Source organism: Artibeus jamaicensis, unplaced genomic scaffold (assembly GCF_021234435.1).
Source record: "Artibeus jamaicensis isolate MK-2021 breed Jamaican fruit bat unplaced genomic scaffold, CSHL_Jam_final scaffold_286, whole genome shotgun sequence".
Taxonomy (NCBI): Eukaryota; Metazoa; Chordata; class Mammalia; order Chiroptera; family Phyllostomidae; genus Artibeus; species Artibeus jamaicensis.
The window spans coordinates 3,589,201-3,640,278 of NW_026522034.1; the positions used below are offsets into that span (position 1 = coordinate 3,589,201).

A 51,078-nucleotide genomic window follows, 5' to 3' on the forward strand; every position below is an offset into this window, starting at 1 on the left:
GGGTAGAATTTGAGGTGTAAGGATGCTGGAAACCATGGGTGGACCTGTTATATTTTTAGGTGAGCTGAGTGTCCTGATGGAAAGAGAGAAGGTCTGTCTCTTCTCTGCCAGCCCTCTGTCCATCACTGAATATCCCCAAGTGGGTTTTGACTTTTCGTCTCCCAACTTGGCTGCCCAGACTCTCATCTTGGCAGTTTACGGTAGGGCCAATCAAATAAAAATGCATCTGGAGGGACTATAGCAGCGAGATGCAGGAATGGGATGCTGCAGGGAGTGTTGACCCTCAGGGCAGAGAGCGGTTCTGAGAATTTTCTGTTTAGGGTGGGCTGTGCTGGCCCAGAAGGAAGGGCAGGTTTGAACAGGTGGGGGGTGGCAGGCACTTGCAGGAGCAGGCCTGGCAGAGGGTCAGGGCTGGGCAGAGCACCAAGGGAAGGGCGAGAGGAGGTACGAGGCCTGCGCAGGTCAAGGAGGGTGTCAACATAACTGTCCAAACCTGTAGAGAATTTTTAGGAGTTTATTTGAGCCAAATGGATGGCAATTGCCAGGAAGCAAAACCTTAACAGATTGAGAAAGTGCCTTGGAGGGTGGCGTTTGTGCAGCTTGTTTTATGCATTAGAGTCAAAGGAGGAGACGTAAGAGTGGAGGTTACATAAAATCCACTGGTGGTAGATTAAAGGGGCAGGAGAAAGCAAAATGGGGATAAGGGAAAATCTCTGGGTTTAGATAAAAAGTATAATGGAGAGACACATACTTTTTTACATTGGTGAGTACAAGATAGTTGATAACATTTGTAGCACATATGGGTGGTATTCAGGGAAACAAGCTAATAGTGAGGGTTCTGTGGTCTCAGTGCTCTGGTGTCAGCCTGGTTGTGCCCTGAGGGGTCTGGAAAAGGATTATTCTAACCTTTCAAAGGTAGATGCAAAAAGACAATGGACAGGCTTACTTACTGTGACCACCGACTTGGGTCAAGGAAGCTACAGGCCTAGGACATGACTACCTGCCGTGGCCCACTTTCAGTTAGGCATCTTTACCTTCAGACCATCCTGCGGGGGTTACTTTGGTCTCTGAGTTTGTAAGGCCCACCGTGCAGGCCTCTCCTGAGCTTGTCAAAAGTTTAGTATGTGGCCCCTTTTTTGTCCATACAAGTTTCCCCTGTGCAACTTGCTGGGTTCAGCCCTAAATCCCTTATATGGTCTTCTACGAGTCGGGCCAAGAACAGTGGTAGCTCATGTAGTCACGGCCATGCTCATGCCTGTGAGATTGCCACACCTGCACACGGCCAACACCCAATAAGGTGGGATTCTCAGATGTGGCCTTTAGCCACAGACATCTTTTGAATTACCAATATTTTAAAACAGGGAGTTTCAACAAAACAACTTTCAGCCTCTTTTGAAAAATCAGACCATGTCACTGGGTAGACATCCTCTGGCCCCCCGTGCACTAGAGTGGAGTAGCAACTGCCCTGTGGGCAGGGCATGTGCCCTCCCAGGGCTCCCAGCCCCACCCCACATGTTTCAGCATTCTTAGGGTCTCCCTGGTCTCTGCCTCCAGCAGTGGGGTTGGGAGGGGGCAGTAGGAGTTGCTGTTGGTAGTAGCTGGAAGGCCTGGGTAGGCACCAAGTTCTGAGGACTCATGGCAGGGATGGATGGTCTAGCAGGAAGGGCTGTTGTGGGCTTGGGTTCCCATACCTCCATCCTTAACCTCCCACAGGCCTCTTGTGAGGGTTTGGTTACTCCTTTGAAGAGCAAGTGTAGCCATGGAATCAGGGCTGAGGAAGGGGTCAGAGGGAGCTTGGAGAGTGGAGGACCCTCTGAGTAGGGCCCGGAAAGGCTTTGCTTGGAAGGCTGAGCAGAGCTCCTGGGGTCTCTGCTCCTTGGGGCCTATGGACCTCAGGGTTGTTGTGTGTGTGTCTGTTTCTCTGATTTCCCATGGAGTCTTCTTGGGTTTGGCTGTGCCTTAGCTGCCCTGCAGGGAAGACCCCGTCATGGCATTTTTCCCTAGATGGGAGCTCTGACACCATTTTTTTCTCCTGACCTCCTCCCTCTACTTCCCCCGTATGTGAAATTTGGGGGAAGGGGCGGGCAGAAATGTGCCTCCCCCTCAGGCCTATCAGCATCTACATCTGTTGCTCCCCTTGCTGGTCCATTTCCTATCATTGTCTGGGGGTGGGGAGTGTTCTCCTGTCCTTGGTCCTGGCCCAGGGGCCAGCTGTGGCCCCCTATGCAGCAGGCAGGGAGGCCACACGCAGTCACTGGTCCTGTGCTCTCCCCACCCCAGAGAGGCATACCTGCTGTCCTCTGTGCCCATATTCTAGCTACCCTCTCCCTCTCTAGAGCTACTACCCAAATCCTGGGCCTGGTTCTCACCTCCCCTGGCTGCCCGGAGCCAAGTAAGAGTGGGATGCCATCTGGCCCTGGCCCTTTGCCCCTAGATTGGTTGACTTGGGGTTGCCCATTGGTAGTGAAGCAGGTGCTAAGCTGGCCATGGAAGAGCCCAGCCAGAGGCCCACCCTGGGATATGACGTGGGGTGGTCTTTAGCACTACTCCCTTACCCCCACCCCAGCCTGGGAAAAAAATGACCCTGGCACCTGCCCCAGTGTCTGTCTGCTGCTTTGTTGCCTGGGAGGCTGAGCCTAGCCCCTGGTCTGCCCTCTTGCCCAGCATCTGGTGACCCAGGCCCTGTCAGGGCCTTCCTGAGGGTTGTGCAGATCCAGACTCCAGCCTAACACAGCAGGCAGCAGTGGGAGGGTGCGTTGCATTCAGAGTGTTATGATGTAGAATATAAGGGGGTAGGCCCCAGAGAGATTGCCTGAGCTTTAATCCCAGCCTTTCTTTAACTGTGACCTTGGGGATATCCCATATCTCCTCTGTTCCTTGATTTCCCCGTCTGTTAAAGGAGCCAAATATTAGCACGTATCTCATGTGATTGGGAAGATGAAATAAAGTGAGGCTAAGAAACATGCACAGAATATAGTGACCTCGGTGTTAGCTATTGCCATTGCAGTCAGAACGCCTGGGTTTCCCTCGTGGCTCCGCTGGCCGACCTTGAGCAGGCCCCTCACCCTCTGTGTCTCTGTTTCCTTCTTTAAATGTGGGCTTATGCTCTCTCACTGAGGGGAGAATAGAGGGGGAAGTGGCTTTTGTGTTGTGAATTGCTGTGCACATGGGCAGTGTTGCCATTGATTCTAAATTCTCAGTTCTTAGAAGCAGGGACAAGCAATTTCTTAATTTGCTTGCCTTTGCAGAGGAGGCAGACACTGAGGGTCAAACAGCACAGCCGAGGAGGCCCTGGGCTGGAAATCGAGTGTGAGTCTTGGAGGCCAGCCTGGGCCAGGACATGCTGCTGACCTTGGGGCCACAGGTGTGGTTACAGCAGGGGAGGGGCTCTCGGATGGTCCATAGCCGCCCCCCCCCCCAGGGCAGTGTGCCTCTGGGCATTATAAAGTTATTGGCCCTGAGTAGTCCACCAGGAACCTAGCCCTGCACTGTCTCTGGAGGCATCTTGGTTTCACCTTTTGGCCTGTTGGGGTATCTTGGGGCTCTTAGGGAAGATGGAGGGGATAGCTGGAAACAAAATTTGGAATGGTAAAGCAAAACTTCCTGGTAACAATACATTTCTGGCTGTAGAGCAGGACAGACTGTTGGGGCTGTAGTTAGGGCCAGGGCAGCCTGCTCACTGTGTAGCTGGTATCCACAGTGTGTGAATCAGGTTCAGCTAGGTGTGTGAGTCCTGGAGGCTCACGTGGACCGCTGCTGCCTACTGTCCGCGTCTCTTCTCAGTGCAGTCCACCTGAGGAGAGACATCTCCTAAGCACTGGATAAGTGGATTTCCCATCCCTGGCTCCCTCAGGCACAAGCCAAGGTGGAGGGTCTGCCCCACTCTGGGCACAACTCATGGGCGAGCTGTCTGCATAGGTGACTGTACAGGGACTGAGCCTGGACCCTGCAGGGAATCACCACTGGGTTGTCAGGCTGCCTTAAGTGGCCCAGCCCTAGGTAGCTGGTGAGCAGAGATCCCCTGGAGTTTGTCTGACTCTCCTTCCTCACAGTTAGTCCTAAGCATGAAGGATGCCCCCTCTTTGTGCTTGGGTAAGGGGCCTTCTTAAGTACACCCCCCTGCACTCACATGGAAATGAGTTTGGATTTTCTGAGCACACCAGCTGGCTGCAGGGAGGCAGCCCAGAAGGCTGCTGGCTGGGGAAGGGGGAGAAGAGAGAAAAAGGGAGGGGCGGGAGCCCCGCCAAGATGAAAATTGCACCTTCTCACAGCAGAGCAATGATGGGGCGCTGAGTGCTCCCCCACAGTTCATCGCAGCTCTGCCACTCACCCACCTTAGGAAGAAGCTGTGAGCTCAGAGGGAGCCCTGTGCACTCAGGCCAGCCTACCCTGGAGAACCACAGCCTTCAAGGTCCGAACCACTGAGCCGGCCATTGGCGAGGTACCTGGCGTACACACGTAGACCTGTGTGCCCCCGAGAGGTCCTGTCCGACTTCCAGGCCAACACTTTCACCCTTCTTTCACGGGCTGGGGGCAGTGGATGCGAGGCCCTGAGAGGGGACAGGGACTACCGCGGGTCAGAGAGGACCGCAAGTCTGTCTTGCCCGGGTCCACCGGGGTTCTCCCTTGGAAGTGGCCGGGAGCAGGTGGCGAAGGTTCCCGGAGCAGTGGGCGCTGCGCCCCCCTGGGGTAGCCCGGAGGCAAGAGAGGCTGAGAGGGGCGGGGGAGGGGCGGGGTGGGGTCATGCGTTTGACTCCGCCTCTTGCTGGTATCAGCCTGTGCTCTGGTGCTGGCTCAGTCTGGGCAGCTCTGCTCGCCGTCCTCGTTCCGGGACCGCGGGATGACACCGCCTCTGCCCGGATGCACCGCCCTCGGCGTCCTGCCCTCCCGCGTCCCCGGCCGGCCGCCTCGGCCCCGGTTCCCGCTGCTGCGGCTGCTGCTACTGCTGCTGCTCTGGGCGGCCGCCGACACCCACGGCCACCCGAGGAGCGGACCCCGAGTCTCTGCTGTGTGGAAAGGTGGGTGGCGCCCCGCAGAGGGCAGAGCGCGGGTCCGCGGGTTGGGTGCAGAGTGTGTGGCACCGGCTGTGTCTGCGCGCTGCGGTCCCGGGCTGTCCTGGCGGGGAGCGTGCAGGTCTGGGTGAGTGTGAGTGTGAGTGTGCGTGTGCGTGCTGACACACTGGAGTGGCAGGAGAGCTGCGGGGAGCTGGCGGGGGGTGGGGGGCTGCTGGAGCCCCGGCTAAGTCGCTGCTAGTGCGCCCACAACTGGGAGCCGCAGTGCCGGGGCACAGGGGGAGGGAGCGGGCCCCTCTCTCCCCCCAGAGGAGCTCTTCGTCCTCCAGTGCTGGGCCACTGGTCAAGACCCTTTCTCCCGCTGAGACCTCCACCCACGTCCCCTTTCCTGAGCTGCGGACTGGGCTCCTCTATGGCACGGGGCTGGGCTGGGCCAGAGTGGGGGGCGGGGGGAGGTGGGGACCCCTTGCTGCCGCTGCTGCGCTCCGGCTGTGGGAACAAAGACCCTGCTGCCTGCCCCCGCCCCGTCCCGGCCCAGAGCACAGCTGGTAAAGGGTGGGCACCCTGTGGTGAGCTGGGACTCGGTAGGGTGCGGAAGCTTGGGGCACCTGGGCGCTACCTCTGCAATGCCGGCACTTGCACCTGCCGCTCCCCCCCCAACCCCACCACGTCCGCACGTGGCAGTTGTCAGCAGGAATAGGTGCCAGCGTGGGGGGCACTGCCTGTTGGGCGGGGCGCGGCCGTTGGAACCCCCCAGGTGGCGGATCTGGGGCGGGGGTGCAGCTTTGAGGTTGCGGTAGATATGTGAGCCTGAAGGACCAGAGAGTCTCCCTCAGGGGTGACTGAAGTTGAAGCCCATACACAATGGGCCTGAAAGCCGTCTAGGTGGGGTTTGAGGCTTTATGCCCTGAGGGACTGAGCTCCCCTCCCCTGCATTGCCCGTAAATGCTTCCGGCCCCCAGGACAGTGGGTTCTGTCCCCAAATTAGACGGATCTGCGGGTCCCTGTGGTGGTGGTGGACTCAGGGTGGGGGCTGGGGGGACCTGCGGGTCTGGACCTGCCTGGGCCCTTTGATGCCTGAGGCGGTTTGCAGGGATTGCCAGGGCCTGAGCATTATCTGGGGCAGGTATTCTTAGCAGAGAAGGGGGGTGGGGGGTGCGGGAAGTCACACAAAACCAGTGGCCCGAACTGCAGCTGCAGCAGAGAGATTGTGACTTGCCCAAGGTCACTGGGTACCTGTGAGCTCACAGTGCAGAGGCTGCCTCTGATCTGGCACAGAACCTGTGCTACCACTGGGTTAGGGAGGGGGAAAGGATTTAGGCAACTCTTTAGCCACGAAGGACAGACTGGGGGGCTAACTCTTTGTTATTCAGCCTGAGGTATTCCAGGTGGGAGTGCAGCAGGGCAGCTGGACATTTGGTTGGCCGTCTCCTCAGGGAGGACACCCCGTCCTAGGCTTCCTCTGCCTTCCCAGAATCTTTGCCTTGCAGCAGACCCCTTGGCTGCCCTGGACAGCCCAGCACGTGGGCCCTCTGAAGGGGGCCAAAGGACCATATCTGAGTGTCCTCGAATCTCCCCTGCACCAAACCCCTTGCATTTGGCACTGCTTGCCCCCACCCCCAAGTCTTCCCAAGACCTCTCCCCTTTCTTAGCACTTACTATGCGCTTCCTCAACACTTAGTCTCTCTGCCCTGAGGCTGTTTGAAGGTGCTTTGTGTTCTTTTGCCCACTTTCCAAGTCTCCCAGTGCAGCTCCACCTCTTTCCCCTGCATGCAGTTCACTCACTGCAATAGCCACATGGGCTGTGCCCTCTGCCTGGCAGTGCAGTAACGGCCTCTGCTGTCCCAGGGCAGCCTGTGGTCTTCTTCATCAGTGCCAGGCGCCCCACTGGCCAGACAGACGCTGCCATCCGCCTGTCCCCCAGGACCACCAGCTGGCGATGGTATGCCTGGCTGACAGCTGCCTTCTCTTTCCTCTGGGGTGACACGTGGCCAGGAATGGGCTTGGGCAGGGGAACCCAGGAGTGGGATGAGAGGAGAACCCTCCTGGCCTTACAGTAGAATGGGCCTCCTTCCTATGTACCAGTGGTTGGGGGGCTGGGGGGCTGGGGGGCTGGGGGGCTGGGGGTAGCTTTGCAGAGCAACCAGATCAAGGATAATGGTGGTTCTGGAGCCACTCCTCTATGAGGCATAGGTTGGGGTTTTAGCTTTAAGTCAAGACAGATATGGGGACTGGAATAGGTGTGGGGGTGGTTCTTCTTTGTCATTTATTTTCTGCTTCTTGGACCACTTCACCTCAGGGAAAGATTAGGTCAGGGGGTTCTGGGAGGATCCCGGCCTGCACTTGTCTGGGGAGGTTGGGACCTCCAGCGTGTGTGTGTGTGTGTGTGTGTACATATATGTATATACACACACATTTATTTAGTTATTTACTTATTCATTTTTTAAGTTTTATTTTATCGAGAGACCTCCAGCATGTGGAGTCCCTGCTCAGCAGCTCTGGGCAGAGAGAGATGTGCTGGCACTAACCTGCTGGGTGCCCTTGACCTCCACGCCCTCAGAGTTCACCAGAGCAGGAAGGGCTCTGGAGGTTGTTCCCTGAGGGCTGTCACTGACACTTGGGCCACTCAAACATAGGACTGTTTGGGCCTGACCTCCCTGCAAGAAGGGGCTGAAGAGGGGTGTGCTGCAGTTGAGGCAGGAGACTGGCGTGCCTGAGGAAGCTCTGCACCCCTTTCCCCTTCCACCCCGGCTGGAGGAGATGGAGAAGCGTGGAAGGTCCTGGCCCCCAAGGTCAGAGACCAGCCAGCCTGTTGCCAAGGAGGAACAGCTCAGTCTTCAGTCTGCACCTGCCCGGCTGGTTCTGCCTCTCCCTTGTCCGGTTGAACAACAGGATGTTGTTGTTGACTTGGAGGCTGCTGGGGGAGCTATTATGGGGCTAGTCCCCAGGGCAGGGGTTTGTGTGACCTCCTCCAGGGGGTGAAGTCACAGCTGGGGCTCCCCAAGCATCAGCATTTCCAGTGGAAATCCTGATTTCCTTGGGGATTTAAGATGTGTTCTTCTCACCTTCAGGGTAAGTCCCCTGAAGAACTGGGTGGGGGCAGTTCCCAGGAGGAGAGAGGCGGAGTCCTAGGCTGGGAGAGATGAGAGAGATTCCCTGTGATACCTTAGGAGCTTCTTGCCCAGCTCTGTGGCCCCTCTGGGATTCTTGCCTCTTTGAGATGGGCAGAGGGTTTGGCGGTCTGTTCAAATCTTAGCGATGGAGAAATGAAAACCTGAAAAGTGAGGGTAAATCCTTGAGTTTCATGTTCTTTTCTATCTTTTTTTCTCATGAGCCAAAGAATGGAGGAAGTGTCTCATTGGTTTTTGTCCTGAAGGGCAGACATAGTATTTCAGCATTTTTGACATTCTACATTTGCCGGGGCCAGCCTGTGCTGGTCCAGGGGCTGTTCTCGGGGACCCAGGAATGAGAAATGGGACCCGTTCATAGACTTCTCAGTGTAGATGGGGAACAGGCAGGTCAACTTGCAGTTGCCATGAAATGTGGCAGAGGGGGCAGTGAGGGGGGGACATCGAGTCAGCCTTGACCTCAGGTTTCTAGAAAGGTGTCTTGCAGGAGGGAAGTCTGAGCTCCGCCGCCTTACCTTCCACACCAGCCCAGCGGTGGGGAGGAAGGACCATGGCTGTCAGGGAAGGCCGCCCGGTGTCACAGCTTCCTGATGGGGAGTTGGGCCAGGGGCCTGGAAGACCAGTTCCCCCTGACTCCTGACTGTGGGGACTCTCCAGTAGAGGCCTGTCCCTCACAGAGACTTTCCCTGGGAGGGAGGGAGCTCCTCCAGCAGCCCCCTGGCTCTGCTTGTCGAGGGGAGGGGGTGGGGGTGCAGATGCCCTTCCTCTGGCCGCTGCCCCTTCAGGAGCCTTCACCTCTTTAGCAGGAGTAGATCACTCCCTGGCTTCTCCCTGGGAGAAGCAGGGAGAGCTGGGAACCCTTTTTTTGAGGAGGGCCGGAGCCCTTCATGTTCAGGTGGGAAGTAGAGGCTCAGCCCAGGGAAGGTGGTGGCCCTTCTGTTGACAGCTATGGTCCCCGCTGACGTCCTGTCTTCCGCCCCCATCCCTATGTCACTATTTTGGCCACTCCAGGGCTGTCTAGATGTGTCACAAGAGACTGACCACACTTCCCCTGCTTTGGTTGGCAGTTCTGGGGCCGGAAAGTTCTTCTTTTGATTTCCTTTTTTGGCAGAGCCTGGCTGTCCCATAAGCCTTCTGTCTCTCTGTGTGGGGGAGAAGGGGTCCTCTTAGAGCATGGAGGACTGTGGCCCCTTATTGGCCTTCCCACAATGGGCCTTCCCCTTCCCCAGTCAGCCTGGGCCATGAGGGACCAGGAGATCCATCCCATCCCGGCCCCTCTGGTACCGGCGTAGAGGTGGTTCTCCCCCTCCAGTCAGCCTCCCAGCCCTTTATTTCCCCAGCCATGGCCCGGGCCCTGCTGTGTGGTCAGGACTGCGCCCTGGCCTCTGTGAGGCCCTTCTGTCCCTCTGTGTCACCGTGTTGAGAGTTTCTCCTAGGACACAGAGACGGAGCTGCACTTTCCCCAGTCCTGCAGGGTAGCCCGGCCCCACTAATGCCTTCTCTCCTGTACTTCTTCTCTCCCCACTGCTCAGCTCCCTACGAGAGCCATTGCCCTACCTGTCCTGTCTCGCTGCACCCTATTCATCCTCCTCCTCCTCCTTCTCCTCTCCGCCATTGCTATCTCATTTCCTCCAAGGAGCCTTCTTGGATAGATTCAACCCACACAACCTGATGGGGTAGAGTTCCGGACATCAGAAAAAAAAAGCCAGCGTCAGATCAGCTGAGCCAACCACAAGTTCCACAGATGCAGAAATGCAGGACAGAGATGACAGGGAATTGCCCAGGGTCACCCAGTGAGACAGGCACAGCTGGGACCAGGACTGTGTCTTCTGCTGGAGCCTACCCCTGGCTCAGCTCTCGGCCTTTGTCCATTTGTCTGTCTGCCGTCAAGCTCTGTCCCCAGGCTTGGGGTTCCCTGAGTCCCTTTATTCCTCGGATGGCTCAGGCTCTTCCTGCCCTGGCACTGTCTGCTCCCAGGAGCCCCACAGGCCATGACCTTCCTCCCCTCAGAATCTTAGATTTGGGCCAGCTCAGTGCCCCTCTTCTGGCTTTTCCTCCGGGCATCTGGGCCGCCGGGGTCTCAGGGCCAGGTCAATCTGTGTCTCGGCTTGGGCTAATCTGGGTTTAACCTTCACAGCAGCCTGGGATCAGGCCGATCCTGTGTGCCTCCTGCAGCCCCTGCTTCCAGTCAGGGGCTCCGTGCCAGCCCCCATTATGCAGTGAAGCCAGCCCCTGCCTTCAGGCCTAGGTCTGTGTTCATCCCTTCTCAGAGAGAGGGGAGGCGAGGCCTGGGTCTGCTTCTTCGGAGCACCCAGGTGCCCAGAGAGCGAGGCCTGCTGCCGGTCAAAGGAGGGCACCTGGGGAGGTCAGGAAGGACCCACAGATACAGCCAAGGACTGTGATGGCGGGCTAGAGTGGGAAAGGTCAGGGTGCAGTGGGACAACTGGGGAAGACTTCCTGGGCGGTGGGCGGGGAAGAACGGAGCTGGGGCTGGCGCTGGGGCGTGGAGTGGGGCAGAGTGCAGTGCAGAGAGCTTTTCTGCTCATGTTGTTTGTTTTCTGGGGCTGAGTTGACAAAGGAAGGTCAACATGATAAGCTCAGCACCCTGTTAGTGGCCTGGGGACCTATTCTAAGATGTCTCTGACCCAAGTCCTGGTCCTCCCTACTGTCTCCCCTGCCCTCACTTGCCCAGCCGTAGCCTTGGCTTGGCCTGGGGATGGCAGGGATTTGCCAAGGTTATGCAGTGAGGTGGGATCAGGGCCCTGTCTTCTGCTGGAACCTACCCTGCAGAAGTCCTGGCCTCCGCTCTTGGCCTCCCTCCACTTGTCTGTCTTGGGTTATTGAGATAGTGTCCTAATCAACTGAGCTACCACCTGGCCAGGGCTCTGACTCAGTACTTCACTTAGCATAGTACCCTCTACGTCCGTCTATGTTGTGGCAAATGGTAAGATTCCATTCTTTTTTATGGCCAAGTAACATCCCACTGTGTGTGTGTACCACAGCTTTATTGAGTCGCCCATCCAGGAGCACTTCGGGGGTTCACATGTCTTGGCTGTTGGAAATAATGCTGCAGTGAACATAGAGGTGCAGATGTCTTTCCAAATTAGTGATTTGGATTTCTTTGGATAAATACTGAGAGGTGGAATCTCTGGGTTATAAGGTAGTTCTACTTTTAATTTTTTGAGAAACCTCCATGCTGTTTTCCACAGTGGATGCAGCAAATTGCATTCCTCAACTGCGTATGAGGGCTCTCTCCACACCCAAGAGGAGAGTGTTTTTAGCCCGTGCTGTCTGGTGGGAAGCTTGCTGGGTGTGTGTTAAAGAAGGGTTTGTAAGTATACCCTGCCCTTCGCTGGGGTCCACCCAAGAACAGAACACCGGGTGCCTTCTATTTCTGGGCCGAGATCTCAGAAGACTTACCTTCTGATTAGTCATGCTGGTCAGCACACAGTCCTGTGCTGCGCCCCCAGATCCGCCCACATGCCCCCCACCAGCCTGCATGCCCACGCTCACTTAAACACACTCTCCTTAGGGTGTTGGGGATAGAGCTCAAGGTTTTATTGGCCAAGAGGCCTCTGACCAGGCTGCGCCCTCTCTGGGCCTTAATCTCCTCATTTGTATGGGAAGGGCTGACCTGAAAGCTTCCAAGGGCTCATCTACTGAGCACAGGGCTATAAGCACAGATTCCAGAGTCAGCCTGCCTGAGCGTCAGCGTCCTCTCCACCACTTACAGCTGTGTGATCTTGGGCAAGTTACTCAACTTCTCTGTGTTTCACTGCTCTCATCTGTAAAATAGGGATGATAAGAGAACCCACCTCATAAGAGTTCAGTGATTACTAAGTAAATGAATATATCCAACAATCAGAACAGTGGCCGACATGTATTAGTGGGTGCTGTGGAACGGTTAGGTTGTCGGTAGGGGTGTCATTGTCATCGCTGCCATCCTCCTCCTCCTCTGGCACCTCTGGTTTCTGATGCAGCCCAGCAGCCCCGGCAGCCCAGCCCCGGCCAGCTCTCCCTACCTGGCTGCCCTGGCACTGCTTCCCCCACCCACCCGCTGCTGGCCCGGGCCAAGGCCGAGCTGGGGAACCTTCTGTTTTCAACTGTCTTCCCGTCCTGCCTCCCTTCCTCCCTCCACCAACCGTCTCCTGCCCTCTCTGCCACCCCTGCCCTGGCTCTGGGCCCAAGGACAGGCCCTGCATTTCTGTTCATTGTTTCCCTTGAAGGAACCACCAGCTGACCTTAGCTTCTCTCTGGGGCTTTTAGAACTTACTGGGCCGAAGAACAGGTGGAAGGTGGATAGGACGTGGTGTTCATCCTGGGCTTCCTGCCTTCCCTGGGCCTGGCACACCCTCTCTGCCGCACCTGGGTCTCAGTGCCAGCCTTCCCCCCGTGAGCCTCTGAATCTGGCTCAGCTCAGCTCCCCCACAGTTTGCTTTTCAGCTGCCCCTTTCCTCCAAGTCTTTGCCCCAACTGGTCTCCTCACCAACCAAGCCTTCTGGTCCTTTGAGCACGGTAGCTCAGAGCTGCCTTGGAAGAGCCTTAGTTTTTTGTCCATAAAACAGGGTTGCAGACTCTTGTCTTCCTTCTTTGCAGGGTGGTTGGGAGGTTCAGTGGACTAGTCAGTGAAGGCAGGTAAGGATGTGGCTTCTTCTGCTGCCTCTACTTCCAGAAAGCTGTCCTTGACTGGGCCAGCACTCAGAATCACGCACTTTCCAAAAATGCCCCATGAACTCAACCCTGATTGTTTTGTGATTTATTCCAAGATCAATGGTGGCTAATAAAACCTAGACCTTAGCTCTGGCTGGTGTGGCCCAGTAGACTGAGTACAGGCCTGTGGACCGAAAACTTGCTGGTTCAGTTACCAGTCAGGGCACATGCCTGTGTTGCGGGCCAAGTACCCAGTTGGGAGCATGCGAGAGGCAACCAATCGCTGTGTCTTTTGTACATTGACGTTTCTCTCCCACTCTTTCTCCCTCCTTTCCCCTCTCTCTAAAAATAAATAAAATCTTTTAAAAACAAAACAAAAAAAATCCTTATACCTTAGCAAGTACTAGTCCTTTCTGTTCATAGAGGAGGAAAATGGATCAGAAACTGAGATCAGGAAGGCCCAGCCCCTGGTCACGGTCACAGTCAATCAGTTGCCTGCCTGGCTGCCAAAGGAGCTCAAGGCTTCTTGGAACCAGCACTGAGCCCACACATGAGATGTCCTCCCCTCCCACCCACGGCTGACGTTAGGGGCAGGAAGATGCACCCCTCTGTTCCCTGGCTGATAAAGAGAGGCAGAGCTCCCACTGCCCACGAGCAAGTGCCATATCAAGGGCCTGCCACCTGCCTGGCACATGGCCCCGCCCCTGCCGGGCAGCTCTCTGGAACTCTGCCCTATCTAATGTGGATGTCACCAGCACTGGAACAACAGTCGTAGGCCCTCCTTAGCACGAGCCAGTGCCTTTCTGGAAACTGGGCTTCTGGTGATCAGGAGTGGTTGCTCACACCTTCATCCCCGGCCACATCAGCAGAGACAAAATCAATAAAACATTTGTCCCTTTGCCTCCATCCATCCAAGTGCAAATGTTTCCCTCTACTGCTCTGATGCAGCACCATGTTCCACCTTTAGTCACTCCTCAGAGTGCAAGGCTTTGGTTGCTAAAGAGCCCTGGAGGTCAGCGCCCTACCTGGAAGGTAGCTATGTAGGTGACTTCTGTCAATTATCAGGTCAATGTCTTCTTACCTAGTGGGATGGGGAAGGGTGGAGAGAAGGAGGTGACTTGGAGAAGTGGGGAGAAGGTGATAGATAGCTTTTTGCAAACTCAGAGGCTCCCAAGTTAAGTCCAGGGTGTCATCCCAGGGGGCTGGAGCTGGGTGCTGAGTACCAGAACCCTTGAGCTGTGGCCCATCTCTGCCCCTCCCTTCTTTGCCATGTGCCTTGGGCCAGTGACACAGCCTCTTTGGCCTCTGCACCCTCAGCTCAATGTCTGTCCAGATCCTTTTCTTCCACTTTAACCAGTGGGGTGACGCAAAGGATGAAGCGGTGCAGGCTAATGATTGGGCTCCGCGTGAGCCTTCCTCTGCCCTCTGCCAGCTGTATGGTAGGCAGGGGTCTGAGGTGGGTGAGGCTGTGTTCCCAGCTGAAGGCTAGTCTGACTCTCTGGGTGTCCGAATTCCTGCCACTCCATGCTGACTTTAAGGACTCCTTGAGGTTTAGCATTCAAAGCCTGTTGGGTCAGCAGATCAGGTTGAAGGGCTGTCCCTGCCCAGACCAGATTGTGGGCACTGTCCCCTGTTGTTTCCTTCAGGGACAACATCCACCCTCATTCCAGCTCCCACCTCACCCTCCCTTTGGGCTGCCCTCTTTCCCCAGCAGCGAGGACATGGGGACAGCACAGGCCACATGGAGACAGCGCCCAGAGTGCGTGAGAGAAGGGGTGGGATTCCACCCGGCAGGCCTGCTTTGGGAGAGCCCACCCTACAGAAGTCTAGACTGAGCGGGGCCAGTTGGCCACTGGGGCAGTGGTGGGAGGGTGGGGAGCATGAGGAATCAGCTCCGATCGGTTCCAACAGGGTCAGAGCTCCAGGACAACCCAACTCGGGGGCTGTGACTGGGGGAGGCTGCTTCCCACACGCAGCCGTCTTCCTGACCCTCATCTCCACTGGGGCTGGACCTGGGGCTGGGCCTGGGCCTGGGCCTGGGCCTTGCCAGTCTTGATGCTCTGAAAAGGGTGGGGGCTCAGAGAGGCCACGGAGTCCTGCCGGGCCTGGGGCAGCCTGAGTGTGCCGTTCCTCGGTCCAGGAGTAAGGATTGGAATCACATGGGGGTGGGGGAGGGGTCTTGTAGCCAGCTGCCTCTGGGGCCATGCCCATCCACATTTTCCTGGCCCCCTCCCCTACCTGAGCTCCTGGTTATTCTGGGAGCTTTTAGCTGCCACTTAGTCAGCCACTAATGCAGCAGGCTGGGGAGTGAAGCTGGGAGACACGGTGCCAGGTGCCAGACTTGCTCCTTTTAGACATCCGATGGGAAGTGGCGGGGGCCGCGCAGGCAGGGGAGTCAGGAGGTGGGACGGTACTAGAGGAAAGGTGGCTTTGGGGACACTAGCCCGGCTCCTAGGGAGGAGGGGCAGCGCTGGAGACCAGCAGGCAGTGGGCCGGTGTATCCTCGGGGGCCCGCTGCACCTCCTCCATCACACCCGGCCTTAACCCATCTTCCTGAACTCTGCTTAGGCCTCTCTGCCACCATGCAGTCAGCTCTCCCACCTTTGCTTGGCCTGTTTCCCCTGCCTGAAATTCTCTCTGCCTGTTCCTGACCCATCTGACTTTAATTTGCCTCCCCCATCTCTTTGGATTCATAAGGAAGCAAAAGGACACGTTTAGGGATGTGGCACTTGCTCCCCTGGCTGGGCGTTTTTAGGGGCAAACCCTTGCCTTGCTCTGCATCAGCAGAGCCTTGAAGGCTGACCCCTCCGTGGCCCCATGTTGGTGACATGAGGCCATGGATCCTGGTCCAAAGGCTTGGTGCTGCCTTCACTTCCAGGCAGCCCTCCTGCCCCTGCACCCTCCAGCCCCCACTCCCGTGGACCTGAACAAAGCTTCCTTTCATGTATTCATTGAGCTGCTGCCACTCCGACACTTCCCTGGCACAATCAGGCTCTTTGAGGGTTTGGGGCTATGTGGGAGCGGGGCCGGGGCTGGGGCTGCGGTAGAGAATGGGCCAAGTCCAGGTCCTGGGGCCAGGCTTGTGCCACGCTCCCCATACACATCACGAGGTGGGGAGCCTGAGGGTAAAAGGAGGCAGTGCTCCTGGGCTCCTATTGGTTCTTCTGCCTTCTCTTCATCCCAGGGGCCTGAGCCAGGATGTAAGGGGCACAGGGCTCAGGCTTGCAGTTCTGTGCAGGACGGTCCTGGCCATGGTGTTGCAGTGCCCCCACGCTGCACCAGCCGCAGCAGCCCTCACCGCCCTCTGTGGCCTCAAATTCTTCATGTGCAGCTCTAGGGGCTGCACCCAGACAGTTTCGCTTGAGCGCAGTGGAGGCTTGCTTTCGTGTGCCTGACTGCCATCACATTCCAGAGTAGGTTTCCCCTCAGACCTTGCTCTCCAGGGCCTGTCCACTGCCTCTCCCATCAGACTAGACTTCCCAGGGCAGAGCTGTGACCCTCAGACAAGGGCTCCATCAGGGCTCCCTCTGGTGCTTCTTTCCAGGGACCAGAGCTGCGCCTTGGCTGTGGCCTTGTTGCTGGTGCTGGCAGAGGTGACTAGTGGAGATGGCTGGTGTGGCCTGAGGGTAGGGCCCCTCCCCTTTAGCCTTTGGGAGCTTCAGAGCTTCTGCCCAGCCCAACATCTCCCGATGCAGACACACAGCTTTTCCTGGCCTTTGGCTGGCTGGGAGTGTGGGAGTGGAGCTGGGGCTGCTCACTGCCTGGATTCTGGCTGGGCCGTGGGCTATAGGTGAAAGGGGAGCTGCGGGAGCTGAGTCAGGGAGGCCTTGTATCTTTGGGTTGCTGACCCCAGCACTCTAATTGTACCCCAGCTGGGAAGGATGGGGAGCCTGGGGGCCTGAGCCTTGGCTAGCAGTGCCCACCAACACCCAGCACAGAGCTGGGCACTGGGCCCCTGCCCTGCACAGCTGGGGCTGATGGGGAGTGAGCCTCAGGATGCAGTGAGGCTGCTGGGGCTGTTTGTGATGCTCATCTCACTAGCTCAGCACTTCTCTGTGGCCCACAGTACTGGCATCTCCCGAAACGCTCCTGGGGACCAGTACTCAGTAATGGACTGGCCAGTCTGTCCTGCCTCCTGGTGTGACCTCGGGCTGGCATGTCCCCAGGGGGTTTCCATCTCTGCAGGAAGGCAGGTCACAGACAAGGTGAAGAGTTTATGACTCCATTTCCAGAGTGACTTGGCCATGCAGGGATGTATGGTAAGGAGACAGAATGAAGAGTGGGTTTGCATGGTGTGTCGCTTTCCTTGCCCTGTTGAATGCAGAATCAGTAGGAATGGCCCAAATGGCAGCAAGAGGGATTTGGGGCTGACTCCGGAAGTGGCAGTTCTTTTCTGTCTGGGCTGGAGCGTGTCCTCCTTGGGTGTCTCTGCTAAGCCGCCCGCCCCTGAGTGTGCCGCAGCTGAGTAAACAGTGGTCAGGCTGGTCCGGGGGTGGGGCGGGGGTGGGTCCCAGGCTGGTTAGAGGTGGGAAGATGTGAGCTGTCCATTTCTGGGATCTAGTCCTGCAACCGAGACAACCTCAGCACTGTCACCGGAGACGAGATATCTTCTCCCCGGAGGCAGTGGCTGCAGAGTTTCCTTTTTGGGCAAAATTTCCTGGGTCAGCCCTTCTGTTTAAAGGTCCAGGCCTCTGTGAAGGACCCCCATCTTAGAGTTGCTGGGGAGGGAGGGTGGAACTTACCCCTGGGACGAACTGGCACCTCTGTGAAACACGAGTGGGCCAGGCCAGGCTCGAGCTGCGGGCAGGAGCTTGGGCTCTCGTTCACTGTCTGCTACTGTCCGTGCAACCTTGTGCTGTAGAGCCCCTCCGGACCTCTGCTTTTCCATCTGTGAAGTGGGAGGGAGTGGGCATGTAGGCTCCTTTCCAGCCCTGGTGTTAGCTGACTGACTCACTGAGGAGCTGGGGTGGGCCAGGAAAACCGGCAGAGGCCTTCCTGAAGGAGAGGATGGGGTTCTGGACAAAGTGATTCCTGGGAACCTGGACTCTAAATCGGGTGCTTAGAGGGCCGCTTGCCTTGCCTGAGCAGCAGGGAGCCTCACAGAGCGTGGCTGGAGGTCCCGGTTCCTCCTGCTGGAGCCCAGCCCGTTAGGAACAGCCGAGGGTGTGTGTGGGAGCGGGGAGGAGGAGCCTGTTCTCCCCCGGGGTCCCTAAATCGGTCCCACCCTGAGTCTGCATGTTGTAGGGTAGGGGCCATGGCTTTGGGGTGAGGACCTCTGCTTGCCAGGCCCTGCCAGCGTACCCCTCACTGTACCCAAAGCTCCGAGTCCTGGCACTGCCACAGCCTAGACCTGAGCCCCTGTTGCCAGGTGGGTGCCGGGGTGCCTGAGATAGAGGACAGGACCTCCCCGTCCAGGGTCCAGCCTTAAGTTTTTGCCAATTGCCTCCTCCTCAGGCCGCGCAGGGAAGGACCAGGTGGATTTTGGCTCAGCAGAGCCACACACCGTGCTTTTCCACGAGCCAGGCAGCGATTCCGTGTGGGTGGGTGGACGTGGCAAAGTCTATCTCTTCAACTTTCCCGAGGGCAAGAACGCCTCTGTGCACACGGTAAGCCCAGAGCCTGCACTGCCTTTCCCGCAGTTCCTCCCCTTATCTCTCTTCCGGCCTTGGTGAGGGGCCTCAGGGAGTTTGCGGGAGGGAACTGGCATCTCTTCCTAAATCAGTCCACCCCCCCCACTATATCCCATAGGTGGTCCCTGGGGGAGGCTGCCTAAAGGTAGCCCAAGTGTGTGTGGGCACTGGGCAGTTTGGAGAAAGCCCAGAGCTCATCCTTCCAGCCTGGGGGGCTGCGCTGGTGGGGCAAGCCTGGGCTGGATGCTGAGCTCCAGAACCCCGGGCGCTCGTCTTCTGAGATCTCTGGGCTGGCCCCTGGGTACCAGGCCCAGCAGCCTGTGTGGTCTTGGTGAGTCACTCACTGTCTCAGAGCCCTAGTTGCTCACATGCGCTATCGAATGAGCGTGTCCAGAGGGCACATGGAAAGCACCCAGGGCCCCTGACCCCTGACAGGGTGGACTCATGCTCCCTGCCTTCCCCCCAAGGTGAACATAGGCTCCACGAAGGGATCCTGCCCGGACAAGCAGGTGAGTGCAGGAGCAGAACTGCAGAGGGGAGGTGGGGCTCCCCGGAAGAGGGATGGGAGTCCATAAGAATCTGAGGGAGGTGTGGCCCTGCCTCGGGAGCCCCAGTCTGGGAGGAAAGAGGCAGCCCTTACTTAGGATTCCCAGTCTGAGTGGGAGACATACTCCTTCTCCAAGGCCCCTGTGTCCTTCCTCTGTTCTTGGGGGGCTGGAGTCAGCTGCGCCCACCCTGGACTCTCCTTAAAGGCTGCCTGCCTCCATGCTCAGACTTCCGATGCGGTCTTCCCCAGGACTAAGGGTTCTGGTTGTAGGCCTGCCAGGACCTCCAACCCACCTCTCTTCTTCCACTTCTTCTGGGCAGGACTGTGAGAACTACATAACACTTCTGGAGAAGCAGGGTGAGGGGCTGCTGGCCTGCGGAACCAATGCCCGGCACCCCAGCTGCTGGAACCTGGTGAGAAGGCCCCTGCCCACACGCCTGGTCAGCTGACCCCGGCCTGGGTGGGTTTCTGTCCCCCAAGGTGGGAAGGTGACGGAGGACTCAAAGGCTGCTGTCACCCTGTACAGAATACTTGGGAGAATGAGGGTCCTGGCCAGGAAGCTGGCACCCATGGGAGACAGTGGTCATTGGATTATGAGGCTGTCTGACCCCCTTGGTCTCCCCCAGGTGAATGGCACTGTGGAGGCGCTTGGTGAGAGGAGAGGCTATGCCCCCTTCAGCCCGGATGAGAACGCCTTGGTTCTGTTTGATGGTAGGGCTGTGGCTAGAGCAGGGGGGCCCCAGAGTGCTGTTGCCCTGGGAGTAGGGAGGGTGGTCAGCTCATGTCTGGTGGCCCAGGCCCAGGAGAGGGACTGCCAGGAGCTGTCTGCCCTTACCTTTGCCCCTCCCATCATGCCCAGGAGATGAGGTGTACTCTACAATCCGGAAGCAAGAATACAATGGGAAGATCCCTCGGTTCCGCCGCATCCAGGGCGAGATTGAGCTGTACACCAGTGACACTGTCATGCAGAGTGAGTCAGGCACCTGCTGGGCTGGGATGGACAGGGTGTGAATGCCCAGGGCAGCAGACAGGATTCTGATGTTCCCTGGGAGGGCTCCCCATGGGCTGCTGAGGCCACAGGTCAGTCTGGAAAGCGGGACTTGGGACAGGACCGAGCAGCTAGAGCCGAGAGGTTGGCCTGGGGCATGCAGAGGCAAACATGCAGAGGCTGGTTTGACCCAACACACACTGGTACCAACAAAACAGAGGATGCCCCAAACCCAGAGTGGGGGCCTGGGGAGTCATAGTGTGTCCCTCTGCTGAGCTCATGTGGGGGCAACACCCATTCCCTCCTCATTAGGGTTCTGCCAATTAGGCAGAAGTGACATAAAGGCCCCCAGGGACCTTCCCCAGTCCCCATGCATGATGTCATTGCTCCTGGGCTGATGACATCTTTGCAGGAGGAGGGCAAAACAGGTGTGGGGAGGGGGTGCGAAGGGTCAGGCCCCTTGGGGTGTTGGGCCTGAAGTTATGAGTTTTATTCCAGGTCGGATTCGTTCCAGGTTTGTTTGTGCAGACTGGGGGTGTGTGTGAAGGGTTAGGATGACCCAGACTGACACCAGTTTGCATGTGTCCCTGGCAGACCCGCAATTCATTAAGGCCACCATCGTGCACCAAGACCAGGCCTACGATGACAAAATCTACTACTTCTTCCGTGAGGACAACCCCGACAAGAATCCCGAGGCCCCTCTCAATGTGTCCCGGGTGGCCCAGCTGTGCAGGGTGAGTGGGTGGCTGAGTGGGCAAGAGTATGTCTGTGCATGAATAGGTGTGAGTGAGTGTATGAGTACCTGTGTGCAAGCGTGCATGCATGTTTGTGTGAAGGGGTGTGTATACTGTGTGAGTGATTATTTGTGTGGGATTGTGAGAGTAAATGATGTGCATGGGAGTGCGCGTGCATCTGTGAGTGGGTAATGATGGTTGGGCTCATGTGCATGTGCGCCAGCACAAGTGTGTAGTTGTCTGAGAATGCGTATGAGTGTGTGCATGAGGATAAAAGTATGTTTACATGTGTGCATTTCACCAGTGTGAAGGTTTGGGACAGGCAAGCACGCCACCTGTGTGCGTGTACATGTGTGAGTGGGCAAACGTGTCTGAGTCCATCTGCTCTGTGGGGGCAGACCCAGCACCCTCATCCCGTGGGTGCTCACTGCTGGGCCAGAGTCACGGGGCCCCTCAGCTCAGTCCCCTGGCAAGTCCCCACCCCTTCAGAACCTACCTTCCTCCTCTGAAGCCCAGGGGCTGGCATTCCTAGTGCTGGGTGCTCAGTGGGTGCTGAGGGGCCTCCTTTCCCCTCCACCCTTTCAGGGGGACCAGGGCGGCGAGAGTTCGTTGTCGGTCTCCAAGTGGAACACCTTCCTGAAGGCCATGCTGGTGTGCAGCGACCCCGCTACCAACAAGAACTTCAACAGGTTGCAGGACGTCTTCCTACTCCCCGACCCTAATGGCAAGTGGAGGGACACTAGGGTCTATGGCGTTTTCTCCAACCCCTGGTGAGTGACCCTCGTCCTGGGTCTGGCCTGGCATTAGTTAGGTGTCCAGTAAGGATTGGAGGGCTTGGGCCCTGCTGAGGGGCGGCTCATGTGGCATGAGCAGGGGCTCCTGGCCCAAGGGCCGGGGCTGCTGCTGGGACTGGGGTGGGGGCACAGTCAGTGCGCAGGGAGATGTCTGTGCCACTGTGTTTCTGAGTCTGTTCCCACTGGTGTGCACGTGTGCACGGTGTGTGCACTCATGGCGTGCCTGCGTGTCCACCAGCTTTGTGCTCAGAGTGGGCTCCGGCCGGGAAAGGCTGTTGAGTCCTCTTGGGGTGCTGGGTGCTATCACACCTGTCAGGCACTGCCTGCCTCTGGTAATTCACACCTCTTAATCACTTGCATTGATTGAAAACAAGGCAGGCAAAAGTGTTGCATGTGGGGGGTGGAAGGGCAGGGTAGGGAAGCCCAGACCCTGCTCTGTGGCTCCCACGTGCGTGAACCCAGCCGGCTGCGGAGGGAGTGGGGTCTGGCCTCCCCGGGCATCAGCAGCCTGCAGCTGTGCCCAGAGAGGCGGGAGATCTGCCCAACGGGGATGCGCACGGGGCATCCCTCTGCCCTGGGGCTGGCCTCTGCACCCTGTGATCCCGAGACAGGTTGGGGTTTTAGGTTGCAGCAGACAGAAATCAGGTTGAACTTCCCTTCTTCCCTCCTGCTTTCAGTGATGTTTGACAACCCTTAGGCACTGGGCTTGGCCCCCAGGGTGGTCCCTGTCCTCACTGGAGCGCGCAGGCCGGGCAGCTTGGTCGGAAGGCCGTGGCTGCGCCCTGTGCGGTGCTGGGCTGGCCTGGGCGAGTGGAGGTCGGGGTGCCGGGCCCTCACTGAGGTGGTCTCTGTGTCCCACAGGAACTACTCAGCTGTCTGTGTGTACTCCCTTGGCGACATTGACAGGGTCTTCCGCACTTCCTCACTCAAGGGCTACCACACAGGCCTTCCCACCCCTCGGCCTGGCAAGGTGAGCAGTGAGCGGTGAGCGATGTCCGCGTGCCCCTCCACTTCCTGGCTGCCCACTGACCTGGGTCTGCTCTCCTTGTCCAGTGCCTCCCAGACCGGAAGCCAATACCCACAGAGACCTTCCAGGTGGCTGACAGTCACCCTGAGGTGGCGCAGAGAGTGGAGCCCATGGGACCTCTGAAGACACCGCTGTTTCACTCTAAGCACCACTACCAGAAAGTGGTCGTCCACCGCATGCATGCCAGCCATGGGAAGGCCTTCCACGTGCTTTACCTCACTACAGGTGAGGGACTAATTGTGACCCCCAGGCTGCCTTGTGAAAATGGATGTGAAAGGTAGAAATAATAATGTAGTTAACATATGGTTGGGTCTTCAGCCCTGGAAGGAAGAACTGAGTGACTAAGAGCTGTCGGGAGTTAGTGTGTGTGGCCGTAGAAGAATCAGGCAGGAGGGCTGCCCAGAGGGAAGGGAGAAAGGCATCCCGGGGCAGGAGAAGAGCAGGTGCCAGGATTCAGAGGCAGAAATGTGGCACGTCTCAGCAATGCCTGATATCTCAGACTCCGAAGATGGGAGGAAGAGATGTGAGCAGCCAGGAGGAAGGACCTGGTCACTGCGGGCCTCTGTGGGCCTTTGTTAGGCAGAGTGAGGAAATCGGACCCTCTCCCTGTCTTTGGGATTAGGCAGGCGACAGGGAACATTTAATGTGGGATACAAAGAATTTAGTCAGACATGAGGAAGTATTTTCAGACGGCAGAGCCTTCGCAGTCTTGCAGAGGACAGCAGGGGCACCTCCGCTTCTCGCTGGCTCCAGAAGCTGGGCGGAACGCTCTGGATGTCCCTGCGTTCCAGGAAGCCACTGGCCACGGAGGAGCCAGCCCTGAGCTGGGTTTACGGTAGCTTCCTGGTCCCAGCTGGGGGCAGAGGGGACTCCTGGGAGTGGATGTGGAGATCAGCGTAGGCAGGCCACAGGTTTTCCAAGACTGGGTGGGCAGTGGTGCCATCAGAAAGGGCAGTGTCTCACGCAGGTGCTAGCACCTTTGGGAACATACAGTCCAGGCCTCAGGTACCTACCCCTCCTCCCATGTGACTTCCTGCTGTTGCTTCACCTTGGGGTTTTCTCAGAGCCACAGGGGCCTCATCGGTTCCCACAGAGCAAGGCCTGGTTTCTGGGTCCTAAGGTTGCACCTCTTTACTCTTCCATTTGTCTTGGTTGCACCACAGGGTGACTCGCAGCAACTGGTTTCTTCATGGGTCCTTGTCCTTGCCCTGCTCCAGCAGTGGCTGGCCTGGCTGTTGCAGCCAGCCAGGGGATAGCAGGGCACGGCAGGGCACTGGGGTGCAGGAGAGGAGAGGTCACACGATAGGGAACTGGGAACAGGAGCCAGGACAGAAGGCTTGGGACTGGGCCAAGGGAACTGTGGGCTCCCTTCCTGCAGACCTGGGAGGTGAGCGCCCTTGAGTGACAAGGACACTTGTCTCGGTTCCCCTGGAGGGCCGTTGGAGATACGCCATTTAGGAGCCTGCAGCATAAACAACTGGGGCCAGATAAGAAATCAAGCTTTCTGAGCCCTCTGCAGAGAACAAAGGCTCTCACAGCTGGGAGGAGCTATGGGAGGCTGTCACTGGGCTGCTGTGGAAGGAGGTGAGGGACGGTAGCTGGGCTGCGAGCTCGTCAGGCCAAGGAAGCTTTGGGCCACATTCCAGAGCCTGCGGCAGGGGGAACAGGACGAAAGGGAACAGCCTAGGCAGGTGACCATCTCATCATCTGACTGGTTTTTTTGGGGCAAGTGATGCCCCGGGGAATTGGGAGGGAGGGAGAGGGAGGTAGGCTATTCTAGAAACTAGGACAGTGGCTGATGTGGGATTGGGAGGACCCAGGGGTCAGGTTGCCCATTAGACCCTGACCAGTGTGAATGGATGGAACAGGCCCTCGGGGACGGGCAGTCTTGTACGTGACCTTGGGGATCCCAATGTAGAATCTAAGGTGCTTTTCAGATTTAAGATTTTACAGAAATTTAAAAATCCCCTTAGACTAAATGCTATATGGAGTCCTGGATTGGATCCTGGAACAGACAAAGGACACTTAGTGGAAAAAACCAGTCTGTCGCTGAGTTGGTGGTACCGTGCTGCTCCGCCGTGGTGCACGTGCTGCAGTTATATATATAAGATGCAGCAGTAGGGGAAGTGGCAAGTGGCACATGGGAACTTTCTCTGCCATCTTTGCACTTTTCTATAAATCTGAAATGGCTCCAAAACAACAAGTGCATTTAAAGAAAACATCCCTGAGAGTCCAGGAGGCAGGGGAGTTGTGGAAGAAGCCGGGGGACAGTGTTCTGACACCTCCGGGTTGCAGTCACCAGTTGTGTGACCGTGAGGAAGTTGCTCAGCTTTCTGAGCCCTGTTGGCTCCCCTGGGAAGTGGGGGAGATAATACGCATGAACAGGGGTGTGGAAGAACGAGGTAACGCTGATGCCTGTGGGTTCGGCACAGTGATTGGGTGTCAGGACTGCGGGTCCTGTCCTTCCAGCTTCCTCTGAGCCGCATGGAGCTCTGGGCCAGCCTTGGGAACTTCCTGTGCTTCCCTCTAACTCTCATATCCCTCACACTGTCCTCACCTAGTCCTGTGGCCCTGGCCTGAACCATCACTTCCTGAACCTCCCTACCCATGTCTTTCCTGATTGGTCCTGCCTAGAGAGAGGCTGCCTGCCCACTGACCCTCTGCCTCCCACCCACAGACAGGGGCACCATTCACAAAGTGGTAGAGACAGGGGATTTGGAACACAACCTGGTCTTCAACATCGTGGAGATCCAGCCCTTCCGCCGTGCGGCTGCCATCCAGGACATGTCACTGGACCCTGACCGGGTGAGCCTCCCCATGCCCAGCCCCATCGCGTGAAGCTACCCAGCAACGGCCCCCGCTGAGGACAGAGCTCCTTTGCATGTAGTTCACATCTCCTATTCAGAGCTTCTGGGCCCTAGGGCCCGCCAGGCAGCCGGCTGTGGCCTGGGGGTTTAGAGCTCAGCGTTGGGGCCGAGGGCCCTGGCCTGACCTACTCTCTCCTTTCAGCGGAAACTGTATGTGAGCTCCCAGTGGGAGGTGAGCCAGGTGCCCCTGGACCTGTGTGACATCTATGGTGGGGGCTGCCATGGCTGCCTCATGGCCCGAGACCCGTACTGTGGCTGGCACCAGGGCCACTGTGTCTCCATCTACAGCTCCCAAAGGTATGTTGGCCGGGATCCCTTGTCCCTGGGAAAAGGTAGAAGCAGGAGGGGACGTGGTGTGGACAGGTTGCAGGACGTGTCAGTGCTGGGTGCTGGGCCACTCTGGCAAGACCCTTCTCTTGGTGGACAGTGTGGCGGATACTGGTTGGGGGGTGAGGACAGGGAAGGGCCAGATCTGTGGCCTCCTGTCCACTTAGCCTCTGTCTTTCCACCTCCAGGGCAGTGCTGCAGTCTACTAATCTATCTGAGCCACACAAAGAATGCCCCAACCCAAAGCCAGGTACCTGATCTAGCCCTGCCCGGGGCCCCGGTCTAATGAGGGTGGTATGGCCATGCCCCGACTGCACTGTCTGAGGGGAACATGGTCTATTCCTGGGAGCCTCGGATAGTCGTGCGGAGTGAGCCTCCTTGGTGTGGGGTAGTTGTAAGAGGGGTGGGGTGAGGGAGGCCGGGGAGAGAAAGGAGCCTGGGAGCTCATTCCCTTGCCTTCATTTAGAAACCTTGGCCTCGGAGGCCTGGTTGGGGGCAGGGGTGGGGGGTAGGACACAGCCTGCCCTGGGAGCCCTCAGCTGTTCCTCACAGCTGCCTGCCCGTCCCCCCAGATGAGGTCCCGCTGCAGAAGGTCTCCCTGGCCCGGAACTCTCGCTACTACCTGAGCTGCCCCATAGAGTCCCGCCATGCCACCTACTGGTGGCGCCACGGTGAGAAGGTGGAGCAGAGCTGCGAGCCCGGCCACCAGAGCCCCACCTGCATCCTGTTCATCGAGAACCTCACCGATGGCCACTATGGCCACTACTACTGCGAGGCCCAGGAGGGCTCCTACCTCCGCAAGACCCAGCACTGGCAGCTGCTGTCTGAGGACGAGGCCAAGGCTGAGCACCTGCTGGGCCGCGCCCATGCCCTTCTGGCCTCTCTTTGGCTGGGGGTCCTGCCAACACTCACTCTTGGCCTGCTGGTTCATTAGGACCTCCCGGGGCTGGGTGTGTTGTAGGCTTCTGCAATCCCAGGGCACTAGAAGAGTCTCACATCCAGAGCCACGTGGCTAGGAGTTCCTTGCCCACCACAGCTTGCAGGGGCACTGCACAGCTCAACAGGGGACACCAGGCCTGGAGATGGCCAGCCACAGGCAGCTGCTGGGCCTGCGTGAGGTGGGTGGCATGGGCTGATGGATGAAGGTACCAACTCTGAAGCTGGGGCATCAATGGCCCAAGACTTTATCTTCTGTAGACTTCAAAAACTCCCTCTTGAACTTGAATAAATGCAGTGATGCTCCTGGCCCAAGAGCCTGTGGGCCAGAGAGGGGTTAGAAAAGGGGAGCTGGGATCCCCTTTCTGGACCTTCACTCTGAGGCCTGAGTCCTTCTGGACTCTCTCTATTCAAATCGCCCCCTCACCCTCCCTCCTGCCCCTGCAGGGAGTGGCTGGTATTCCTGCAGGCCCAGGGCTGCCCTCTGGCCCCCTCACCAGCCCTGGGTCCTACTAAGGAAGCCTCCTTGCATGTTTATTGAAGGATGTTTGCTTTCCGGACAGGAGGACGGAAAAAGCTCTATTTTTATGTTAGGCATATTTCATGTGTAGCTACTTCTGACTGCATCTGTATGAAAATACCAAAACTACATACTCGGGGTAGGGTGGGGAAGGGAGGGGCTGGGAAGGGATGGGTCGTGGGGAGTCCCGGTCTGAGGCTCTCGGGCCTGGGATGAGAGTCCAGGGACGTGGCATGAGTTCAAGAAGACGGCATGAGCTGGCTCTGCCCCAGGAGCTCAGGCCGAGGGGGATATTTTCCAAGCCCCCCCTGTTGGTTATGGGAGGGGGTGGGGTGAGGGAGACGGGAAAATGAAGGCGGAAACTGAGACCTAGGTTCATACATTCATTTAGAAGGAGTCCAGTTCTCAGGGGGGAGGTTTTAGGACTCTGCCCTTGGCATTGGGGGTTGGGGGTTGGGGGCCCCTCCCCCGCCCCTCAGCCCCCTTCCCCAGGGGCTGCTCTTCCATGCTCCCAACCTCCCACCTTCAGCTCAGGACATGTTATAACCAAGGCTAAACTGTGAATTCCTGTTGGGACAGCCTAGGCCAAGCCCTCCAGCCCTGTCCACGGATTTCAGCAGAGAGCTGCGCCTTCTCTGGTGTGTCTGGCCGGCCTGGGGCAGGGCCTGGGGTCGGTGGCCTTCCAGCTTTGGCCCCTGCATCTCTTTTCAATGCACTTTAATGATATAACATATGACTAATAAACAAGCTATTTATTTACCTGTGCCTGTTGCTTCCCTTCAGAGCCATTCTGGTCGGGGTGAGGGTGAGGGTGAGGGTTCCTGCATGTGACTCTGCATGTCCCGCTTGTGGGAGCATCGCACACCCTCTCACTGGCCCTCTTAGAGGCTTGGAGCGGAGGGCCCTCAGGCGGGCTCCTAGCTAGACAGGCAGGAACAGGATCTGACCCCAGTGCTCCTGAGCAGCGCACTCCCTGCCAAGCCTGTGTCCTGGAGCCCAGACAGCGGCAGCCCACCTGCTCTGCTCCCCACTAGAGCCGGCCTTCCCCTTTCCCAGCCTCCACCTCCCACACTTCCTTGGGAGGCCTGGCCTTGCTAGAAACAGCCTCAGGCCTCCCTGCCTCCAGGGACTCTGGTCTGGAGGGTAAGCTAATCAAACAAGAGCTACAAACATGGGATAAACCTGTGGCGATAGAAGTGTGTATTCAGGAGGCTGGGGTGGGGGGGCTGACGGGGTGCCGGAGTGGGGGTAAAGCACTCACTCCGGGCCGGCCCACCAGGTGGGACAGGTGTTGGTCTGCGTGCAGAAGGGACAGTGGGCAGGGTTCGTGTGCTGCCTGGAGCTTGACTGTTCAGCCCCAGGGCAGTGACAGGGCTGGGGTGGCACGTGTGACTTAGAAGCTCCCGAATTCCCTCAAAGATAAAGCAAATAGATTTCAGACCCAGAAGGATGTGTGAGATGGAGCCTCAACCCGGGGCGGGAGATGGGGAGGGAGTTGGAGGCTGACCAGCCGTACGGGTGGGCGGGACTAGGGATGAAGGGTGGGGAGAGTGGGAGGATTCTGAGAGGGGCCCTCCAGAGGCCTCCCCCAGTCTTCTCTCCCCTCCCTTTTCCCTTTTCACCTGCCCCTTGCTGCAGGGACCCTTGCCTTTGGGGTTTGCTGGGAGGTTTTCCTGAGCAATAATTGCTGGAGAGGGGATGTGGCAGTGGAACTTGGGACAGCTCTGAGTCTGAGCCCAGCTTCTGGGTGGCTCTGGCAGACCCCACGGGGCTGGAATGACCCTCACCCACTCCACTCCCCTCAGTCTGCCCTGTGATATCCTCGGCCAGCCCCACGCTGAGGACTGTGCCTGGTCCTTTCCTCTCCACACCCAGCCTTTCTAGGGTGACCAAGGTGGCAGCAGGGGCTGGGGCCAGGAGCCTGGGGGTTTGGGACGAGCTCTGTGCGGGGGCACAGACTGGGAGCCTCTATCACCTTTCATGATCCTGGGCAGGCCTTGCCTTTGCTAAGCCTCATTCTCCTCGGGCTTCTGGGGGCCCCTTCGGGCACACTGTCCTAGGGTATAAGACTAATTTCCTTTGTCTTAGAAGGAGCTTAGAGTCTACGTCTTGGCCTCATGTGTCTGTTTTCCCAGCCAAGCAGCCCCAGAAGCACAGGGGCTTTCCAGCCCCGCCTCCCCACAAACCCCTCTAAATGGAAAGGGCAGGAGGAGTGGGGTTCAGGAGCAGCTGGTAAAGAAAGTGAGGGCTCAAGCCCTGGCCTACCAGGATTGCTGGGTGACCTCCTATGAGGTTTCCGCCTTCTCTAGACCTCAGCAGGCCCCCCTTTCACGCAGGGATGCTTTTGGTGCCCTATGGGCCTATGGCGGGGGACTTGAGAGACAGAACACACTCCTTTGTCTGTACAGAGGCACCAGGAGAGGCCAGACTGGCAGGCCGTGTGCATGGAGGCATGAAATGAGCCCTTGTAAATTCATGTGAATGAACCAGCACAGCGGCAGGCCAAGCACAAACCTCCCCACCTCTGGCTTTCCCCTGACGCACAAGTAGCACAGAGGGCCTGGGGAGGCGGTGGGTGCAGGGCCATTAGTCTGGGACTTGGGGCATGAAGATCCATACAACATGGCACCAGTTTTGGCTTCTTGGGGTCAGGCTGGGGCTGGGGTACCGGCCCAGCTGTCTGCCCTCTGTCTTGTGCATGACCTCCCGAGAGAAGAGGTGGGTGCAAAAGAGGGAGCAAAACTGAAAAATCAAAGTTCAGCTCTCCTGGGAAGCAAGCAGGGAATGGGAAACTCCTGCACGTCTCTCTCCCTTTCATAAACCTAAAAGGCCACTAAGGTTTGCCCCAGGCACTTTTACCTACGTCTCGCTATCCTACCTCCCTTGGGGGAAGGCCACTGCGGTCTCTCTCCCCACTCTGCAACCCTTAAACATCTCCTTCCATGCGTAGACCTGATGTCCTGAGCCAACACTCACAGCTCTGCACACCCTCTGTTTTCTCCCTCCAGTCTCCCCTCAGTCCTCCGGCTGCCTTTGCCTCTGCACCATTGCTCCTGTGAGTCTTTCCACTGAGATGCCAGGAGTAGGATGTTCCCAGGCACAGGTTCCAGAATGACCTTGAATTCTTCAGAGCAGTCCTGGACACACCTGCCCAGCGCCCCCACGCCTCTGTGTCTCAGTCCTGAGCCAAGGGGGTGAGGGAGTGGATGAAGCTTTATGGCCAGTGCACCTGGAATCAGGCCCTGGGCATTGGTGAGGGAAGGCACAGCCCCTTCCCTCAAGACCCTCACAGCCTGGTAGCAGAGGCAGATGCAGGGCTGCATAGTGGTCCTCTATGTGATGATCCTAGGTGGGAGGATACCCGATTCATGAGGCGGGTTAGGGAGAGTGTTGGTTAGGGAGAGCTTTAGAGGCTTGAGTTCCCCAGGTGCTGATGTCACTGAAGAATAGAAGAGGGAACAGCACTTGCCACGGCCTGGAGTTGTGCCAGCACCTGGAATGTCGTGGGCTCAGCAGGAATCAGGTGAGCTTCAGGAAGGCAGAGGGACTTTGGCCCACAGCAGCAACTCTAGCACTTAAACAGTGTCTGTGTAACCGCTTCTCTGTTCTTTTAATATTGTTTCTGTTAAAAGTGTTTATGTAGCCCTGGCTGGAATAGCTCAGTGGATTGAGCACAGGCCTGTGAACTAAAGGATTGTGGTTCGATTCCCAGTCAGGGCACATGCCTGGGTTGCAGGCCAGTTCCCAGCAGGGGATGCACGAGAGACTACCACACATGGACATTTCTCTCCTGTCCTTCCCTTCCCTTCTAAAGATAAATAAATAAAATCTTTTTTAAAAAAGTGTTTATGTAAAAGATGAATTGTTAACTGATATGTAACCTGTAGCTAAACAGCGTATTTGTGTGAGAGTTCCAGGAACTGATGTCAGAGGAAAAGCTGACTCCAGGAACTGGATGTACCTACTGCAGCAGACTCGCTGATCTTGAACCATAAAAGCCAGACCTCTGCTTGACTGGTTTTGATATAATCACCAGAATGCACTGTACCGACCCACATGTGCACGTGTTCTGCTCCCTCTCCTCCCTAATAAAAAGTCCTGCCCTCACCGAGATGCGGAGGTGGTCTTTAGGGTGGGGGTCCACCATCTCCTCAGGGCGGCACTGAATAAGCCATTTTCCTTACACCAGCACCTGTGTCTCGAGTACTGGCTTTCGAAGCAGAAGGCAACCAAACCTGAGTTCGGTATCACTGGGAATAATACATGCTTGTTGAGTGAATGAATAAGGTGAAAGAGGAGAGAGTATCTGGAAGTGGGATTTAATGAGTTTGTCTGTGCTGACTCCTGGGAGCAAGGGCTGCACATCTTTGCCCTGCCAGGTGTCAGGGGGCCACTAGAGGGTTTTGAGCAGCGGTGGGTGGATGATGACAACGACAATGTGGACGATGGGGTCCTGAGCCTTAGCTTTTCTCACACCTCTTCCTTGCTGCCTCACTGCAAGCTCACCCCTCCCTCACCGCAGGCACTTCTGGCTGCCTTCACAGCCTGATTTTAGCCTCATTGTCTGGAAAAACAAATGGACATTCTGGGCTGGGCATTTCAGCAAGGGTTCTGGCCACGAGGTCTGCGGATGTGGGCTGGTGGGAGGAAGCTGGAGTGGCTTAACATAGGCTCAGGAAATACTTTTATGTTGGTACTGGTTAGCATTGGGAAGAAAAGGCCTTGGGAGGAAAACAAAAAACAAACACCACATTCCCAACTGATGGAAAAAACCTAGGACCACGTCCAGAGGCCCTTGCTCAGTCAGTGTGATGGTGACCTTCTGGAGGGTGGTGCCCATGTCAGAACTGTGGGACCCACTGTCGGGAGCTGACCAACAACCAACCCTTGACACACTCGGGATGGATGAGATGCATCTGCACGGTAGAAGCGACTACCGGCTATCTCTCCTTGTGTGCTTGTTCTTGCTTGCATGAGGTGGTGGGACTTTGGCGCATTAGTATTTTACTAAGCCTCTGCACAGTTCCTCTGATACTGCACATAATGATTTACTGACTGCAGAACAGAGGTCCCTAACAGCCCCAGGGCCACCTGCTTCCTTCACCTGGAAACTTAGTGATGGAATGGAACAGTGGGCAGACCAACTGCCAGGGCGATGGAGGAGGATTTTGTTAAGGGAAACCCCTGATGTTTCAGAGCATAGAAGCTGAGAACTCTTTGTAGCTCCTCCTCCTCCTATACCCTGGACAGGAGTAGTCGTAGATGGAGACAGATCGGTAAAGAGGCACGGGGCATGAGTCAGACATTGTAGTCTAAGCACATGGGAGTAAATACAAAGAATGTCCCCACCACGATGTAATAAGAATACCTAGACAGACAATTAGACATTTAATTCAGACAACCTAACCACAAGAAACCTTTGTCTTTTCCAATAACTATTACTTAAGTTTGCTGTGCACGGTTACCCCTTAAGATTTCTTAAATTGGCCTACCTATGAAGCCCATGTGGGCACCTGGAAGTCTGTATGCTGCTCAAAGCTATTTTCTGCTTAGCTGATTGAGAGCCCTCTTGGTCACACTAACTTTTGTTAAGCATGACAGAGTCTGTGGACCTTCCTGTATTTTTCCCAGCTATTTTTCATAATAACCTTTTCTGTTAACGATAAGCATGCTATGCACCTGTCTTCCGTAACATTGTATAATCATCCCTATAAAAATCAAGAATGGTTGCAGTCAGAGAGCCAGTGAGATCTAATGGGTCCGACTGTCCTCCGGCACTTCACTGGGTGTCCAGCTCTGCTTCCTCCGCTGCGCTGTTCCTTCTTCGGGGACCCTGAGACCCGCCAAGGCAGGACCTCGGCAGCCCACACCTGACGGGTAGCTCTTTCAGGGTGGGCAACAGGAATAAGGCTCAGAAGGGCTTAGGTGGAAAGCACGTGCTTGGGGGCGGGCCTATAACACACGGGCAAACGCAGGGCCTGCAGCTTTATCCCCGCTCCCAGACATGCGGCAGAAATCACTGCACAGTTTGTCCTTTCTCCCGAGTGCAGATGAGCAGTTTCCTCCGGAACTGCCTCCTCCCAGGGCTGCTGAGCCCTTGAAACGCGGCTCTTCTGAGTCGAGGTGTACTGTCAGTATAAGATGTACTGGGTTTTTGAAGATGTAGTGAAAAAAGAATTTACCTTATTAATAAGTGCTTATATTGACTACATGTGGAAATTTAAATGTTTTGGATATACTGGGTTAAATAAGCCATATTGTAAACGTTAATTTCACTTGTTTCTTTTCACTTCTATTTCATGCGACTGCTAGGACATTTAAAACTGTGCGGCTGACATAAATTTCTATTGGCCACCCCACCAGGGCACAAAATGTTGTCTTTTTTATTCATAGCTAAATCTCCAGCACCTACATGGTGCCTGGAACATAGTAGGTGCTCAGTAGCTATTTGTTGAATGAGTAAATGCATTCTCATTCTCTTCAGGGAGCCCCCACCAGTCGGTCAGGCGGACTGCGGCTGCTGCCCTGAGCCCCCGTAGCAGTCCCAGCGTGGTGTTGCAACCCCCGTGTCTGCTTTCTGATTTTAGAGCTGGTCTTGCCGTTTCAGGACTCTCAGGAAACCCAGGAGCTGCAGGCGGACTCCCCTCAGGGGAACGTGCTGCTCCCCTAAGGGTCCCCTGAAAGGGAACTTTCTGTTTCTTCAGATGAGGAAGCAGGACAGTGTGCAAATGATATGGAAATAGCTTCTTGCAGGCATTTGCATGCTTGGGGTGCTGGGTGCTTCATGTTCACATCCGGACCCTAGCCCCTTGTCCCTAGGGACAGAACAAGAAGCTTGGGAGACCTTGAGCCCCAGAGAGAAGCAAGGCCACGCTAGTCTTTCCCCAGTGAGCAAGGGCTGTAGCCCAGAGCAGCGTTGTCTCTCCTATCCATCAGGAGCCTAAAAATAGTCTGCAGTTCCAGCCTCCCACACAGCTGCCCTTGGAGCTGGGCCCTGTGCTTGCCAGCTCCTCCAAAGCCCAGACTGTCTGCATGGTCCTGCCTCAACCACCAACTCCCGGCTCCTCGCCTCTGTCCCATCCTGACCCCTGGGGACCGGGACTCAGCACTTGGACCTGCAGGCCTGCTGAGGGTCTGCCTGTTGCCCTGCCTTCCCAAGTGGACTGGGCCCTCATCCCTTGGACCTCCAGATCCCATGCTCTGTCCACTCGCCTCTTCTTGAGGGGATGTGAGCCAGACACAGAGGTGGGGTGAGGGAGTTCCAGACCGTGGAACCAGAACTCGCAGAACCCAGTGGTGTGACAGACCATGGCAGGTGGTGAGCCCCTTAGGAAGTGCTGGTTGAGTAAGAAGGAGTCGGGGGACCAGACAGAAGCTGGGAGGCAGCAGGGCAAGTCTGCTGGCTCCCGCCCTCATGCAGGGCTCCTCCAGGCACCTCTGTCCTGCCTCACGGGGCAGGGGCTGTCCCTCTCAGATCTGACCCTGACCCAACCCACAACCAGGTCATTGCTGTTCTGTCCACATTGCCCATAGAGCCAGGGAGAACTCTCAGTGGGGGGGGGGCTCCCCATTTTGGGACTTCCACATCTCTAATTTGTGTGAAGCCCTGGTACCTTCCAGATCTGAGCTTTGGGACTTCCTTTCTGCTCATCAGGTCTGCAGGGGCAGTCAGGGCTACCCAATGTGGGGGTATGCCCTCCGGGCAACTCAGGGTGTCTGGCAAAGCTAGGACCACAGCCTACAAATCCTGTTGCCCACACAGGACCCAGCCCCTTCCTCTGAGGTCTGGCCATCATTGTGTTAGGGGCACATCCTGGTCTGAGTGAAGAATGGTGTTTGGGGGCCCACCCTGTGAGGGCTTTTCTGGTGGCAAGTGTGAATGCACAGTGACACTGTTGACTCACCATGGTTTCCCCGCTGAGCTGAGCAGGGTCCCAGCAGCAGCAAGTGGGGGCACCAAAATTCACATTTTCCTCTTCTGGGAACAAATTTGAAGGAAATGCTGAGTTCATGGGGTGGTTCTTTCCATGCCATGGTGGTTCTTTCCATGCTATTATTAAAGCCCCTTCTTGCTCCAGCATCTTCCAGGAGCCTGGCCACAGACCTGGGAGGCAGACTGCCAGTGTGGGCATTATTGTTCCCCAGTAGACATAGCGGGGGAGAGGCCAGAGGGAGGGAGCTTCTTGCCCAGAGCTACCTGGCCCATCAGAGCCTGGCCTAGAACCCAGGCCTCGTGCCTCCCCCACCCCCACACAACACCCTCCCCCAAGGAAATAGAAGTGGGTGTGAGCTAGATGCTTCTTGGCTGAGGTGTAGGTGTTCGGGAGGTTTTCAGACCGTTGAGGTTTTCTCACCCCCAAGCCCCTCATTTCTCAGCATGTGGGAGCCCTCCTCAGTGTGCGCACTGGCTGCTGTGAAGAGTCAGTCTCAGGACATTTGACCCTGGCTCTGGGCCCGTCCGAGGTGATCCCCTCCCCCAGCCTCCTGAAAAGCTCAGAGACACCTGGAGCTCTTCTGTACCCTGGATAGCATCCTTGGGACCTTAGGCCCATTTCTCAGCTTGAAGAAACTACAGCCCTCAGAGGAAGCCCAGACTGTTCCTGTGAGTAAGGGGGTGTGGCTGTTGACATCCTAGCTCTGACACATCTCTTCCTGCTGCTTACTCACCTCGTCTGGAGGCCCGCCTCGATCACGAGTGGAAACACAGGTGTAATCAGAGGAGAGCCCATACCAGGGAAGAGGAAACTGTGGGGACTCAAGGGTTGGAAAATTTTAGTTTAAGGTAAGTAGTTATAGGCCTGGTAAGTAATGCACGTGTTAAAGCTTTTGTTTCGGAAACTACAGATAAGGCCCGTCCTGGCTCCTGGGAAAACAGCCGACCTCTTGGGGCACTGGCTAGAGATTACCGCCTGGGGACAAGTTGGAGGCATCTGGGCCTTTGTGTTCCAGGGAGAGACAGATGACCACTGGCCCCTGGGAACAGCTAACTGCCCAGCTCGAGAATACTGCAGTTTTTAATCTAATTTTCCCTGAATTTCAAAACCCTGCACCACACTTCGTTCTCTGTGATAAAAACCTCGGCCTGGAAAGAAAATGTAAGGTGGTCGGTTAGGGTGTGAACCCACCTTCATCTCAGATCACTGACCATCTGAATAAAGCGCCCATACAGATTCAGTCGCTGTCTCTGCTTGTTGGGTCTGGTCGTGACCGGCAGCTGGAACAGCGGAGTCTGTCCCGGTTTCACTGTCTCCATGCCTTTCTGTGTTTCAGTCTCACTCCTTCTCTGTTGGCCTTTGCGTCTCCATGTCTCTCCTGATTTTCTCTGTGACCCGTTCTCTTGTGTTCACACATAGGGAACGAGCATGCATACACATAACATGCAGGTGCAGAGGCCCACACACATGACCTGCTCACACCTGCACACAGTCCGGATGCACATCTGTGCACACGTGCACCCCACCACCACCACCACAGGGCCCTCCCTCCTCGGGTCCTGTTCACATACTCAGAGAAGGGGGACATGAAACTCTCTTTTTCTGTGTCTGCAGGTCCAGGGCAAACCCATAGCTGGTGTCCAGGCTGTCCCTGCCTCCCTGGCACTGGCGACTGGGAACTTAAAAACCTAAGCTAGTACCCCTGCTGGTAACAGGAATCTAGTGGGGTCACTGGGCCCACATGATCTGCAGGGGAGCACAGAGGGTGGAACATGGAGATCACTGGGGGGTTAATGGTGCCCTGGCCCGGAGCACCTCCAGCCCCTGCCCCATTTGATGCCCTTTCCCTGTGGTCCTGCTAAGATGTCCTATTACCCACCTGGGAGCTGGGGACAGAGGAGTACGACTAGACAACAGGAAGCCCTAGGGTGAGGTGGCTTCAGAGAGGAAGCCTGAGGGACCGAACGGGACAGTGCACTCCGCCCATGAAGAGCTGGGGAGCAGATGTCCCTGGGGGATGTCATGATGACGGAGGCCTCTGTTTCTATTCTTTCAAAACAATGAGCCGGATGAGGCCCTGCCAGGTATTGAATTTCCTGGGAAGGTCAGGGCATTCCAGGCACGCTCCACATTCCTGGTCTCCCTGGATGTTCGCACGGTGGGTGGAGGAGACGGGGTTGTGCAGGCAGGAAGCCCCTGTAGTCCAGTAAGTCATCGAGGACCCGGCATTTAGGCTCAGGCAGTCCCCAGATTCAGCCTCCATCCACCACCCTCAGCACATGGGCCTCTGTCCAGGTCACCCTACCTCTGAGCACCTACTTACTAAGTGCAGGTTTTGACTGTAGGAAGCTTGCAAGCAGCAGGAGGAGCCCGGACTGGGGAACCTGGGAAGGGACACCTCTCAGGCTGAGGCAGAAGGAAAAGCCCCTCAGGGGCTGGGGCTGACCCAGCAGGAGCCCAGAGATCTTTCCAAAAGGTGTCCCTCATCTCCACCCTCTCTGCCAGAGACAGAGCATGATCAGCCCAGTTCAGCTTCAGCAGGCCAGCCCGGGAGGACATCGCAGACAGTGACAGTGGTGACTGCACAGCGCATATCCCGAGTGTGTCGGGACGGTTCTAGAAGTTTTACATGAATTATTTTAGTTAATTTTCTCACCAGCCCTGTGAGGTTGATACTGTTCTTGTTTCCATTTTATACTTAGAGGAACTGAGGTGCAGAGAATGTAATCAATTTAATGAAGTTTCACAGCAAAAAGATTAATCTAATCTTCGTCTTCAAGAAACTGGGGTTTGGGATCGTTTTTACTTGGTCACACTCACACACCCTGCAGGGGTGTATTAACTTCCTCTTCTTTGCTGGTCTCCTGGGTGACAGGGGCCATCCATAGCAGAGGTGAGCGGACAGCAGGGTCACTCTGGCAAATGAAAGCAGATGCCTGCGGGGCAGGGACAGCCCTCACACATCCACTCAGACCGTATGCAGGGACCTCCAAGAAAGGGGATGGGAGCATCGATTCCAAGAAGCTCAGACAGGGGAGGGCCACCTGCCAATCTACCTATCCTCTTGGTGGTGACCAGAGGCCGGCTGGTGGTGACCCCAGCCCCTCTGCTCTGGCTGGATACCACCAGGGGGCTGGGGAGGGGGCAGCCTCGTTCTTTCACTGGCTCCTGCCAGCCAGAACCATCTCAGGGAGCAGCTGCTTTGGTGGCTAAAAGGAGCCCACATCCTGCTCCAATCACTGCGAAGTGAGTGTCCAAGGGTGGAGGCCCCCATGGGAGCCGAATCAGGCTGACTCGGTGGAAACCTCTGACCATTGCTGTCTCCAAGCCAAGTCCCGCAGTCAGACCAAAGGAAGAACTTCCCAACTGTTGGTCAACATGTTGCTGGAAGGCTTGCAAATGAGTGGCGTTGGGGAGGGTGCACTCGTCCTGCCTGGGAGGCACTGCTGGTGGAGGAGCTGCAGGCTCCACAGGCCCCGTGCCAGAGCCCAGGCCAGAGCCTCCCCTCCAGGCTGCTTGTGGGGACACCTGTCCTGCAGCCGAGGACACAAAGAGTGTTTCCTTAGGGCCCTTTCCCTCCCACCTGCTCCTCACAGGCCACTCTGGAGGCACCCTAGAGTGGGGAGCGGGGCCTCCCCAGGACAAAGAGTGGCTCCTTGTGGGATGGTGTTTCCAGAAGGAGGGAAAGAGACAAGCAAACCAATGACATGGACAAGCTCGGCCTTTCAGCTCTTCACCGGAGGGAGGTAGTTTGCCTTTCTTTATTTTTTCATTAAGATTAAAAAGTCACCATTTAAAAGTGTACAGTTCAATGGTTTTTGGCATATGCACAATTACCAATATCTATGTGCAGAACATTCTGTACCTATCGTCTGTACCCAAAGAAATTCTGCACCTATTGTCTCGGTTCGTCCCCCTTCCATCCACCCGCCGCACCCCAGCCGCCCCTGTTCTGCTGTCTGTCCCTGTAGATTTGCACATTCTGACATTTCACGAGTGGAGTCATTCTGTGTCCCTTGTATCTGGTTTTCTTTCACTTACTATAATGTCTTTAAGGTTCATCCCTGTTGTAACACATATTGGATTGGAGGATGTTTATTGATCTTAGAGAGAGAGAAACATCGATGTGGGAGGGAGACATGGGCGGGTTGCCTCCCACATAGGCCCTGACCGGGGATGGAACACACAACCTGGGCGTGTGCCCTGGCCAGGGATCGAACCCGCAGCCTTTTTGGTGTGTGGGATGGTGCTCCAACCATCTGAGACACCCAGCCAGGGCCTGTCTTTTTTCTTTTTTAAAAAATTTGTTTCTAGAGAGAGGGGAAGGGAAGGAGAAAGAGTGGGAGAGAAACATCAGTGTGTGGTTGCCTCTCATGGGCCCTGACTGAGGGCCCATCTTTTAATTGCTGAATAATATCCCAAGGTGCAGATATACTGCATTTTGTTAATCCATTCACTGTTCACGGACACTGGGGTTGTTTCCATGTTTTGGATGTTATGAATGGTGCTGTATGAACATTGGTGGACATGTTTGCGTTTTTAAAAAGATTTTATTTTTTAGAGAGAGAGAGGAAGGGAGAAAAAGGGAGAGAAACATCAATGTGAGAGAGAAACAGCGACTGGTTGTCTCTCACATGGCCCCAACTGGGAGACCTAACCTGCAATCCAGGCATGTGCCCTGACCAGGAATCGAACTGGTGACTTCTTGGTTTGTAAGCAGGTGCTCCGTCCACTGAACCACACCAGCCAGGGCAGTGTACATGTCTTGTGTGGACACATGTTTTCAATTCTTTGGGGGCTATCATCCGGGGAGTGAAAATGTGGGAGATAATGGGGTAATTTTATGCTTCATGCCCAAGAACTGCTACACTACCCTCCACAATGGTCATACCATTTTACATTCCCGCCAGAGTGTGGTTCCAATTTCTCCATCTCCTCACCAGCACCTGCTCTTTTCTGTGCCCTTATTCTTTTGACACACCTTTTGTACAGGTCCTACTTGGTGCGAGGCCTGTGCCTGGGGTAGGGGATGCCCTGGCGGGGCCAGGGGGCAGAGACCGGAAACAGTGGCCGCTGGTGATCAGTGGAGTGAAGGGTGGATGATGGGGGCCCCATCCGTGAGGGACACAGGGCAGGCTTCAGAGGAGGCAAGGCTTAGGCTGTGGTCCCTGGGCCCTGCCTTTGTTCCCTTCCCAGCACCCAGGTTCCTGAGAGGGGTGGTGGTCAAATGTTGAAAAGTCCCATCCTCCTCTGAAAGCCACCCATCAGCGCCTGTTTCACTGGGTTGCGTTTTCATCTCCAGGTCACATACCAGCAGCCTAAACCCGGTGAGGAAACTGAGGCTCAGAGGGGGAATGATTTACCAAAGGTCACTCTAGGAGTCCAGAGCCCTGGCCGCCAGAACCCAGCCTAGGGTCCTTTTAGCTCTGGGTGGGTGAGGCCTGGGACAGCATGAGGCTGTGGGTAGGGAAGGGGAGGTGGCAGGAGGCTGAAAGAGAGGGTGGACCCGGGTTGGAAGAAGCCAAGCTTCAAAGATTTTCTGGGGCCGAGGGGAGGGCCCGTGGGCAGGGTATGAGTGGGGACACAGTGAGCGGTGGGGGGAAGTGCTGAGCGCTGGAGGCTCCTGCTGTGACCGGTCTCTCCGGTCAGTTTCAGTTCTGCCTCACTCGCCCCCTGAGACCCCAGAGTTGGGGGAGGGTTTGGAGGATGTGGGGGTGACTCTCAGCCAAACCCATTTTGGTCCCTAGAGGGTAGATGTGGGGGTATGAGCCCGACACCAGTCAGCCAGCCGCCCCTGTCAGCCTGCATTTCTGTCTGTGACAGGTCCCTCAGTCAGAGGCAGAGGCTGAGGCCTGGCTGTGCTCCACCCTCAGCGGCTGGGGGTGAGCGAGAACTGGGCCTGGCTGGCCGACAAGGTTGATGGCCTGTCCCATCTTGGGGCTCAGTGTGCCTAGTGGGTGATGACTGGTCCCGAAAATAGATTGGGGGACTATTTGTTCAATGAAATCATACTTTATAGGGCTGGGTTGAAACGAGATTACCCACTCACTTAGTGACTCATAGGCTTTCAGTTTAGATCCTTGGCTGTGTCACGTGCTGTGGGTATATGGGGACAGTGTGAGATATAGCCCCTTGTCCTCCTGGACAGCAGGAGAGGTCCCTGTCCTCTCCTGCTGTGCTCAGTTGTGATGGCTTTGATGGGGTTGTAGACAGGAGGGACCAGCCTGACCTGGGTGCTCATGTAGGTGGGCTGGCGGCCCCAGGCCTTGCCTGAGCCCGGAGGAACATCTTCTACACCCCCATGGAGTGTGAGCTCAGAGATCAAAGCCCACATTTACCAAATTCAAGGCCTTGAACCGCCCCCCCTGGGTCTGTCAGGGGCCTTGTGGTCCTGTGGGGGAGGGGTCTGGGGCCACTTCCGTAGCTCTGGTTCACTCGAGTCTCTCCAGATGTGCCCCCCAGGGGCTCCGGGCACTGGCAGAGAGAACACAGGCTGCCTTGACTGCCTGCCCCTGCCCTCCCCTTGCCCAGAAGTCTCCTCCAAGCGCCCCAGCAGGTGACAGGCTCGGGGTCTGGGAGCCATGTATTTCTGCAGCCTGCCACCCGCCCTCTTGTCCCCCCTCTCCCTTGTGCCTCCTCGTTCCCTCAGCTGCGACTCGTCTCGCTCAGGCTGACTTTTCGCTCTGGTACCCTGGCAGCCCCCAGGCCTGTCCCAGCAGCTGCTGTGAAGCAATTTGAATAAGACTGGAGTCTGGGGGGAAATCCAGAAGATGATGTCCTCCGTGCCTCTTGCCACCCTGGCCTCACGGAGGCCTCACTTCCCCATCACGGAGCTCCCGTGGGACTTTGGGGGCAATTTTCAGATATTTAGCAAAGGGCCTCTGAGGGACAGGTTTTTCCTTGGGGCTGCCCTCGTGCTGTGGCCCTGTACGGTGAGGGATTGGGCAACGCCGGGGACTCAGTGTGGCTGAAACTCCCAGGGTAGGCTTAGTGGTCCACGTATAAGCCTCTATGCTGTCACGGCCAGGCCCGTGCCACTGTGAGGACAGACATCAGGACATCATTCATGCCTTTGGGACAAACCAGGGAGGGGACATTAAAATCAACGAGGTGCTGTTAGTACAGTAGGTACTACGTTAACTGGCCAGAGTGATTCTCACATTCTGTCCTTGTGGGACAGTGGGAGTTAGCAGGGCAAAGAAGGAGCCGAGGGAATCTACATATATGGTCAGAGGCACCGAGGCAGGCAGCAGAATGACCCACAGGGAAACTGCGAGTACTTCCACATGACCGACCGGAGGGGGAGGATGTGGGACAGGAGGGCAGGGAGTGGGCAGGGCAGCGCAGAAAGGTCCCTGACAGCTCCGTCCCTGACGCCAGCAGCGGGGTGTGGAAGTGGGAGGCCTCCCCCATGAAGCTGGAAAGGGCAGCCCCGCCTTGTGGCTGAGGGCAGCTCGCTCAGCTCTGCCTCTGTAAGGGCCAGCGGGCGGTGGCCCACACCTGCTGTGTATGAGCAGTGGGGTAGCCGGGGCTGGCTCCACACGGCTGGGTCCCTCCGTGGACTCAGGCCCCACTTCTGAGGGAAGAAGGTGGGGATACAGGGGAGGGCCTGAGTTTGGAGTCACCCAGCCCGGGGTCCTACCCTGACTCTGCTGGGGCGCATCCAGGTCGGCGAGGCCGTGGGAAAGAGGTGCGTCGCACCGCGCTGTCCCCCTTCTGGAGCCTCTCTCACAGCAGTACCTGCGTGCACACCGGGTAGGCAAAGTGGGACTACAGGGGTTCGTGTGGAAAAAGACACGCAGGTCAGTATGAGTACAATAGCTTTCCTAACTCAAAAGAATTTCACTCACAACTGTAAGCCTACTTTTGCCCACAAAAAAGTTTTGCTGTGTGACAGCAAGATTGGAAATGCCCTCTGTACCCATCACATGGAACTGGTTTAGACTGTGGTATGTCCCCATGATGGAATACTACCCAGTAGTTAAAAAAAAAAGTGGAAGCTTTCTATGCATGAATGTCAAAGCAGCTCTGGGATTTTTGTCAAGTCAAAAAGCAAGTACAAGCCCGTGAAGAGCAGAGAGGCGCTCCTGCCCAGGCTGGGTTGGAAGTGATGTGACGTGGAGCTCAGGAGATGGGGGAGTTCCGCCACGCTGAACTGGCTGGAAGGGAAGTATGGTGCCAGGCTCGTCAGATGGAGACCAGCTCGGGAGGGCCCTGGGCTCAGGGAAGAAACTGAAAGCTACCAGGACCCAAGCCAGTGTTCAGCAGATGCTGATTCGCTTCACCTGGTCACAAGATCTGGCAACTGTCAAGCAATAACCACATGTATACTGTGCTTTATGTGCAACTCCAAACCCCCTGAAGGAGGTGTTTTTATTGTCCTGAGTTTACAAATGGAGGAGGCCGGGGAGCCAGCACAGTCACTTTAAAGTTGGTAAATGGCAGACCCAGAGAAAGAACCCAGCCGGTCTGGCCCGTGAGCCCGCATCTCAAGCATCTTGCTATCCTGCCTCCCAGAGTGGCGGCTGGGGCAGGGTGTCCTGGAGGGGCCGGCTGCTGGTGAGGGAAGGTCAGGAGGCTGTTACGACACCCTAGACAAGAAGCAATGAGGGTCTGTGGGAAAGCGGCAGCTTTTGGGATTAAGACTCAGGTGTCCGTCGGAGAACGTCTAAGGCAGGGGAAGCGAGCCCTGGTGGTGAGTGGGGTACGGCTGCTGTGGAAGGAAAGGAGCCCAAGATTCATTCACCCGTTCACTCGCTTAACCAAACCACTGAACGTCTACGGATGCCAGCCGCTCCCAGTGGCTCTTCCAGGAGCTGGACTTGCCTCGGTCCCCAAGACAGACAAATATCCTGTCCCACAGAAGGGATATTAGCTTAGGGGGAAACCATGATGTGTAAATATGTAAGTTATATAGTCTGTTAGAACTGTGGAAAAATAAAATAAAGGTAAGGGTGATGAGTGGCCCTGGTCATGGAGCTGCTGAGGATTTTGGTTGGGTGGTCGGGGAAAGCCTCACCCAAAACGTGATTTTTGAATGAAGAAAAGAGGTGAGAGGTGAGCTGCGTGTTTCGGGACACTGAGTGGTCAGCAGTGTGTAGAGGACTGCCAGCAAGGAACAGGCTGCCGGTGGGCTTGGTGGGCTGTGGGGGCAGGAGTGGGATCTCAGAGGGCGGGGGAAGCAGGTGGCGCCGGAGGCAGTGAGGGGAGACAATGCTTTCAAGAGCTCCTAGGCAGAGGCTGGAGGCGGGGGTGAGGGGCTCTGAGACGGTTCCCGTAGGCTGCAAAGTCAGAGCAGCAGGTTTGATGCTAAGAGGCTGCAACGGAAGGTAGAGGGAGGGAGGTCAGGATAGGGTGCATGTCAAGCTCCCTGGGGTCTCTCTGAGACAAGGCTGAGGTGACTTCCTCCTGCTCCACTTCGGCTCCTGAGCCCTGGGGAGGGAGGAGGAGGGGGGACTACGGGAGGGAAATGTGGTCGGAGAGCAGGGACAGACAAAGGCACAACAAAGGTGGAAGTGGAGGGAAGTGTCAACGTCTTTTACAGACAACATAATGGTTGTTTCCACTGTGGTGAGAAGACCAAAAGGAACCCCATGAAAGCAGGGGCGTCTTTGAAAACACTTTTCCGAATGTGAAGGTGTAGGCCCCTCTCCCAGCCCCCTGCCTCCAGGCCTAAACCTTGCTGCCTTTGGAGGACCCCCAGACAGAAGGGCTTCCACGTGGGGCAACCCTGCAGACACGGAGGCGGGAGGAGGGTGGGCAGGGCCAGAGGGCAGCCTGGGTAAAGATGAGGGGGCAGCGGAGCTTGATGGTATTTGGGACACAGGCTGAGGCGTGACTGTGGAGACCAGCTCGCCAAACAGGCCAGGTGGACGCCGGTCGGCCGGCCTTGGGCACCAAGAAGTCTTTGCTGATTGTGAGATGACCGGAAATGTCCACCACCTGGGAGGGCCTCCAGGGGCTCAGCACCCTCTCCAGGTCCTGGGCCAAAGGTCCCAGGAGAGAATGGACAGCTGGAAGCAAGGCTGGGGCCAACTAGCACTCAGGGGACAGGTGTTGGATTTGCTAGCTTGTGCCTGGTCACTTGTCCCTTTCTGGGGCATACCTGGACCTTACCTACTGAATCACCAGAACTGCCTGGGGGTGGATCTTCCCCTCTGGCCCATCACTTCTTCGGAATTTACCTATTTCCTCTTTTCTAAAAATAGGAACTTTTAACTTCAGGGAAGAGGAACTAACCTTTGTTGATTGCTCTCCCAGTACCTACCCTTACACACACCAGGGCGCTTGCAGGCGCACACACGGTGTGTGAGAGGTACCAGGCCCAGCTGGTAATTACCACCTGGTATCATCCTTATAAAGCCTCGTGGAGAGGACACTGTTGTCGTCCCCACTTGGCAGGTAGGAAGCTAAGGTCATGGAAGGTACAGTGACTCACTCGAAGCTGCTTTGCTTGGTGGCTTATCGAGGTCACTGACGGGAGTTGGATGTGGAAAGGCCTGCACACGGTGTTATCTGTCCCCTGCACATGGTCAGCCTGACACCCCCGTGGGGCCGGGTAACTTCCTGCTCTTCCCTACTATCTCTGGTGCTCTCTTCACAGATGCCTTGGGTCTCCTGTGGCTCTCACGGACAGAGGTCTGGCATCTCCAGTGACAGGCATTCCAGGCCTGAGAGAGGCTAGAAGGGGGCGCTTAGCCATGGCCTGCTTCACAGAAACCCCTCAGTCCCTAGGGTACCCCACCCAAGGGGTCAGTGACCAGGACAGGGGTTCCAGGAGTGGTGGCTAGACCTGGCTCCCTAGTTTTGACCCACGGAGTCCTGTTCTCCGCTTGTACCCAGCCCCCCACGAACACCCCATACTTCTCTCTGACTGTTCGAGTGCAAAGAGCACAGGTTCTGAGCTCAGAGATGAGGTTTCAAAGCCACCTATGTGACCTTGGGCACACCCTGTAAACCTGAAATTAGAGGTGCCAAAAATAACACCTTCCCCAGAAGGTTCCTGAGGACTGGGAGACTGATGGGAGGTGTCACTAAGTACGTCCCTTCCCTCAGGCCCCAACCTCCTTGGGCAGGCATGCCCTTGGCTCGCAGATTCTGCCCCTGCTGGGGGAGGGGGTGAGGCCAGAGGAGGGCCAGAGTGGGTTCCTCTAGAGCAGGGCGGTCAAACTCATTCTCACCAGGGGCCACGTCAGCCTCAAGGTTGCCTTCAAAGGGCCGAAGTAATTTTAGGACTGTATAAATGTAACTACTCCTTAACTGTTAAGGCCCTTTGAAGGCAACCTTGAGGCTGATGTGGCCCTCAGTGAGATGAGTTTGACACCCCTGTTCTAGAGTGTGGGTTCCTGGGCAAGGCTGCTTCTTGCCTGGGCCCAAGTCCATGCCGCCTGGCGACGTTGCCGGGACTTAGCTCCGGGGTGAATGTCGCCGCTTTGCTTGCACCCAGGCTCTCGAGCCCCACTGGGCTGTGGTGACGCAGGCCACGTGCCTTGCTGAGCTCACAGTCTAGGGGGCTGCCGTGGTCTCCCCTTGACACCAGGGCTTCTCTCCAGCACTAGCGCATCCCTTCCCAACCAGGATGACTCCCCTGCACCATACAGGTTTGGGGAGGCACAGTACCTGCTGCCATTGGACCCCCACTCTCTGGAACCCTGACATTACCCTGCCTAGTCTGGCTCTGGGGACTGCTCAGCATTAGACCCCGAGGGCAGCGGGCAGCCCTCCCTAGCTTCGCTGGGAAAGTGGGGCACCAGCTCTACTTTAGCCGATGTTCTTGCTCACTCAGCTGAAAAGCTGGAGCTTCCTAACCCGCAGGCTCCCAGCCCTCACTGGGAGCCAGCAGCCCCTTCCTTGATGCTGTGTGACACAGTCCCAAGTCAGGGCTGCTGCACCTGTCCTGCTGCCTGGGGCCTCCCTCCTGGGGCACACCTGCCACAAGGCTGTTCGTGTCTATCAGCCCTCCGCCCATCAGTGCCCATGGCTCTTTCTGGGCTCTCTTGTTACCACCATTGAGAGGGTTGGGGGAGGGCAGGGGGAGAGGGGTGGTGAGAAGACTCTGTTATCAGAGGGACAGAAAATCCAGAGGCCTTTTCCCTTGGGAGTGAAGGGCCCTGGGCCCTGCGGTGGGGGTGACAGGGGTTTCCCGGGAAGGCTTAAGCACACCCCGGCTTGGCCGTGAGGAGCCTGTTGGACTGGACACTGAGGGGCGACCTGTGCCATGCCCCCTCCCTCAGCCACCTGCAGGTGTGGCACCTTCTGGCTCTCTGTTGGCTGCGGGCCTCATTCTTCTGGCTGCGTCCGGGTGCGGCCGCTGTCCTGCAGCCAATGTGGCTCCATGGGGTCTCCCTGCTGGCGAAGACCAGGTCTGGGCCTGTGGGGGGTGCTCACCTCATCTTGCCAGGGCAGCTGGGGGCCACCCTGGGTGACCTTTCCTGCTCCTCCAATGGATGGACCTCATCTCCTTCCTGGCATCGGCCCCCCTGCCCCACAGCTGACCTGGCTGAGACCCCACGTGTGCCTCTGATCTGAGAGGCATCACTGAGCCCTCCTCTCCTCCACACCTTTGAGGCGCTCGCTCTCAACGCTGTCCTCCTTTCTCACTGCCCTGGAGACCCGCCCAACCCCCTTCCTGTGAAGCCCTCCTGACCACCGAGATCCCCAGCTGGAGTTCAGGTGAAAAAACCCAGCACGGGTCTTTCTTTGTTCTGTGAGTTGAGACTCCTGGGAACTGGCCCAGGGACCCTCCTCGGCAGGCGTGGGGCCTGGGGCTGAGCAGAGGCTGTCACGGGGTGCTGCAGCACCGAGGCCTGCGCCTCAGCTGTGTCACAGCCTGGCCTGCCCCGCTCCCAGCACATACGGCCCAGCTACATCCTGATGGGAAGCACCTTCTGCCTCTGGGAAGGGCTCAGGAAGCAATCGAGGATGTGACCTCATACTCATGACTCTCCAGGCCTGTTGGTGCCCGATGCTCCAGGAGCTTCTGCACGAGAGGGAGCAGGGGCAGGAGATGGGGCTGCAGGACGGGGGCTGGACCTGCTCCAAGCCACTCCTGGGGGGACTCCACTTTAACCGGGGTCACAAGTTGAGGAGCTGCCAAGTTACACAGCTAGGCTGCCACACCTCCTTGGCCGAGAACTAGCCATATGCTGGGGACTTTTGGAAAAAACACCAGTGTGTGCCAGGACGCGGGGCTGCCAGAGGCACAGGTCTTGCCAGGGGCCTGCCGGGGCTGGAGACTGACTTCATCCGGAGGATGGGGGCGGTGGAGCGGGGTAGGGGACCCTCTGAGGTGAGCCGGCTACCTGACAGAGGCTCCAAGCCTGAGCCTGGGGAAGGGAGGCTCTGGGACACTGCCTCTCTCAGGAACACGCCTGAGACCGGCTGGTGGGATGGTCTAGACTAGTCACTTCCTCTTTCTGGACCACACCTTTCGGATATGATCACCTCTTCACTGGCTGGTACAGGATCAAATAAGGTGATAAAGAGATTAAACAGCATAAAGGTGGTATTATTAGCAGGAGTGTTATTGACTTGCTAATTAGCTTCCTAAAGATAGCTACGTTTATTATAGCACAGGGAGAACCCTAAACTGGAGCCAGCCGCCTGGATTCTTGGTGGTGTGCTGTGGCAGCCTTGCTTGTGAACTTGAGCTGGGCCCTGACCCTCTCTGGGTGTCTGGTTTCAGATGGAGGCTGGACAGTCTCTGAGGGCCAAGGTAGCCAGTGCACACTCAAGAAGGACGACTCCTTCCATCTGGGGCTGGTTTCTGAAGGACTGGCTTCCTCTGAGTCACTGGGTCAGAGCACTTGGTGTCACTGAGTTTATCACTGGTACCTGTGAGGGAATCTAAAGGGTTCTCCAGTTTCTGGGGAGCAACCTGCTCAGTCTCCACTACAGAGCCCAATCATGAGCCGGCTCCAGGGACTGCAGACAAGGGGTATCATAGCGAGGAGCAGGGCCTGGTTGGGGGAGGTTAGTGATGGGAGGAAAGGGGCTGCAGACTCACTTGTGAGACATCCAGCTGGCTGGGGAATCCATTCACTCGGTGCACATTTATTGAGCACCTACCATGTGCCAGGAACTGTGCTGTGGAGGCAATGGAGGCAAATTAGACCAGTTTCTGGTGTAGTGGGAAAGGCAGACACTCATCACCAGGCACAGAAATGAACCTCACCAAACCTCACCATGTACTCAACTCTAACAAGAGCTACCGAGAGGCATGTATAGTGCCGGGGGCACATCTAATAGGGGATTTGACTTAGCTGAAGCCTCAGGAAGGTTCCCTGGAGAAGGTGATGGGGGCTGAAACCTGAAGGATGAGCGGGCACTGCCTAAGTCTGAAACCTGAAGGATGAGCGGGCACTGCCTGAGTCTGAAACCTGAAGGATGAGCGGGCACTGCCTGAGTCTGAAACCTGAAGGATGAGCGGGCACTGCCTGAGTCTGAAACCTGAAGGATGAGCGGGCACTGCCTGAGTCTGAAACCTGAAGGATGAGCGGGCACTGCCTAAGCGATGCAGGAGGTGGAAGGGAAATCCCAAGCAGAGGGAGCAGAGGGGCAAGGGTGGCGGTGAGCGGGTGGGTGGAAGGGGCTGAGGGGGGACTGGGGAGGCCGGACTGCAGCGGGGGCTCCAGGAGGCCTGCTTTTCCCTTCCGTGTGACAAAAGCCCCAGAAGGGGGAGAAGACTGTGATCGGAAGGAGCCTTTCTGTGGTCCAGGCCAGAGGTGACGTGGTGACAGGACAGGGTGGGTGTTTAGACCGGAAGAGCGAGAGCAGTAGGACACGGCCAGACTCAGACGTCAGCGTAAGAGCGCACGCAGGAAGGGTCACTGTGACTCAGAACCGTGGACCTGGAAGTGCCGCCTGGGGGAACAAAGGCCACAGTACGTGGTGCCCCTCCCTCCCTGTCTGGTTTCACCGCTTGGGGGAAATGTTCCCTCGGTCAGTACCTATGAGTCACCAGCCCCTCCGGGAGGGGGAAGCTTGGGACCTGCCAGGATGCCGCCTTGCCCCCCAGGTGTCTCCACCTCCATTTTCTTTGTCCCTGTCCCCAGGGCTGCCCCAGGCATCTGCCCTGCTCTCTGGGAGGGGGTGGGCTTATGGGAACCGAAAGGTAACTGGGCCCTTACAGGGGGCTGTCCCACAGACAGTGCTGTGACTTCGGTCACGTGTCGACATCTCTGGGAACCTAGGGAGGGTGGTGAAAAGGGCCCCTGGGAGACCATCTGGTTTGATGCCCTTGGGACATAGCCAAGTTGGGTGCCGAGGACAAGGGAGGGTATGACTTACCTCAGCAGAGCACAGCACCCTGCACGAGAGCCTATAGCCTCCTGGGCATTTTAAATCTTGGGGGAGGCAGGGCTGCGGGGTGTTGCATTGCCTTCTGCCCCTAGAAGTAGGGCCTCTGGGATGTAGAAGGGAAGCAGTGAGCTTCCAATCAGAACAGGGATTCCACCTGCAGTCAGATTCTAGAGGACTGGCTACAGGAAGCCAACACTGGGAAGGGTCTTCGGGCTGCTGAGTGGGATATTAAGAACCCTCACCTGGGGACACTTACCCCTGCCCGCCCCCCGGCTGGCTGTCTTGGGGAAAGTCCTTTCCCCTCTCATCCAAGGGAGGCCTCAGACAGCGGCAGACACACCCAGCCCCTCTCTCATAGCGGCTTGACCTTGACCCTACTCCTCACTCCCTAGGGTGGGGTTTTGATAAAAGGACAATCCTGGAATCCATCAGGGACACTCAGTGTGGAGACCTCAGAAGTTGCAACTTAGGTCCAGCTTTCTCTGCAAGACAGCTTTCTGTGCAAGGCTGTGGCCGAGGACACATTCTCCTTCCCCGGGAGTGAGGCTCGATAGAGCTGGGGGCATTTCCAAATTGTTCTTTAAGCTGGTAGCCCCTAAAGTGGGGTTAGAAGCTGATTTCCTCCAGTGCTCAAGTGACAGGGCCCAGGAGATGTGATGCTCAGCTCTGCGTGCCCCTCCACTC

General features: G+C 56.9%; 1 protein-coding gene across 2 annotated transcripts; it reads left to right on the forward strand.

Annotated features, from left to right (window-relative positions):
• Positions 1-4,775: 4,775 nt before the first annotated feature.
• On the forward strand, positions 4,776-27,919 carry SEMA7A (semaphorin 7A (John Milton Hagen blood group)). 2 transcript variants are annotated; one of them, XM_037134535.2, is made up of 14 exons: positions 4,776-5,018; positions 18,245-18,396; positions 18,888-18,929; positions 19,288-19,380; positions 19,594-19,678; positions 19,827-19,937; positions 20,550-20,689; positions 21,275-21,459; positions 22,345-22,453; positions 22,537-22,735; positions 25,188-25,315; positions 25,520-25,674; positions 25,893-25,954; positions 26,277-27,919. In XM_037134535.2, the coding sequence occupies exons 1-14, from the start codon at positions 4,841-4,843 to the stop codon at positions 26,636-26,638; spliced, it is 2,001 nt and encodes a 666-aa protein (XP_036990430.2). In that variant the 5' UTR covers positions 4,776-4,840; the 3' UTR covers positions 26,639-27,919. The 2 variants fall into 2 exon arrangements, with proteins under 2 accessions (XP_036990430.2, XP_053512812.1); XM_053656837.1 differs by lacking the exon at positions 4,776-5,018 and adding an exon at positions 16,841-17,049.
• The last annotated feature ends 23,159 nt before the right edge of the window (positions 27,920-51,078 follow it).

Excerpts from the sequence above, each read along its gene's own strand:
- SEMA7A (XM_037134535.2), top strand. The coding sequence starts at position 4,841 with ATGACACCGCCTCTGCCCGGATGCACCGCCCTCGGCGTCCTGCCCTCC. Across the intron at positions 25,316-25,519 it reads TGTCACTGGACCCTGACCGG|CGGAAACTGTATGTGAGCTC; the intron begins GTGAGCCTCCCC and ends CTCTCCTTTCAG. Across the intron at positions 25,955-26,276 it reads ATGCCCCAACCCAAAGCCAG|ATGAGGTCCCGCTGCAGAAG; the intron begins GTACCTGATCTA and ends CCGTCCCCCCAG.